The sequence below is a fragment of the Lygodium microphyllum genome, chromosome 5 (genome assembly GCF_053477565.2).
Source record: "Lygodium microphyllum isolate KBCC chromosome 5, Lygodium_microphyllum_v1.1.10, whole genome shotgun sequence".
Lineage (NCBI taxonomy): Eukaryota > Viridiplantae > Streptophyta > Polypodiopsida > Schizaeales > Lygodiaceae > Lygodium > Lygodium microphyllum.
Window position 1 is genome coordinate 87,835,602 of NC_141139.1, and position 72,089 is coordinate 87,907,690.

The window sequence follows — 72,089 nt, forward strand, 5'->3', positions numbered from 1 at the left end:
ACCTCTGCCTCTACCTCTTCCAACATTTGAGTAGAAGACAGTTTCTTTTGAAGTTCCTCCTGAAGAAGATGCACCACCATTTCTCTGCTCCTTAGAAATTAGAAGAGCAATCAACTCCTCAAAATCAGGAAATCTTTCACGGACGGAAATGGATGTTCGGAACTGTGCATAATCCTTCCTAGACCATTCAAGGTCATAGAAACTAAATCAGCATCTTCCACTGGCGACCCAATGGAAGCAAGTGCATCTGCAATCTTCTTCACCTTCATGTGGTAGTCATTGATGCTCATACTTTCTCTTTGCACATTGTGCAACTCTTGCTTGAGCTGCATTTTCCTGGCTTGCGTATTTGTGCTATACATTTTTAACAAAGTATCCCATGCCTCCTTTGGCATACTTGCATCCTGAATATGCACAATCGTAGAGTCTGAAATACTGATAGACAGCCAGTACATAACTTTTCTAGCTCTCTCATGCCATCCTTTAAATGCCTGCATTTGCTATTGATTGGGAACATCAGGAAGAACTGGTTCTTCTTCATTTCCTGCAAAAAATTCCCAATATCCTTTTCCCATAAGGAAATTCGTCATTCTAAACTTCCGTGCTTGGAAGTTGTTCTTGTCAAGCTTTTCAGTGACAATCTGTGAAAGAGAATCAGACGCCATTACAGAACACTGCAAAAAATTCTGTCACTGTAAAAAACACAGTTTCAGTCTCACAAGGGCAAATCTGCAAAACTGACGAAAGTGGTATTTGACCACACAGTCACTTCCTAGTGACGATTTTGCATCAACGGGCAACAAGGATGATTCTGTAACTCCCAATGTCTCTGCGCACAGGCATATGATGCAATTTCTACGGTAACTTTTCACTGACCTGTAGAATAGTGGTCACACAGCATAAAACAGGGCCTTTTCCTGAGTGCGTGCAGAAAACTTCCGCCTCCAAAACAGGCCCCGAAATGGCCTCAAATCAAAAAAATAGAGCAACTGAGGGCTAAATCCTTTGCCCGCAGCATATACTTCCCTCTTGCTACACTGCGAAGGATGTCTCAATTTGAGACAATGCACTCTTGCACTTTCCGGCTGTGCTACTTGTAGAGACTTGCTCCCAAAACAGAAAAATGAAAGCAACACTGGTCCTCTTACCATAACACCGCGAACTTGGTTTGCTTTCTTGAGCTCCTTACCACGAACAAGGCTCTGATACCATGTCAAGATTGTGGGGGAGAAGGAAGGAGTCTCACTTGTAGCTTTCTTGCTTGCACAATGGGGGAATACACACACAGGTGGAGGCTGAAAACAGTTTTCCTCTTCTTAGTTGTGTAAGCCAAAAAGAACTCTAGTACATAGAAATAGAAGAATCCTATATATGGGTATCAAAGCCAAACTCAACTAACTAAGGTGGTATACTAACTGAGCCACGAACTAGAGTAGATAAGGATAGCTCTCATCTAGCTATTATTCATGGGCGGTGTACCAACCGCATCTACAGCTAACAAGTCGGTGACATAAATGAACAACGGTCACCCTGGCATATCACGAGTGGAGCTCGATATCTCAACACTCGAGGTATTCTCCCTGCCTGTGAGCTAACACTGTTAGCCTCTATTCTTGATCTTTCGTTTCTCTTTTCAATCTCTGCTGCTCTTCCTATGCTGAGGCAAATTCTTGTGCCAATATCTCCACTTCTTTTTCGTATCAGCGTGCTCTTTCCTCCCTCAGCGCCTCTAGTTCCTCTGTGGCTTTACTGATCTTCTCCATCTCCACTTGCAAGTCCTCATAAATCCCCACGATCTCTTCATTGTGTCTTTGTAGGCACACTATGGCTTGAGTCTCTTCATCCAATCTTGCCTGCTACCATTCGGGTTCTACTTTTTCTTTAGCCTATAGTTGTTCTTTGAGCTCACTGATCTCCTTTTTTTGGGCCATGGCCATTTGGCAAGTTTTCTCCAACAGAAATGCAGCCATGGCCTCTTTTTCTGCTTCTAGCTCTACCATTGCTATCTTTTTCTCTTCCTTGTCTTTCTCCGGTTGAGAGATAAGCTCCTTGACATATTCATCGTACTCAGCAGGTGGCATCTCTGTTGCAGGGATGGAGGTTGTAGAGATTGCCACCTTTGGTTTCTTTGGGTCTTGTCTAGATGGCATCTGCTCTGTTGCTGTTGCTTGTTTTTTGGTTCCTGTTACATCCACCTGGGTCATAGAGCTAGGTGTGGATATGGTGGTGGTAGTGGCGGGTGCTAGGAGAGTAGGAATGGGGGTGATTGGCACCTTCCCCTTGCGTTCTTGTACTGCACGTGGGATGAGTTCCAGCACATGGGGATTTGAGCTTGGTTCTTCATCTCTAAGTGGGCTCATGGGCTCTAGCTCTCATCCTGGTTGGACTGCTGCTCAATGGATCTACATGTTGCAAGGGCTATATCTTCCTCCTCCTTTCTTTTCAACTCCTCCTCCTCCTCTTCCTCCTTTCTCTTTCTTTCCTCCTCGGCCTTCTTGGAATCCTTCTGAGCCTTTTGTAAGTCCAATTTTTCTTTTTTCCTCCTCTTCTCATCTTGCTTTTCCTGTGCAATTTTCTTCTTTATCTTCTTAGCCTCTCCACAGCTAGGACTGCTCTTCCTATTCCCTATTCTCTTCATCTTCACTCATCATCCTTTCACTGGATTGTGCCTCTTATTCCTGGTAAGGTGGTGACTTGCTCGGCATTTCATCAACTCCTCCTTCTCCGTACCTTGCCCCAAGGCTTCTCTGATGATGGCAGTAAGGACCCCACCGAATCCAATGGTTGAGGCATTTGAAGATGAAACTTTCCTCTTAGCCTTGGTGGTAGGGGACTCTCCTCCTATGGGCTGTCCTCCTATTTTCTAGGGAGATTAGTCATAAATATATGTATGTATCACGTGGGTTCAACATAAGGGATATTAAAATACAATTTTTACACTTTTTTTACATACATAAGGGTCCCATATAAAGAGGTTATTTAGATATTGAATAAAAAAGGGTTATATTTTATTAATAGAAAATTTATAGATAAGTATATTTATAAATAGGCCTTGAACGCACGTGATATAGAGGGTATACATATAGTGAATTACCCAGGTCCTATTTCCAGAGCCTTTGCCGAGGTCTCAATGGTTTTTCTCACAAAGCCATTGAGGTTCACCTCATTCAGTGATCGTGCTACAATGCTCTCTAGCAAGGGGATATTAATGCGGATCATGATTGTGTTATACCTCTAACTAGAGAACAATGTGTGCACCATCTTGGCCTGGAGTTGAATTTCAAGATCCAGAATATTTGCCAAATTGATGCCATCATTGGTGTGGACCTTCACCTTGTCCATCCGCAGCATGGTGTAGATATCTCTCTTCGGCTTTCTCTCCACTTTGTTTGCTAGGCCCAATGCTCTTTCTACCAACTCTGGGGTCAATTCAACCTGCACATGTTGAGTTTCTTCTCCCTCCTACATGGTCACAGTGCCATGGTTCTTGTGAAAAGTTCATAAGAACTTCGCACAATGGATGTAATCTACCCCTTGCCCCACTACTTCCATGTATTTTTGCAGATTACACTGCTCAATAATCTACCTCATGACCTGTTCTTCGATGGCTACATCTTCTAATCTGTAATTTGGCACCTCGCTAATTCGATCTCCACACTAGTAGCATGCCGAGTGAGCAATGTTTGAGAGTGGGAGATTGATTCCTCATCATTCTATCTCTCTCAAGTACACAATGTCTTGTCTTCCACCACATAGTAAGAATGCAAGTGACTTAGATAAATCAAAATTTTCATGTTCTTGGCAATGGAACCAAATGTTAGGCTCTATGAGAGCTCAACAATGGGACATTGTATGGGAACTCTTATTGTTTCAAGAAATCGATACACCTATGACTTAGCTATCTCTAATCTAGTCAGCTCATGCTCTTACTCCAAGCCATCTAAGCTCTCTCTCTCTCTTTCTCACTCCTCATGAACAAAGAAAACTAGATATTCAAAGATGCACTAGACTCATCTACTTATCTTCATCATCTCTTCAGTGCTTCATCCAATGGCATAGAAGACTCTTTGATGGCCTTACAATTCATGTGTTGCACTTCAAGTCACCACCTCTATTCCTGTTGATCTACACCATGTAGCTCTAATTCCATGAGAAGGAAATAGATAAGAAAAATGGAAAGAAGTGGATAGAGAAGAGCTTCTCCCCCTGATTGGTTCCTCACTCACACACACAGACTCTCTCTCTCTCTCTCTCTCTCTCTCTCTCTCTCTCTCTCTCTCTCTCTCTCTCTCTCTCTCTCTCTCACTCAATAACTTACTCTTTGAGCTATGAAAGAAAGAGACAAAGAGGAGATCAAGGTTAACTTCACTCTCACTTGGTCTCTCACTCAACTCACACACTCTTACACTGACTTTCTCTGCATTGCTCTCATGTAATGGTTGCCACAAGATAGTAAACAAGAAGATAGTAGCCTTTAAAAAAATTTAACATGAGAATGAGCTCTCTATCACTTTTACATGTTATATACACTAGGGTCAAGTCTTTTTGGTTGGGTATCCTCCCCTTTTCCATTGGTCTCATGATGGGTTCTTTTGTTCATACACTAGCTCTTTGTGGACATGGTTTGTGTAGAAGCAAATAGAGATTGCATAACACCCTCATATCCTTTGTGGGTCTTCTAATGAAACCTCAAGTAGTATTTACAATAGGAGTGAGCTTGACTAACATTGATTTTTAAAAAACAAAAAAATATTTCACCTATAAATTATGGGTTGGAAAACATTACACGAGAACCTTATAGATGAATGGTACCTAAAATAATAAATTGAGCCACTTTAAATTTTAAGACATCTTTGAAAATTAATTTCTGCCCCAATCTAGTTTGCACATTGATTCAAGCTTCCAACGTTTCTTCAATAGCATTCTCTTGTGATGAGGATTAACAATAAGTGGGGCTATAAACATTCCACTCCCTAGTTTGATGTATGTACTTTTAAATTATGATTAGCATCTCACTCACATAGCTATCTTTTCCTTTTCCCCCTAAAACCAAAATCAAGCATGCCTTTAGTCCCCAAGTAGGCATACGCTACACTTTAACCTTAGCATGCTTGTAATGGTGAATTGAGAATGAGAATAATGTCCCTTTACACTTCCATTATACTATTTAGCTAGCATGTCCCCTCTTTTCAATCCTTTGTCTACCATCCTTGCAAGGTCTTAATTTGCACTAGTAATCCTTGAGGAGTGCACTCAAGATGTGGACTCCAATAAGGTAATACGTCATATAGGATGGCAAGGATAGCAACCAAGGGTAGGCCTTTGACATCTACAATGTAGACTTCCTATATTGGTTTTCAATAATCTAGTGCTTATTTGTATTTGCAAGTATCACACTTCCTCTTCTTCCTTGTCATGGAATGCTTAATTGGATTTCCCACATTGCAAACTACTCTTATTTTGATATAATATAATTGTATACTCTCATTCCTTGTTTCACTTTGGTGCATTATGTGCTTTTGATTGGTAATGTTATTGGTTTCATCTTCTTTCAAATATGGAAGCAGAGTACAAAGTGCAAATATGTTTTAGTCAAACATATGCATTTGACTTACACATTCTACATTCGATTTCAATATCTCTTTTGGTCTCTCTCTCTCTCTCTCTCTCTCTCTCTCTCTCTCTCTCTCTCTCTCTCTCTCTCAACATACCCACATTCTTACATACATATGCATGTTCTCGCATGCACACACACACATTTACTCTTGGTTAATGGTTATTGGTATCAATATTCACTCATGGCCTCGTACATCATAAACCCTTACACACAAAGACATGTGTAAAATTACTTATATATTAATTGGTAATTATTTTTGTTTTCGTACACACTATTTATGACCTAAACCATCTAGTTCGTCTTGAGACATTGAAGGTGAGATACATGGGAACTTTAGGGGTGCAAAATGGCATATTTCCACCACCATAACTGGCCCCAAACTAGCCTTGCATTATAATAGCTCTTTGATGTCCAAAATTGGACTGTGTAGGCCCTCTAGGCTGCCCAAAAGATGGCTGAGGCAAGCCTCTTTGTTGTCCATACTATGACTGCACTGAAGTATCTTTACAATACTTATGGGAGTATATTTCAGCCAATTCAATAGCCTTGAACAAATCGGAAGGTGACTGCCTCGAAACATCAACTTTGATAAAACTGAGGATCCAAGCCATGCAACTTTGCATCATCACTTATGAAAATTGATTTGTGTAGTTCCGAACAATCAAGCCACGCTGCTCTAAGCTATACCATTGCTGAGAAAGCTTCTCTTTCTCTATAGAAGACACAAAAACTTGAACCATAAGTGCTTTAAATGCATCCCAAGTATCAATTTGTTGATTTTCCCTCTTAATATACTGCCACCACATATGAGCAAATCCTTCCAAGTGGATCATGGCAAAATGGATCTTTTGATCATCATTTCTTGGCAAAATATCAAAGTAGTCTTCAAGCTTTGAAAGAGATTCTTCCAATTTAGGTGGGGAAGAGGATTGGCCATTAAATTTGGAGAAGATAATCTTATCTCTCAGCTCTTGTTCATGAGTAGCATGTCCAAATGGTCCCATCTGAAATTGATCATTTTGAGTGCCAAAAATGGTACTATTATGAGAGTGATTCTGCCAAAAGACTGTTGAAACCTTGCTGAAGGCATAGGGGCTGATGGAAGCTAAGAAAACTACTATTGGGAATGCCCATTCTTCCTAAAATGCCTTGAGAAATTGCATTAGCTGATGGGAAGGTGGTTCTTTCAGCATGTACATGTGATCGATCTTCTTGCTCTTTTCCCTTCAATTGAATCTCCAACCACTTAGAGAAATTGGCATTAATTGTGTCCATGGTGGCTCTCATTTGACACATTTCCTTCATCATCTCAGCATGATTTTCTATGTTTACTGCTATGCCTGAAGTACAGCCTCTTGTCTTTCCAAAATAGCCTCATGTCTTTGATTATGCCTTGTCTCATGCATGCATAGAGTGTCATTAAGATCATTGAGGCTTCCAATGTCATGAGGGTACTCCTCATAATCAATTTCATGGTTATTCTCAGTCCTTGGTTCTCGTGCATCCTTGATTTGTTGCTGAACGTTTTCATTGACCTTGGTTTTTCCCCTATTCCTTGCCATGGTTAGGTGCAGGTGCAGTCCCATTAGACCACATGTCACTGTTTTGCCCGTAACTTGAGCTAGGAAGCTCCAATTGACCCACTTTTTAGTTAAAGTAGAAGCCAATTATGCCCTCTTTGAATTGATTATAGGCATGCACTCCAGATTTTATATAGAAAATTCTGTAATAAGAAAAGTAATGATGTACTATGCAATCCAGCACCCTGTCTACACCTATATGAAGCATGTTTTGATTTGTAAGTATCTTGTAGAGTCAAAATAGAGCTCCCAAACTGATCAAGGCCCTTAGTAAGAGCTATGGGAACTCTCCAAGACCTGCACCTTAGTTCCTAGGAGTAGGTATACTTATGTAAATGCAAGCAAATTGCTTATAGCACCCTGTGGGGGTCAAGAAAGGGGTTGCATGTAAAACACAGGGGATCTAGAGCATGACAGATACAAAAGCTATGGAGGTTGAAAGAGAAAAAGGAAACTCATGAAGACATTGACCCTAACAAGGACAAATTGTTACACAAGTGAATTAGGTTCCAAGATTGAGACTTGGACTCATAAACACAATCTTGTGTATTGACAGTGACATGATACTTTACTGGAAAGAAAAGTGTACTATCATTGCATTAGAAAAAGAGTGCAAGTACAATGATTTATAGGATTTGAGTGGTGGTACTTTCTCCTACTATGCATATGGGATTCTGGTCCTGAGCCCTCACTGCCCCTCACAAAGGGACTAAAGTAGGTGTGATTGCAAATATTTCAACACCCCTCCTCAATCACAACTAGAAGGACAAAGCGTATAGAGGCTTTAGTGAAAGCAACACTTGTAAAGTGTGGGCACACCATAAGCATGGCAAAACACCAAAGGCTATCGCAGAAAGGGCTAACTGTGGGTACCACAAACATGATGGACATCTAGAGGCTGTAGCAAGGGCCTCACAAAGTGTACAGAGGTTGTAATACAAGGATAACTGAGGAGTTTACAAGTTTATGTTTTGAGGCACTAGGGCTAGGAAATACAAAACTAAAAAATTTTATCTGAATAGAAGGACTGATGAGGTTTGCCCTTCTCCTGGTGGTCTTCTTCTTCTTCTTCTTCTTCTTCTTCTTCTTCTTCCTTTGCTCCGTTTTCTTCTTCTTCTTTGACTGCAACTAGATAGGCCTTTTGGAACCTCTTTCTGGCATGGCAGAACTTCTCAGTGTGTCCGGTCCTTTTGCAAAAGTCACAGAAGAATTGATCCTTCTTGCCTTTGTACCTGTTGCCAACATATAATGCATGTTCATATCTAGAGGTACTTGGTTCTTCCTTAGTTTTTAGCTTCTTTTCCTCCTCTGACAGTGATGCTTGGATATCAACAAGTTCAGGGTTTGGCATATTAATTACAGTTGTTGATACATTATTGTATTCAGGAGGCAAACTATTAAGTAGAACATTGATGCAAACATCTTCTTCCATTTTAATGTTGATTCCTGCAAGTTGGGTTAGGAGTCCTTCCATGTAATTTAGATGTGTGGCAAGTGATGTGCTAGACTTCATTTCAAGCCTGGAAAACTCAATCAAGAGACCATACTTTGATGATTTAGACTATGCACCAAACAGAGTGTCGAGTCTCTTCCATGTATCCTATGAGGTCTCACAGTTGTTCACATGGTGGATATAGCTGTCGTCTAGCTCCATTTTGATAATGGCCTGAGCCTTATCATCGTTCTTTTGCCAAGTGACAGCAAGATCCACATTACGGGGCTTCTTTTCTTTTCTAGTGGTAATGGCCCAGAGGCCCTTCTTCATCAGGATGAGTTTGATGCGGGTCTGTCAGATATGAAACCCAACTCCTTTGAAGCAAGTAGTAGGAGAGTCTTTTCCCATGTTAGAAGGCTGGAGCAATAGCAAATCAACACTAGATTTCAACAGTAGAGGAGTTGAGTATAAGTGCCAAGAAGCACTAAGTGAGTGTCAATGGACACTATGTCCTTAAATCTTCAACCTTTCAGAAAATCCTTCAAGATCTTTCAACCCTTAGTTTTCATAATTTCCATCGAGACTCAATCTTGAAACTCTGAAATTTTTCAGTAGTAGAGTTGATTTTTAATGTGTCAAAAGACACAAACAATGGTAGTGTGAAAACACACTATGTAGGTACTATGAGATTGAACTTGATGTTAAGCTTTGTTGCTTGCTTCAAGTCTACAAGATCTTTCCTCCTTAGTGATTTGTTGCCCAAATGTATGCTGGTTACTGAGTAAGAACTCTGATTCAAGTGGTAGGAACTCCACTTGACTAAGAATAGTTAGAAAGATGAAGTGGTTTTGAGCTTGAGCTCAAAAGGCTATGGCTTCTGCTAGGGTTAAACAGGCCCGTCCGATTTTTCTAACATACCAGTGCACAGAAGCGACCATTCAACGATTCCTCTAAGTGGCAGGGAGCTAGGAAATAGGGCTTCAAATACTCTAATCTCATAGGATGATTCGTGCTACAGAGAGAGAGAACGGGTTGTATGACCAGCCACTGGCCAAAAATAGGCAGCGAGCTCAAAAAACGAAAATGACAGGTTATGAAGTGCCTAATGTGCACAATTTACATGACAAGGTGAAGCATCTTGAAGTCAAGAATAAGTCTACAGAAGAAGGAACTCAAAGATGTGGCATGTAGAAGGAGATACAAGAGCTCCAAGGTGTCAAGGTGCAACAGGCTATGGCAGACAATAGTGAGTGTTGAAGTTTAAGTGAAGAAATGATTACATACATTAAATGTGAGTTGGATTGAGGTCAAGCAAAGGTGAGAGAGTAGAGAACAGAATTGAATGGAGCTAGGCCATGCCCAACTGGGCTCTAGTACCATGTAAAAATACACAGGATCTAGAGCATGGCAGATGTGGAAGCTATGGAGGTTGAAAGAGAAAAAGGAAACTCATGAAGACATTGACCTTGACAAGGACAAATTGTTACACAAGTGAATTAGGTTCCAAGATTGAGACTTGGACTCATAAACACAATCTTGTGTATTGATAGTGACATGACACTTTACTGGAAAGAAAAGTGTACTATCATTGCATTAGAAAAAGAGTGCAAGTACAATGCTTTATAGGATTTGAGTGGTGGTACTTTCTCCTACTGTGCATATGGGATTATGGTCCTGAGCCCTCACTACCCCTCACAAAGGGACTAAAGTAGGTGTGATTGCAAATATTTCAACATTGAAAGGGATCAACTTGTCAATGCATGACTAAAGGGTCATCCCACATGGCATAATACATTGCCCAATCATCCAAATTGACTATTTGCAACCTTATTCCAAAACTAAGCATGTCATAAGCATCTCTTAGCATAATTCCACATGCATAGGCATCTCTCATACATTCCAAGCATTGTATTTCACTGCCATTGACTGCATATGCATTCTCATATCTGCAAATACATCCTTAATAGTATTTTCCATACATTTTCAACCAAGAAACATCCATACATGTGAATACACCCCGTACATGTGTACATTAGTAAGTAAATCCATACATCAGCAAATGCATCTCATACATCAATGCCAAGTCAATATCTACAAGAGGATACCTACACCTACAAGCAAACTTCGGGCTCCAGATCACTAAGAGGTGGGAAAAGTTCCCCCCAGGCTGAGTTGTGCACCCCCTTTAGGGTCTTTGATGGCAAAGGGGGTCACCCCTCTTTTCTCTTGCCAGCTCACTTGGCATCAGACTTTTCCTCACCCAGAATATACATGGCAAATATTTATTAATTAAACACCCAGCATGAGATGCATTTAGAAGTAGGAATTGAACCTTTTCATGAAATGCATGGAATGGAAAAGTGGGATCAAGGATAGGGGCTTACCAAGCAGTGACTCACTACTAACTTACCCTTATACAATGGATCTTTTTATGATTTAAGTGGGTCGGTTAAGAAACAACAACTCAATTGGTTAAGGTAAGCAGAAGTAATAATCCTCAATGAGTTTCAACATGAATTTACCCATTCCAATGCAATGAGAGTGAAGCAAAATGACTGTGAAGAATTGAACAGCAGGCAAGCATCAAATCTATCTCCTTATGCCTACTTGAGCTCTTGCCTTCTCTCCAAAAATTAGCAAGAGGATGAATTTGAGAGAATAAGAGTTCAAGAACCAAGTACCTTATGATGCTTGATGAAGATGGCACAATCAAACAATGATTCAACCCTTCTTCAGTGCTCCAAGATGCTCCATTATACTCCAATAAACTCCATGGTTGCAAGGCTCAGACAAGAAAGGAGTCTTTGAGCTTGAAGAAGAAAAGTTTGTCAATTGGAATGGAAAGATTGAGCTCTCAATAGCTCATAGCTTGCATAGATGAGCATAAAAGGGAGATCTTCCATAAATCGACCCCATAATGCCTAAGATTCTTGCACTATGGATATGGCTGCCCCAAATACAATGCTTCCATTCTTGCTTCCTCCTTCAAATCCATGCTTCTTGATGCTCCAATCCTCAAATGTACCTGTAGCCACAAGCTCCTGGGACCAAAAGAAGCAAAATCCCTCAAGACTTGAAGAGCTTAGAGAGAAATTTCATGGCTCTCTTGATTGTATTGCAACCTATCATCTCCATAATATATGGATGTAATGCAACAAAAGATGAGATCAAAAGGCCTATGAGAGACAAGAACTTGCTAATGCAAGAGCTGATCTGACTCAAACAACAGCAACAATCAAATGAGTAGAGGAAATCAAGATACTGGCAGAACGGCTCCAATTTATTGAACAAATACAGCAGTGAATGATGGCATTCTTGGAAAAGGCAATACAGAACCCAGCATTCATGGCTCAATGTATGCTTCAAAGTAAGGAGACCAAGCATTTGGAGAAAATAAAGAGGAAGCACCGACTACCTAGCCCTAGTGATTCTAGATCTCCCAAAGTGACTATTGGTGGGTTGGCTCTCAAATACATTATTGAAGCTAAAGATGATGCCCAACGTTTGGGTATTTTGGATATTGATATAGATGATATAGCTTCAATTCAACTGGAAGCCCTCCTGCAAGAGATGGGACTAAGCAACATTGCTGAGGAGATGCTTGAAGGAGCTGCTAAATCTAGCCTTCTAGCCTCCAAACTTGGTCCATGATGCCATTAATGCTCTTGACCTGCAATCCTTGCGGTCTAGAGATCCTTGGTAACTCCACTGCTACTCCATGTCATGTCTATACCTATGTACCTATGGCTCTTAGATCTGTGTGACTGAAAAAGAATTAATGAATGGAATGTTGGCTAACTAGATCAAGAACCTATGGCTTTGATACCAAGGAGAGGACTGGGGAGAGAGAAAGAGGAGAGAGAAGATTGCAAAAGAGAGAGAAGAAGAGAAGCAAAAGAGAGAGAAAGAGAGTGACAAGGAGAGAGAAAGACTAGAAGAAGAGAGAGAAAGACAGAAAAGGAAGGAAAGAAGCCATGAAAGTTGGAGAGAGGGAGAGAAGATGAAGGAAACTTGTTATTATAATCTCATGAGAAAAAATATCAACTCCCTTACATCTTATATACATGCCAATGTAGCGCGTACTTTCCTCCATTATTTTATTCATGTATTCCCGTCTCTTACAAGAAAGGGCAACAAAGTAGGCTTCTATAGCTTCCTAAATAGCCTTCATTGCAATCCCTAGCATGTAGAATTGATATCCATACTAGACTTGCTAGGGATAATGCCACGATTATTATTTTTGTCTTGTACTTTACCCTTGTCCTTTTTCTTGTGTTTATCCTCGTGTATTTTATGGAATTATGGCTGAATAAGTCTTGCTTTCCCACAGTAATGGCAAGTCAATGAGGATTTATGGCCATAGGACTTACTACAAGATTTTCCATGTGAATGAGAATGATACTACTAAGAAACTCTCCCACGGAAGTCATTACCACTCCTATCATTATTTTCTCTAAAACTATCAAAGCATAAGAGGTGAGAAAAGAATCAATATTCTTTCTATTAATCTCTTCATAAAAAGAGTGCACCTTCTACTATCATTAGAACCACTAGATATAATGAGACCAAGTGAATGCAAAGAAGGGCAAAACAGGTGGTTATAATAACTTACAAATCAGCCCCAAAACCACTGTCAAATCAAGCTAAAAACAAGGGATACTAACCAAGTAATGAAGTGTCCACAAACTCAATGCAAAGAACTATCGATGGAGGTGACTGCTTACATAAACAATGCAATAAATTGCAATCGTATCATGCTAAAAATGAAGTACAACAATAAGATATCATGCCAAAGAGGGGCAATCACTAATACAAGACAAACTACAACTACCAAGGGATAGCTCCTAATGAGTGAATATGCAAATGGCATCGAGAACTATCAAAGGATCAATGTGTTAGATTGAGATATATCCCATAGGCATAACCATTATGCATAGAGTGGATCTCACGGGTAACAAAGGAGACCAACCAAAGGCACAACGGACTGACAATGTAATGCGAGCTCAATACATAGCCAACCAAGGTGCATATATCACTAACAACATCGTGATAGAGATATGTGCCGGCCCAAAAGTAATGTTAGATTAGCCGACTAAGCATCAATTGTGTACATAAAGCATGACAAGAGCATGTACATATCACCAAATCTCACAATCTACTATAAGATACTCAAGCTCAACTATATAACAAAAAGCTCAATGTAACATCCAAGTGTCAAGTAATGGCTCCCATTGGAAAAAAAGTTGAATGCCAAAAAAAGTTCAAAACATCATGTGGAAAGCATCTATACATCCAAGATCCAAGTAGTATATATCTAGGAGCATCTGATCTAAGTAACTTGCAAAGCTCTTACTGTAGCATCCAATGACAAAACATAACAGTGAATGATAACCAATGTCAAGAGTCAAAGCTTCAATCTCAACTCAAGAGCATGTAAAGAGCATAATCAAGCATGTAAAATCAATGGCATACCCTAGGGTAGCATCCAAAGTGCTCGAGAAGCATCCAATAGCAATCAGCATACAAGATCACTGATAAAAGATCATTCAGCATTGCTTATTATTACAGTAGTAAAAAACCTCTATAAACTGAGCAAATGAGGGCTCAAATCAGCCCCATAGCATTCCCATACATTGGCATAACATCCTCAGATGATATGGCATCAAATAACTATCCCCATAAGCATAAATGACCTCAAGACAATGAGTGAAAGTGCTAGCGCTCCCGAAATCCTTGTAAAAAGAGCATTGGGCTCACTCCCATGCCAATTATATGCATTAGTGGGAACGGGATAAGTTAGAATGGTGGGAAATAGGAAAAGAGGGCCTAGGCTAATGGCCGGCCATGTAAAAAGTGGGGATGACCGCCCAAAAAGTAGGGCATGTATATAAAGTTCAAAAGTGAATGAGAAGTTCATTCTTGGGTGTGGCTAAAGCTTCTTCTTCTTCTGCTCTTGCTTCTTACCTTCTTTCTTGTGCTTGAGTGAGGGATTGAGGGAGTGTGAGGGAGTGAGGGAGTGAGTGTGTGTGAGTGAGGGATTGTGGAGAAGAAGCTCCCCATCTTCTCTCTTCAACTTTCCTTCTCTTCCTCTCTTCTCTTGTCTTGCGCGGCTATGGAGGATGGAGCTTGACGGAGAGGATTGAGGTTGCTTGAGCTTGCCACAAGGATCCTGGAGCTACCGAGTGTGAGAGAGAGGAGGGAACTCGATCGAGCATCAAGGTAAGCTCACTACACCCACAAGGTAGGCATTGCACATCGGCTATGTGAGAGGTAGCCATGGCCACTCGGCTCGAAATGCTTGATCAATAAGCGGTCCGTAGGTCTCGGGGTAGAGCTCCGTAGCTCCCCTACATTTTGGTTCTGTTGTCGGGACTAATGGAATCGAGCCTTGAGCGCCACGTGCATCGTATCGAGCATGGCAATAGGGTGTGCAGCCTGAACCGATGCTTAAGATAGTTAGGAGGATTAAGAGGTTTTAATGCCTGGAGCAAGTAAGTATTTTGATTTGTTGCTGAATGTAGAGTAGGACCATATGTCTTTATTTCTGTTTCTGTTTTCTATTGTAATAGGTTAAGGGTAGGATAGGAAAGAGAAGGGAACAGAAGGGTTCTACTGTTACTAGAGACAAGGAAGTTGGGGCGCAGATTCAGACATCTAGCTGGTGGAGTGTATGAGATTAGTCTCTGAGTCTACAACAGACTGAGGGAGGTAATAAGGGGCACAACAGACTAGGGTGCCCACATTTGACACCCTGTTTTCTGAGACGACTGTGAGACTGGGAGCCCGAGAGAGAGCAAGAGAGGGAGAGAGCTGCGGAAAATCGTGAAGTGCTGACCGGATCGAGCGCCCCATTGCTTTGAGGTATGCCAGACGTTTCCCTCTATTCCTCGCATTGATTTAGAAAGTGCGGCACGATTTGATAGAGTAGGCATTGACCTAAAGGTGCCATCCCCAGAATCGGACCGTCCAATTGCGAGAGTCTAACCGTCCGATTTCCATAATCGGACCAATTGAATTCGATTCCCAAAATCGGACCAGCCCACCAAGTCAGGCCACATGTCCGAGTCCCAAACTTGAGCCACTCGACCCATTGTAGTGGTCGGACCACCCCCCGTCCGATTCCCAGAATCGGACCAGAGCACCGGAGCTTGAATAGAAGGTGGTTCACCTAGGCCACAGTCCTAGGTACCTTGGTCACATCTCTGACCCCCCCAGGGAACCTAATGTGATCTTGGAAGCTAGGTACCAAATGAGGTGACCGAAGATTCACCCCAAGTAGGACATAATTTGGAATTGGATGCAACATTCGGTGACCAGCCAACCAACCAACCAACCCTGAAGCAGGATAGGGGATGCAACAGGGTCTTTTTGTAAGACTTTAGAGTGGCCAGGACCTGCACCAAATGCCGCATCACGCCACAATCGGAGGCAGTGAGGCGGAGCCTGCATCAGGCGTTTAGTGCATCCTCACCTCACCTTCTGATTTCATCACCTAGGGTGCACTACAAGGAAAGGAAAAGCTTGCTTCCACACTTAGCACTAGAAAGCACTAAGCATAGGTTGTGGATAAGATTAACGATGATTTTTAGTAACAAGGAGCTTAACATGAAACATAATAATATCAAGGAACCCACTACTAGGAGAGGATCCCAAGGCATAGTGGGCTACTAGGGAACTCCATCTGTAGGGCCCCGAGAGGACACGAGGATCCGAAGGACCGGAACATAGAGAATTGGACGCCGCCAGAGCTACTCAAGTTGATCAGCGACCCGGTGAGACGGGAAGCGGAAGCAATGTCAGGATCCCAAGGCGGATCAGGAGAGGACAGACTGGACTTGGGAGAATTCCAAGTCATGGTGTAGGAGTTGGTCAACGAGTACGACTTGCTGGCAAGGACGGTAGTTTAGGGTAGGCCAGTAGAGGAAGTGGTAGCGACCCTAGAAGAGCAACAAAAGGCAATCAGAAGGGCGCTAGAGAGCATGATTGCCTATAACCACGAGCAAAGGGCTAGGAAACTCCAACAAGATGTGGATATGTACGAGGCCCGGCGCATGCTAGCCCTGGCTGGAGCAGTAAAGGCAAGACCAAATGCGGAGAGAGAGCGGGCAGTGGAGGCTGACTTGTCATTAAGTGAACTTGTAGCCAGGCAACTCATGGAAAACACATCCGCTGAGCAGGGCGCGACAGCCTTAGCCACAACCTTACTCTCAAGATTAGGGGTCTCACAAGGGGCAAAGGGGCAATCTAGGATCCCTAAAGTGGCGAAACAACTGGACAAGTACAAACCTAGCAATGACCCATATAGATTTGTGGAGCAGTTTGAACAAGTTTGTGAAGCAAACAGCCTCACAGACCCTGCATAACACTCCCAGGCTTTTGGGCTATGCTTAGGTGACAAAAGGAGGGTGTGGTACACCAGTCTGAATGCAACCGAGCGCGGGAACTTTGCCCATCTTAAGGACCACTTTATCAAGAGGTTCTCTAAGGCAAGATACTTCGACAACCTCATCATCCGCTTGATGAATGTCAGCCAGAGAGAAAAGAAGGACGTAAGAGACTACGTCACACATGTACATAGCCTCTTCAAGAGGATCTCGGCCAATGAGCGACCTAACGAAAAGGCTGTGTCTACAATGTTCATAAATGGAATCCGTAGTGAGGAACTCTACAAGGCCTTGGCTAGTAACTCCACACTACACAGAGACGTGCTGGCTAGGGTTTTTGATGAAGCAATAAGAGTAGACGACCAACTGAGGGAGCAAAGCATGAGGAACACCAGTCGGGACAGTGCAGGCAAGAGGGCTTCAGAGCGATCAACGACGTTGGGTGAGAGAGAGAGCTCTAGAGCACGGGATAAGGGAAAGGGAGTCGACCAAGGCTAGGACCTGGCGGAGGTGAGAATGGAGCTTGCGCGTTTGCAAGAACAAATAAGGAAGCCCACGTGAGCCCACATGCAATGTATACATTGTGGGGAAAACCACCTCCCAGTCGAGTGTCAAGATCCTAGATCTAGACCGTGTTCAAACTATGGTAGGTTCAGACATGATGCATTGCACTGCAGATTGCCCAGGAGGTTTCCATACGCTCAGCAATAAAACCCTCCTTACCTAGGCAATAGGCCATCTAACTTCCTTGGCACGGGAGCCCAACTAGCCCTCCCAGCACCAAATGACACGAGACCAGCCATCCTTAGGCTAGAGATGAACCCAACAGGCATACCCAAACCACCAGGACCCTACGTGACCCAACCATCGAGTGACGCTCCTGTTTATTATGTGGAGGCGCCTAGTGAAGAAGAGAGCTACATAAACCCATACATCTCCTATGACAAGGAGGGCAATCTGGTCCTGATGGACTATCGACCAGTGTGGTGATGGCGCTGGGCAGAGGAAGAGGCAGAGGTTTTGGAGGAGACCAAGCCATGACCCAATCTCATATTGGACCTGCGGTCATCCAGGCCATATATCATCACGCTGCCCAGAAAGGAAACAGGAAAATTAGGACAAGGCAGACCTTAGGTGCGCCGAATGTGGGATCACGCACTTGTTCCCTGACTTCCCTAAGTGGAAGCCATCAGTTAGTCCGGCCAACATGCCCTCCGTACCCTTGGGGCTGTTTGGCGTAGAGACCTTTGGCGGAGAGGACACACCCATCCCACTGCATGTCATGACGCAAATGCAAACAAGACGAACAGGCATCTCACTGCTACCTGGGCCAAGTAACTTGGATGCAGCCTCACTGGGAAAGAAAAGCCAGAGGAGAAGGAGAAAGAGAGCAGATGCAAGGATCACTCTTAAGACCGGGGAAGAGGGGTCATAGACGCCGAGGCAGAGACCTCCACCCCCAAGACGGCGGAACTAGGTAGTGCCAAGGTGGGGGAATACCCTCATCCCAGGCGGCAACTCGAGGCTATCGCCAAGGTGAAGGAGTGGGTCAAGGATGCCCAAGAACACCTTAAAGATGTAGAACCCATATTGGAGGATCTGATGGAGGACCTTTCTAGTGCAAGCACGCCCAATTTGCCATCACGACCTCAATCGGGGAATGCACTAACACCATGAGAGATGCCACAAAGGCAAGACCAGGAAGAAGCTTATCAACAAGCTAGCCATGACATGTGGCCGAAGAGTGGTAACCGAGGAGAAAGCCAACTACCCAGCAATCTCCTCACCACCGTTGTAACCACCCCAGTGACCATTAATTTGGGAGACCTGCTTCGGCAGCACCCTCCATTGTAGCGAGAATTGAGGCACTAGGTGGAGGAAAAGGGGGAGCATGCTACCGCTAACTTGCACGAGCAGGATGCAGTCATGCAAATTCCAAGCGTAACATTGCACTTGGCTCTGCACATCAATGCTTTCTAGGAAGGCACGGAGATGCATGCAGTCCTACCTGTCCTAGCCTTAGGGGACGCAACACGAAGAGGAATTGTGGACACTGGCGCAAGGGTCAGTGTCTTGAGCCATGCAGTTCTACAGGCCTAAGGAAACCCACCTGTGGAAGCGGCTAGGTTCAATGTCACATTGGCCAACAAAATGAAGGTCAGACCATTCGGGGTCTTAAAAAACTGGCCAGTGAAGATCGCAGGAGTGCAGTTTTCCGTAAACTTCATTATCATGAAGGGGGTGGACTACGACATACTGCTAGGCCGGCCATGGATGAGGAATGCACGATTGGTCGAAGACTGGGGAAACAACCTCATATTCTTGGGGAATAGGACGGAGGCGATGAGAGTTGAGATGGACACATGGAAGACTACCCCAGCTGACCTCAATGCCATCTCAACCATGCTAAAAGGCGATACCCAGGCGTGCAAGCACTATGGGATGCTAACCAAGTATATTCCTTGCCCTGAGGACGAGAGAGATTGGATGCACGTCTTGGCAACCATTGACCTGCAATTCTCATATGAGAAAGAGTTGTATAAGCAAGTGGCTAAGCCACCGAGCAAGCTAGCAGAGGAGCCCACTGTGCCACTCTGCATGATGGCGGGGAGCTTGCAGGATCCAGGGAGACCTGTCCCGTTCCACACCCCCATGAACAAGCTCGAGCTTCAAGGAATCGTAGGTTACCTGACCACTAAACTGAAAGGCAGCGAAGTGGCTAATCTAAAGCCCCTAAGTGATCTCTTGGCTCGGCCTGAATGGGAATGGACCAAAGTGCATGATCTCAACCTATCATACAACTGGGCTTTCATCACCAACAAAGAAGAGATCGGAGAGGAGAACCTAGGGGATGACGAGCAGTCGGAGGGGCAAGATTCCGGTAATAAGGAGTATGAGCACTGTCGCTCTGAGATAGACGAGAGCGAGGAAGGGTTTAACATGATAGATTATGACACTAAAGGGAGAGTAATCGAGCAGATTGAGGTAGACTCTAGGCTGAAATGGGAAAGTGATGGAAAAGGAGTCATGCGGATGAAATGCGATAGGACCTGGCTGGAGCAGGTGGGAGCTATGGATTATGAGCAGGCAGGGGTGGCACAATCATTGGTAGTCCCAATACTGAAGACGGAATCACCTACTAAACTACAACCCCCGGGCGAAACCCCTTCCTCAAGCGAGGGATGCGAGTTTAACTCGGAGTCTGAAGTCAGTACAGAGAGTGATCTCGAAATGCCCCAACCCTCTAATGTCAGACGCACTAAAGGAGACTTGCCAGTCCACTTAAGGCACAAGCGGATTAAGGAGGGGACCAGGAAGCAAACTAGAGACTCAGAAGGAGAGAGGCAAAGGAAACCACAAGACCTACCCAAACGCTTCACAAAGTTTAAGAAGGGTGATAGAGTGGTGGTTCTGCTAGGAGCAAAGAGACAAGGGCAAGCTAGGGAACCAATTGAGGGACCCACCAGGGTCAAGGAAGTCGACTTGGCAAAGGAGGGCAAGAAACCATGACCCGTGTTCATTGCTGACGACCTAACCAAGGAGGAGGAGGCTAGGTTGGTTGCCCTCCTATGGGAGTATGTCGATGTGTTCGCATGGTCCTTGGAGGAACTGAGAGGAGTCGATCCTAGGGTTGTGACCCATAACATTCCCATGGTCCTAGAAGTGGTGCCAACGAAGCAGCGGCCTTACCCTATGAATCCCAAACACGCTCATGCGGTGAAGGAAGATATCGATAAGCTTATGAAGGCGGGATTTATATGTGAGATCGAGCACACAGATTGGGTATCGCCCATAGTGATAGTTATGAAAAAGAACGGCAAGATTCGAGTGTGCATAAATTACAAGAAGGTGAATGCCACTACGAAGAGAGACAACTACCCTTTGCCATATACCGATCACATGTTGGAGAGAGTAGCATGCAAGGAAGGTTACAGCTTTCTATATGGATTCTCAGGCTACAATCAAGTGCAAGTGCATCCTGACGACAAGCACAAGACGGCCTTTGCCATGGAGTGGGGTGTCTTTGCCTACATCGTTATGCCCTTTGGGCTAATGAATGCTCCTGCAACCTTCCAACGATTAATGTGCACGATCTTCAAGGATATGCTGCAACGCGAGCTAGAGGTGTTTGTGGATGACCTATGCATACACTCCAATTGGGCCGAACACTTAGAGAGGCTGGGAGCCGTCTTCGAACGGTGCCAACTATACAAACTCTCGCTAAACCCCTTGAAGTGCCAGTTCTGGGTGAAGCACGGATGCATCCTAGGGCATGTAGTGTCACGGAATGGCATTGCCACTGACTTTTCAAAAGTCAAGGCCATTACCAACCTCCCACTGGCCACCAATTACAAGGGCGTCCAGTGCTTCTTAGGCCACACATGATACTATCGATGCTTTGTACTAAACTATGCGCTGATTGCTAGACCATTGTACAAGCTACTGATTGTATTCGAGTGGACTGAGGAATGCCAACGCGTGTATGAACAGTTAAAGAAGGCCCTCACCACCACTGCACCCATCTTATGAGCCCCAGACTGGAGTGTAGCATTCCATGTACACATAGATGCCTCCAAATTTACCATCGGAGCCGTTCTCTGCTAACCTGGTGAACATAGTCTTGATTACCGTGTGAGCTTTGCTAGCAGGCAGCTCACCGAAACAGAAATGAACTACTCCACTACAGAAAGGGAAGGGCTAGCCATGGTGTTCGCCATGAAGAAATTTAGGCATTACCTATTGGCCACACCCTTCGTCTTTTACGTGGACCATCAAGCCCTGCTGTATCTCGTAAACAAGCCATGCGCCACAGGCTGTATAGCACGGTGGTTACTTCTCCTGCTAGAGCTGGATTTCTCAGTGCGCAAAGCAAAGCAGCACTACATGGCGGATCACATGTCCCGCATACCCACTGGGGAAGCTGCTGGCCAAGGCATTCCTGACGATTTACCGGACGCGCACCTCTTTGGCCTTCTAGCGAAGGGGACTTGTTTAGAGCTGATTTGACACCTACTGGGTAGACGATGTTGTCCAAGTGTTAGAAAACGGCCTATCAAAGAGACCTATTGAGAAAGCCAGGCTAAGGAGACTCATCTTAAAATTTCAGCCATACCAATTAATTGATGGCCAACTCTATAGGTTGGGATAGGACGGGCTGTTACGTAGATGTGTGTGCGAGCAGGAGATGCACTATGTATTGAGAGAGGTGCATGGTGGGATAGCTAGCAGGAATTTTAGTGGGGGCACGACTGCCCGTAAGGTATTACAATCCCAACTCTGGTGGCCCACCCTATTCCGCGACGCCGCTAAGTTCGTCAAACACTGCAACAAATGCCAAAGGACTAAGATATCTATGCGCAAAGATAAGATGGAGTTAACCCCATAGTAGCTCGATAACCCTTCGAGAAATGGGGCATTGACTTCATCGGACCTATTAGTCTAGCAGCTTAATACTCCCAGGCGCACTACATTATCATGGCAATGGACTACCTGACGAAGTGGGCGAAGGCACGAGCCACCAGAAGGAATGATGCTAGGACTACTGCGAAGTTCCTGTGGGAATAGGTCTTTTCACGGTTTGGGTGTCCAATCGAACTAGTGAGTGATCAAGGTGCAGACTTCGTTAACGAAGTAATATCCCACCTACTCTCAACATTTTTGATCATTCATAGAAGGTCTTCCCCCTACTACCCACATGCAAATGGCCAAGCAGAGTCCACAAATAAAATCTTGGTCAATGTGCTTACTAAGGTAGTATCCACATCACGAAGAGACTAGGATAATAAGCTGATGGATGCCTTGTGGGCTTATCGGACGGCTTATAAGACGGCTGTCAGGTAAACACCCTTTAGGCTGACCTACGGGATGGAGGCCATTCTACCTCTAGAATTTTTTGTCCCTAGCTTGAGAATAGCAGCGCAGGAGCGTTGGGAGGGGAGAGAGGTTTGGACTAACCGCTTAGAGGAACTAGAGTGTCTCACAGAAACTCGGCTTTTAGCCACCCATGCTCTAATCTATGAAAAGGCACGACGAAAGCTGTGGTATGATAAGCACGTCAACCAACATAACTTTGATCACGGGGACCTCGTGTTACTCTACTCGGTGAAAGGGCACAAACAGAAAATGAAATTTCAAGGGCTGGGGCCTTTCTGGGTGTGTGCAATTAGCAGAACGGGCAATGTCGACTTGGAGACACTCAAAGGGGAAGAAATAGGCTTCTTCAATGGCAATCGCATGAAAAAGTACTATCCCCCTTCCCATCCACTGCATGAACCACCGATGCGCGAACCCCCCGTCACTGTCTACATGACCACAATCACCAAACTAACCAATCATGATGAAGATGCAGTGGCACCCGCCTACATTTGAATCAGGATCACGCAGAGCGGACATATTCTTTTGATGCTCTGATCGACGAAGGGGCCGACAAGAATGTCTTGACACATGACCATTGGACATGCATTGGTCAACCCAAATTACAGCCCACGAATGCGAAACTTAGCCCATTTGGGGGCAACACTTACCCTCTCTTAAGGAAATGCCAAGCGGCTGTCTCTGTTGAGTCTGGGAGTATCCTAGTCATCTTTTATGTGTTACCAAACACTAAAGGGGCCGGTGATAAATCACTACTAGGGCGCACTTTCAAAAAGCAGACAAGCTGCAATGTGGACTACAACCTAGACCGTATTCATCTAACCATGGGCAGTGTGTGTATAGTAACTACTTTCAGCAAGGGCCATCTTGCACCTTCTACAACTGCAAAGCCAGCGATGGAGACCCCCGCAACCAAGCCTAAGGAAAAGGGTAGGAATGCCTTACCCTGTACCCCAACTGCCAAAGGCAAACCCACCCAAGCCGTCCACATGGCCAAGGAACCCATGTACATATGGGTGCCGAAATGGCGAGCGTCGCCTCCTACTAGACCACAGAAACACACTCCTAAACACAAAAATTATCAGTCGCGGCCTAAGAGGCAGCCCAAGCACCATCGACATGGGTGCACCACCACGCCACGATGGATGCCGAAAGATCTCCTGCGAGTGCAGGGATACTATAAGGGCAACCCCTGGATATGGGTACCTAAGGTCAGACACCCAAAAGAGTCAACTTTGGGCAGCCCCACCCCAGCTGGACAGACCGGCACAGGCAAAGCACAAGTCGCACGGAACGTCAAACCAACAACGGTGACGGTTAAGGCCACCCAACACCTTCAGTGTCCCAAACCAAGCGATCCAGCACTGTCTAGGTCAGAGGAGGTGCACACTCCCATGCCCACTCAAATGAATTGGAGCATGCTCCCTAGGGCAGGGGAGCTCGCCGCAGCATTTCCAAATGATCCAAAGTGCACAATTCCATTAATGACCCTTGCAAGGGAGTCACTACTGTCCAGCCCAACTGCTCCATCGCCACCAACGGGTTTGAAACCTTCGTATGAAAAACGATCCTTCCTATCAGCGGGCCAAGGATCTCGCTGAGACCTCTGAGAATGACTTAGTGATGTGCATCAAGGAGTTGGATGACACCTTCACTACATTCGCTAGAAGCTACGAGAGACTTGACCTAGGACTTCTTGACGAACCCCTCGCTTCCAATGTTTGCTCGTTGCCATGCACTTGGGAGGACTACGAGTTCATGACCATCAAGTTTCCCAAAATTATGGCCAAGCTAATCGCTAATGGAGAGATCTCGAAGGAATAGGCTGCTCTCAGATGACTAGTCACGTCATACTGCAAGCCCACTCACTCTGTGCCAGAACATGAATTGGAAAGGCTGGTGCAGCTTGCCAGCTCTGCTTCTCCATTCTTGCAAACTGTGGTATGCCTTACGACTCCAATGGGAGAAAAAAGGCCGCCGGATCATGACTAATGCTGAGCAAAGGAGGGCAATCAAAACAATTGAACGCAACCCTACGTACGTGGCACCCCTTTCATTCAGAGTTCTGGCCATTACACACAACTACACTTAGATGATCAGCTACTGGCCCACCCGTACATCGACCCATTCCTCACAGAGGAGGAGTTGCACATTGCTAGTCGCCTCAACTCGGGAGACATATTCCATGATGTCTTAACCTACATCACTCAAGCTTCCCTACAACCAAGCAAACTTGATCGCCATGCATAGTTTGAATATAACCCTAACCTGTATACCTGGCTTATGGCCAAGTAGCCCACCCCACACAGCCTATGCGAGCCTTCCCTCCCCCGTGCCACTTAGAAAAGAGGGAAGAAGAGCCAATGATGATCAAGGGACTGACCGAGTGAGGTAACAAAAGGGTGAAGGCTAACAATGCTCTACTAAGTTCAAAAGAGGAAAGGAAGCTAGGAGGAAAAGATGTTGATTGTTAATTATTTCTTTTTTCTTCTTTTTTTTAAGTTTCATCTCCTTAAATCTGCTCAGTAAATTGGCGCACATGTTTTTTCTTGGTATATGCTAGGAATGAATCAAATCATAACTCTAACATTGACTGGGGTAATGACAGGCACATACCATGGTAGGATAGGGCAGACTTCCATTTACGGAAGCTGAGATGATGCAATACGGAATCAGCATCGAAACATAGGGCTTCAACCAATTTACTTTCAAGCATACCATGAACCTGGATGAGGCTATCTCGAAGAAGCCGGCCGTAAGAGAGTTGGTGAACAAATGCAGCCTCCAAAAGTACGTAGAGAAAGTCGGTCGACTACAGCATGTGTGTAGAGTTCTTGAGAAATTTCAATGAAGAACGAAGCTGTAGCACAGTCACGGTAAGGGAAGGTAATCAAGAAAGATGGGTACAGGGGCCTCTTGACTCCGCCACTGTCGAAAGAGCCCTGGGACTTGTGCCCAAAAAGGAAAGACGCCCAAAAAGGGACGTATACGCCATGCTGGGAGTCAAAAAGGAAGATGTACACACAGTCGATGGAATTAGTCTAGCTGACATTCCAGACCCGATGACAAGGATGCAGGCTAAAATGATCCATTTTCTCTTCTCCAGCCACAGGTACAACGCCCTTATGAACAGGATCAGTGTGCCACCGCTGGAGAGCATTGCGGCAGGAGTCCCAGAGGAGGTGGACTAGAACAGTTTCGTCTAGAAAACTATAAAGAGTTCTGCCGTCCTTCTAGCTCCAGCCACAATGCCAGCCGGTGGAGAATCCCTAGCCTCCATCGCACGATCCACGAGGAAAAAACCTACCATCAAGGCCTCCACGATCAGGTACGGAGGCATACTTACAGCAATCATTGACGAGGCCATCAATGGTGCTGGCGTGGAAGGAGAGCAGATTGAGCAGCAAGACTCACCACGTCAAGAGGAGGAAGTCTCAAGTGAAAGGATGGCTAGCGATGTAGGGGACCCTGAAGTACCACCCCCGCAAAAGGCTGAGCCTCAAACGCAAACGAAGGACAACAAGGGCCAAGACACTGAGCAAAAGGGAGCGAGCCGAGGTGAAGAGGGCTCAAAAAGAGTCGTGTGGGTTGGAAGAACAACTACAGAAGGAGGAGGAGGAAGAACTCGCAAGAGTTAAAGAGGAGTCAAAAAGGGCAGAAGAGGAACGACAGAGAAGGACGGAAGAGGAAGCCTACGAACTGAGCATGAAGGAACTGACTGAGTTGGCTGAGGCCACTCGCAAGTCTGTTGAAGAAGCTCACAGACCCGGAGAAATCAACCCCTATAGTCCTCACCATGAAGCCAAAGCGAGTGGCAGCGTGAGGGCGGTCCCGATGACCGCAGGCAAGGGAAAGTCGCCGCTACATCCCCTGCCTCCTTCCTTCGTACCGACGCCAAGAGACACCCCAAATGCCCCACAGCCCGCACCTTCTCCGGACACGGCCCAACTGATGAGCATGATGCAGATGCTCGTCAATAAGGTGGCATAGATTGTCCCGAAACCTGGCACGAAAAGACCTGCCACCGCTGATGCTGAATCCAGGAAAGACCCTAGACGGCAAAAACTCGAAGCATCTACCACCACAGCTCCCATCCCCCTGTTCACAGGAGCAGACTACGATGCCTACGTGGCCGAACTCTTAGCGCAGCTGGAAGCAACAAAGGAGGAAAAGAAAGTGGCCCTACTGGAGCTGGAGAAAGAAAGGGAAACCTCGACGGCCCTAAAGCTTGAAGTTTCAAAGCAAGAGGCTAACTGGCGAAGGGAGGTCAAGGCGTTACAAGACAGCTTGAGGCAAAGAAGAAGGAGGCCCAGGACAATGAGAATCGACTACGACAGAGGCTGGAGGATGAAGAACAGAACCTGGTGGCCGAGCAACGGAGTTTAAAGTTGCTGGTGTAGCAATATGCCGACCTAGAGCAAAGAACGGCCAGGCTAGAGGGGTACGGCCTAGTGGCAACTCAAGAAGGTGAACCGAGTGAGGGGCAGGGGGATGCCATGGCAAAGCTTCAGTATGAGCTCGAGGAGCAAAATAGGCTAGAAAGAGAGATAGAATTCCTGGCACAGGGCCGGTCCACAACCCTCGCAACGGAAGTGCAAGAACAACAACAGGAGATACAACAGTTGCAAGGGGCGTTGGAAGTTGCCAATGAAGATACTGAGGCCCTCATGGCCATGGCTTTCATGCAATGGAGAATGCACCTTGCAAAAATCCAGATCCATGAGCAGCTCGCACAGGAGAGGTCAGAACGAATTAATGAGGCAGAGCATAAATTCAGTATCGCAACTCAAGCGAAGGAAATCGCCGAAGCGCAGCTAGCTCGAAAGTCCAGGGAGTGGCATCAACTCTGGGCTTTAACGAACGAACAACAACAGATGATGACCACACTGGCGAGTGCGATGGAAGAGGAAAGACAAAAGATGGATGAAAGGGCCAATGCTTGGGAAGAAAATAACTTTGACACAATCAAGCAATTAACGGAATGCTTGGTAGTGGCAGAGTGCGAGAGAGTGCTTGCCCAATCTAGAGCTGAAGTAGCCAATGTATGCACCCACGCACAAAGGCAAGCCTTCCTCAGCACCGTGCTACATGTCACCCAAGCACGGGGCAATGATTCAATGGAAAGGGTGAGAAGAAAACTGGAATTGACTACCCGGGTGCTAAGGTACGATCTTCAAGAACGGGAGCTCCCCGCCAGCACGGGACTCACCAAGGAACAACAATTCAGCTACCTGCGCAGTGCCGACCTCTCCACCACTGTTGAGCTCAAGGACCTGGGATTCGAAGAGCAATCGCCCACACCACCATCACAAACAATCCCAGCAGTGGCCGAACAAGACACTGAGGAAGGCCCGGATTTGGACCAAGAGGCCGACGAAGAACTACACAAAGCGCCCAGTCCCCCTCTACCAAACCTCCCACAAACGAGACTGAAGACGCCCACATGCCAGCGCCCACATGCCAGAGTGCATTGTGATAGCCACAAGAAGGAGACAGGAGCTGGAAGAGGATGCACAGCGCAGAGCCTAATCACTGCCAAGACAATTCTCTGACGAGCCAGTACCACTACGAAGGGACCCCAATCCCATTGATTGGCCACAGGAATTGGTCATCTGGCGTGACCGGGAGTTTCAGACGAGGCCTTTTGAGATGTCCTTATCCTACCCACACTCACTGGACCGGGCGCTGCCGCTCAGTATCCTATCCAAAATCAAGGAGCTAGCCAATGACCTAGCGAACCGTTGGGTGGAAGAAAGGAGCCTAATTATGACCCGGTGAAGGCAGGAGCCTGCAGACTACTGCCAGGACAAGGTGAACCGGATTCCCAAATCCGTCTAAGGCTACGAGGCGCAGCCAAAGTGGTGGCGGAGGATTTGGGACACCAATTTTGATGCCTCGATCGCCTTCTGCAACTCACTCCCCGAGGAGCGAAATGACCCCTCCCATATGCCCTACCCCTACCGGCATGGAGTGGACTATAACCATACCATTCACGGGGATTTTGACTTCCCTAAAATATATAATGTAAATGCCCAAACTCCCGAGGAATGCTTAGTCTTTAGACAGCAGGATATTCTTCCATCCATCACCCGCTTCCTCGCGGACTTCTCCTCCTGCCCGGATCCTGCCTTCCTAACCACCTACAACTATCTTAGGTTGCTCAAATTCCTATTACTACAAAAGCCTACCACTGAAGAAACTCACCTCCCCCCCTCCCCCCCTTTTTTGACATCAATCTAGGCATCGATAGTAGAGCCATGACTCGGTTGATGATGAGGGCATCCCTCCTCCCCTCCTTTTGCTTGGAGCTTGTGTAACCACCCATTTTTGTCATCCACCCCTCTAAAGGCCCGAGCTACAATTAAAGAATATCTCCAAAGCCGTGCCTTTCTATCCCAATGCCTGTGACCTCCCCGTGCTTCAACTGACAGTGATCGGCACTAGCCAAACATCTTCCAAAAAAAAAAAAGAGAGAGAAAGAAGCACACACTTTGCTCACAGCACCTAGGGATCACCCCTAGCCCCTCTCCCCACTCCATGCTTAGGGCACATCAGGGGCAGGACTTTCAGACCTGTCACCCTAAGCTCTGCACTGCACTACACCTCCAACAACGCATGAACTGGGTCCTCAAGTGTGAGACATTACCAAGGGCTTGTCCAAGGTTAGACCCACCTCCGAGTTCCACTGCACATGCACTTACACCTCACCATGAGACAAATACCCCCTTAGGGAGTGCACAACTTTCTCTTGCAAGTTGTTCGTAACTCAATCGAGCTGCCATTGGCTACATCTAGGCACCATGTGTTCTTCAACTGATAACGGAACCCCGGTTTTGGCAGTCATCGCCGATAACAAATTCCAACTGTGTAAACAAGGCCGAGCATCTTCATGCAGATCAAAACAAGACGGAACCTCTCCAGATCACTAGGAACCAACACCCCACCATCCCTCATCGCAGCGCCGCCTTTTCAACAGTGGTCATCTACCCGCCATTTCCACCTAGCACCAATCCCAACTACCCTGCTGCTCCCCACCCCAATGCCATGGGACTAGCACTCTGCTAGGAGGGGGATAATGTTTACCGCATCATAGAGGAAAGAAAGATGGAGCAGAAGTGCGGGAGAAAAGGAAGAAGGAGACAACCAAGAAGGCACATGACAAAGAAAGGAAAAGGCGTCCTGGATAGAGTCAAGCTTTGAAAATCTGAACGACGGTGTCATCTCGAGAAAAGAAAAGAGTAAAAGCGTGCCATTAAATATGAAGGCGCTCCTGAAATCCTTGTAAAAAGAGCGCCAGGCTCACTCCCGTGCCAATTGTATGCATTAGTGGGAACGGGATAAGTTAGAATGGTGGGAAATAGGAAAAGAGGGCCTAGGCTAATGGCGGGCCATGTAAAAAGTGGGGATGACCGCCCAAAAAGTAGGGCATGTATATAAAGTTCAAAAGTGAATGAGAAGTTTATTCTTCGGTATGGCTAAAGCTTCTTCTTCTTCTTCTCTTACTTCTTACCTTCTTTCTTGTGCTTGAGTAAGGGATTGAGGGAGTGTGAGGGAGTGAGGGGGTGAGTGTGTGTGAGTGAGGGATCATGGAGAAGAAGCTCCCCATCTTCTCTCTTCAACTTTCCTTCTCTTCCTCTCTTCTCTCGTCTCGCGCAGCTATGGAGGATGGAGCTTGACGGAGAGGGATTGAGGTTGCTTGAGCTTGCCACAAGGATCATGGAGCTACCGGAGTGTGAGAGAGAGGAGGGAACTCGATCGAGCATCAAGGTAAGCTTAGTACACCCACAAGGTAGGCATTACGCGTCGGCTATGTGAGAGGTAGCCATGGCCGCTCGGCTCGAAACGCTTGATCAATAAGCAGTCCGTAGGTCTCGGGGTAGAGCTCCGTAACTCCCCTACAAAATTGTCACAAATTGTGAGTCAATGGGCTAGTATCAAGAGCTTCAAATGATGTGTAGCATTACAAGACCAATGTTGGGGAAGAGTCCACAAGGTTTCCACGTGCCAAGTGGTGCTAGGAGCAGAAGGATGGGGCTAAGAATGTCAAAAAGTGGTCAACAGCAAAATGCGCAATTCATGATGTTGTTGCTACTCCTGCTAATGGTGTTGAAGCTTTTGGGAGCACTCTAAGATCCTCTAATAAACAAAGTGATGCTCTAGAACAAGTTTCAAAAGGAGGAAAGAATCCACGTAGAAGATAGGACTCAATGCATACCTCAGGGTGAAAAATCTATGGTTTCCATTAAAACTATAATCTGAAGGTATTCTCCACAAGGTGCTGGATTGAGCTCAAGCTCTCGAGGAAGATGGCTCTGATACTAGGTGAAGGGAGTGAGCCCTAAAGTGGAAGCACAAAGCAAAAGCAAGAGTTATGGTGGAAAGAACAAGAGCAAGAGATACACACAAGATGTGGGAACTCCAACAGTCACAATGTGTGACCAACCTTCCCTTTATTCAAATATCACTAAAAAAATAAAGAATAAAGTGACAGTGATGGGTGCCCACCACCTGTAGTGTATAGGTGTGCGTGTAACTAATACACCTTATGGGTACTATCAATGTAACTAATACACAGGTGGCTAAGCATATGCGCCTTTATCCCCAATATACTATTGGCCAATAGAGGATAATTGAGATGACTTGATATCTTTAGGTTAGGAACAAAGGAATTATGAGATCGCAATCCAATGCGACTAGGGCTTATGATTTTTGCGAGCTTAGAGTAAACATACTGATTTTGATTAATCTATTACTCATTCACAAGAATATGGGTTTCTCAATCCTTGGCTTCAAAGAACCAAAAATATTTGATCAAGTTGAGTTTCCCAAGGATTCGAGCCCCTAAAATATCATTTTCAATGTGCTTGACTTTTTCGGCATCCAGAAGGTAAAGTTTATTTTGTAATTTTCAAATTTCCTCTTGGATTTCATACCAATCTACTCCAAGAACAATCTTGAGGGTAATTAGGGCAACATCATGCCTAAATTGAAATTTTCTAGACCCCCACAAGCTATAGTAGATAAGGCTTGAAATACTTCATGGCCCATAAGTTGGATGAAAATTCCATAGATGTAAGTTCAGATTTTAGTCCATTGATTATAATGCTAAAAAGCTCTTTTTTTTAATTTCATTTTAACTTTAATATAATGATGGAGCTAATTTAGAATCAATACTTTGATACCATGTGAAACATATCCAAACCTAAATTCCTTTAGGACAAGTAGTTTTCGATAGGTGTCCACCAAAGATCAATCCTAGTCGCCACCATCTGTGCTAACACTTAGCATTTGGATTTAGACGGTTAGGCAATTCCTAAGTCTACCTCACATGTGAAGCATCTAGCCTCACCCCACGAGGATTGATTTGTGGATTCCTAATATATAGCTACATTCGCTAACAATAATCTAGCATCAAACTCAATATAAATGCATTTTGCAAATCACTAGATTTTGAGATAAGCAAGCACCACACTTGGTTCAATGAGAGTGAGAAATGAGGGAGAGCTAAGCTTCAACTCCTTTGCCCATAAAATATATTCTCACATCGACCCCCCTAAAATGATGCTTATCAATTTTAGGCTATCCCATCTATCAACAAAGACATGTTTATGTTGATCTCAAATTGTTTAGATGGGAAGAGGTCTTCAATTAGAGGCTTTTGACTATGTTAAATGTTGGTCCTAAAAAACTAGCCAAAGCCTTCATCTAAGTTTCTCCTCTAAAAATTAGAGCATAGGGTCCAATGCAACTTTTTCTATGGGAGGAAGATACACAATTTCACATCTTAATATAAACATCCAATTATTTAGAAGTTCTAGGCATGCAAGGTAGACACCTAGACTTGAGTTGGCATGATGATAACATTGATTGTACATGGTTTAGTTGAGCAAGAAGAAGTCTCGTCTTATGAGAAGTAAGATTTGATAGTAAGATAAAGAGAGGTATGATGGATTGGATTTTTTTAAATGTAATTTTGGGTAAATTTAGGATAGAGAGTAGGAGATGCAATAAGGGCAAAAATAATGATAGGAATGGAGAGGGATTGGTATAAATAGTTGGGAGGTTATGAGGATTACTTTTGGGAGTACATGGATGGAGCAAAGAGTGATTTGTGGGACAAGGCAATCCATAAGTAGCTTGACTATTCAAGATTTTTGATACAACGTATTCTCTTTTAATCTCTTTCTCTCCTCTCTTAATCTCCCTCTCTACCTCCCTTCTCTCTCTCTCTCTCTCTCTCTCTCTCTCTCTCTCTCTCTCTCTCTCTCTCTCTCTCTCTCTCTCTCTCTCTCTCTCTCTCTCTCTCTCTCTCTCTCTCTCTCTCTCTCTCAAACATTCTCACCCTTCTTTGCCCTCTTCCCCTCTCTTCTTCTATCTCTATATCTTCTCACTCAACACATAGACTCTCTACCTTCACACACACACAGTGTGTGTGTCCAACACTCTGCCAATTTATGAATAGCCTATAAGCCTTATATAGCCTTTGTTAGCCTCTCCCCCTCTCACGCTTTATAGCTAGCATCATTGGGTTTGGTTTTTTAGTTAGAATGATTCACAATCATGGAGATGGTGATGGGCATCTAGACACAACATTAATAAGACCTTCACAAAATTCAAGTGAGCTAGTATCTCAACTAGTACATGATAAATTTGTACATGCCATAGCATGTTGCATAGATAATAAGAAAAAATGTGTTAATGTTGGATGGTTATGTTCTTTTGGTAGTAATGAAAAGAAATCGAAGGTGGATAAGAAGGATAATGATATTTATAAACTTGAGTCCATTGTCAAAGTTATGGAAAATTGGATGGTAACAAAGAGAAGAAAATGTGATTATTAATGGTTTAAAAACATTGTTATGCAAAAGTCAATTACTAGATGTTTATGTGTGTTCACCAACCTTAAATCATCAAAATTATTTAAATCAAGTAATTTTGCAATTTTTTTTGTTTTTGAGTTTTTCTATACTGTAGATTATGATCACAGTTGTATTTATCTTTTATTTTTATTAGTCCTTTTTATGAGTAAATCATGTATTACTAGTACGATAGAAAATTTTGATTGCTCAATCCTTACTATATATTAAGAGGAGGTCGGGGGCTGCTGCGACATGGCAGCCCCCAGCCTCCCCACGAAAAATGGCTAGGGTGGGTGCCACGACAGCACCTGCCCATCCTCAACCTGCGCACCGTGCGCACCATCTCGACCTACCCGCCTCAACCTATGCCTCCTCGACCTGCGCCTCAACCTACTCCCATCTCGATCATCAACCTGCCCCCGTTGCCCTCCTTGACCCTCCTCCTCTATATAAGGAGAAGAGCTATTACTGAGGAGACAATGTGAAGAATCAAGGGGTATCAGTGCTCTCAAGGAACTACTTGAAGAGCAGAGATCTGTAGACAAGCAAATAGAGCGCTAAAATTGTGCAGTGATGAGAAATTTACCTAGAGGAGAAGCACTGTCTGGACGCCGTTCTCCACTTGCTTGGCGACAAAAGGCTGCAGAGAGGAGCGGAGGCGAGAAGCAAGAAGCAAGGCACGAGCTAGAGCCACCCATACCACCATCACCGTGATAGACAGCATTTGCCATGAAGGCAAAGCCACACTCAATGTAATCATTCTCGAAAAATCTCGAGCGCGCGGGCAAAACACAGAGAGAGAGAGAGAGAGAGAGAGAGAGAGAGAGAGAGAGAGAGAGACACACACACACACACACACACACAACGATTATAAGCAGGGCGATGGCTTCTCTCTTCCTCCTGAGTCCTACTCTTCCTCCTCCTTATTCTTCTTCTTCTAATTGCTTCTGTCTTCTTCCTGTGGATCCCGTCGTCTCCTGTCGGCCACCTTTGGTTCTTCTTCTTCGCCTTCGGCCATATACGCGGCTACGCAAGTCCCCCCTTCCCATTTTCTTCCTAGTTTTGGTCACACATAAGAATGGGCTTCTTCATTCACTTTTTCTTTTTTATACATGCTCTACTCCTCCTTGGGCACCCATCTCTTTTTCATATGGCAACTGGGAATTTTAGCCGAGGTCCTCTTCCTTATTCCTTCCTATTTACATGGTTCCTTCACCCGTGCCCAACTACATTTACAAATTGCACAGGAGGGAGCTTGGCACTCTTTTACAAAATGAATTATAATGCACCGAGTGCTTTCCTTGCTAGAATATTCGGTGCACTTATTATTGTGTGCTTCCCTTTACATTTGAGGCTTTTTCTACATTTTTTTTAGCTTGCCTTTCTCTTCTGTTTTTTCTTGCTTTGGGCTATCTTCCATTTTTTATTTTTTGCAGGTTTTTCATCTTGAACTTCTGAAAGGTGATGTAACATTACCCCCTCCTAGCTAGGTGCCAGTCCCATGGCACTTATTGGTGAGGGCTTGGATGGTGGAAGGGTTGCCATGTGGGTTGATGATGGGCATTAGGGAGGTTTGCTATGGAGAAGAAGCATAACAAATATGGATGAGAGGTTGCAAAGGCCGAGGATAGATTGAGTGGGTAATAGGGACCTCCGATGTCAATGATTTGATTATGAGTCACCACTGCAGGAAATTGTCTTGAACTGCGGGAAACTATTCTGAATTGCAGGAAACTGGTCTTGAATTGCAGGAAATTGTCCTAAACTGTCGGAAAGCAATCAAATACTTACAGGTTGTATACATCACTGAATACCTAAGCTGCAACTATGGCAAATGCTCAAGGTACTAACAATATCACTCAAATTGTGCGAGAAAAGCTAGACAATAGAAATTTTGCTTTATGGAAGTTTCATATGAAGAATTTTTTGGTTGGCAGAGGTTATTGGGACTTATGTATAGGTGATGAGACTGAACTTGAAATTCCTAAAAGGAATCCAACAAATGATCAAAAAAGGGGTTAGAAACTATGGACTGAGAGAGCATGCAAGGTGTTACATTGGTTTTCCTTATGTAAATAAAATGCTATGGTTATATAGATTACTGGATGCAGTTCCCCAAAGGATACATGGGACATACTCATGAAGAATTATGGAAATGTAACACATCCAAGAAAGATTCATCTGAAGCAACAGTTCAATAACATTTCTAGGAATGGCAGAAGCATTCAGGCCTACACTACAAATATCAAGAACATAGCGGATCAACTTGCCACCATTGGATCTTCAATGTCTGAGGATGATATGATTGCAGTGACATTGAATGGACTTGGCAAAGAATATAAAGCATTTGATACATCTATTTTTGTGAGAGTTGAATCCCCTGATTGGGATGAGTTGATTGCTTTGCTGTTGCATGAGGAAGTGAAGCTTGGGCTAATTACAGGTTCTAGTACATCTCAAAGAAGAGACACTCTTTCTTACTCTAGCTAGCGTGGCAGAGGTGGTAGAGGCCTGGCTCTTTCGAGGTCGAGGAGACACTCGAAACACTTATGGGCAGTAGTAGCAGAATGCCTGGCATAGCACGAATACACAGGGCCAGCGTGGATCTGGCAATTTTCGAGGCAAGGGGAGATTCTCTAGAGGCGGCAGAGCAGGATCCTAGCAGTCAAATGATCAATCCAACAGGGACAAGGACTATCATTATTTTGGTAGATATGGGCATATAGCCAAAGATTGTCATAAGAAGCAGGCTACCATGAAAGCCAAGGGTAGACAACATGGAAATTATGCTTCATCTAGTGGAGTTCTTGATGATCAAGGTGACAGGTTGTTTGCCATGCAGCATGTGTTCAAGAATGCCTCTAGGTAAAACAAACATGATAGATGGTACATTAATTCAAGGGCTTCGAATCATATGACACTCCATGGAGAATGGTTTGATGAGATGGTTGCAGGTTTGCATGGACATGTTTGTATTGGGGATGACACCCAACATACTATTCAACATAAAGAAGTTGTACCTTTGTTGCTGCCTGATCGCAAGAAAAAGGGCTTGCATGATGTACTACTGAAGGGAACTACAAGCTCAACCCCTGAGACCTACGGACCGCTTATTGGTCAAGCGTTTCAAGCCGAGAGGCCATGGCTACCTCTCACATAGCCGATGCGCCCTCCCTACCTATGGGGTGTAGTGAGCTTACCTTGATGCCTGATTGAGTACCCTCCTCTCCCATGCACACCGGTAGCTCCATGATCCTTGAGGCAAGCTCAAGCAACCTCAATCCCTCTCCAACAAGCTCCGTCCTCCATAGCCACGCGAGACAAGAGAAGAGTAGAGAAGAGATGAAGATGAAGAGAGGAGATGGGGAGCTTCTTCTCCTCGATCCCTCACTCTCACACACTCACTCAATCCCTCTCTCAAGCACAAGCAAGAAGGAAAGAAGAAGAGAAGAAGAAGAGTAAGCTTTTTGCCACACACAAGAACGAGTTTCTCATTCACTTTTCAACTTTATATACATGCCCCACTTCCCACGGGCGGTCAACCTTGATTTTTACATGGTTGGCCATGGCTTATGCCCTTTTTCTCCATTCTTTCACTTCCTAGCTGGTCCTACCACCCTTCTAAGTTCACAATTTGCACAGGAGGGAGCCTAGTGCTCTTTTACAAGGATTTGAGGGCACCTGCGCATTTAAGGGTGCGCTTTCTTGCTTTTAACTCCTCCAGGCTTCGGCGGCTACGCCTTGGATTTTTGGCAGTTGTTCCCCTGCTTTTGGATTTTTCCAAACTTATTATTCTTTTGGGTGCCTTCTCCATGTCTACCCTACATCTTTTCCTGCTTCTTAGATTTTTCTATTTTCCCACTTTTTATTGTTGCTAGTAACATTATCCCCCTCCTAGCCGAGGGCCGGTCCCATGGCACTGCTGGGTGGTGGTTGGGAAGATGGTAGTGTTGGTGACTGGGTAACCTCTTGAGTTTCTATAGATGCCCGTGTCGAGAATGGTGTTGGAGGGTCTTGACAAAGGTCGTGCTTTGTCAGGGCACCGATCTGCCTTTGAAATTGGGAATGGTGTTGGGGCGGAGCCATTGGTTGATGTGCTTTCTCTTTGATACGGCCTCATCTTAACCTACAAGGCAAAGTTGTGCACTTCCTAAGGGATGTGTCTGCCTCTCCGCGGTGCATGCAGTGCATGTGGTGGTGGAATTGGGAGTTGGGTCAAACCTTGGGCAACGAACCTTGGGCAAACCATCGATGTTGTCCCACACTAGAGGAACCAATTCGTGCATCATCATGGGTGTGGTGCAAAGCTTAGGGTGATAGGTCTGGTAGTCCTGCCCTTGATGTGCCCTAAGCGTGAGGTGGGGAAGGGGCTATGGGGGAACCCTAGGTGCAATGAATGTGGCACTCAAGATGTTCCATGGGGAGCTCAACCCCTAGCTTTTCTCTTTCTTGCACCTGTTTGTCCTCTCTTTCCCTGTTTCTTCTTTTTTTTTTAATGACGTATTGATTATGACTGCGACTGGAATACAAAAAGAGTTCTTATTATGTACTCTTATCATCCTTGGATGGTCCACAAGGTGGCCTTAGGCACTTAGTCAAAAATGCATGGCTTTGCAGATATTCTTTGATGCTAGCTCGTACCTTCAGAGGTGTTGATGACAAAAATGGATGATTACACCTCGTGAAGGGGGTATCGCTCATATTCTCTAGGATTTGCATGTAGAAAGAGGGGAGTAAGGTTGCCCTCATCATGAGCCTAGCCATGACGCAACTATCAATGCCTAAATTGATATCAAAAAAGAGCAGAGGAAGGTGGGCTTCCTCAGTTACAGGCTTTTGCTTAAGTAGGAACTTAACAAGCCTAAGGTAATTATAGGTTATTATGAATTTCGGGTCTGGACATGAGGAGAAATCCTCAAGGAAGCAGTTGATGGATGGAAGGATATCTTCCAATCTAAAAGCCAAGCATCCCTCGGGAGTCCGTGCATTGACATTGTAGATTATTGGGAAGTCAAGGGCCCCATGCAAGTTCCTATCATGGTCGACTCCATGTCTGCGGGGATAGGACATGTAGATAGGGTCATTCCGCTCTCTAGGCAACGAGCTACAAAAAGAAGTCCAGGCATCAAAGTTGGCATCCCAAATCCTCCTCCTTCACTTTGGCTGCGCCTCCTAGCCTTGGACAATCTTGCAAATCAAGTTCACTTTGTCCTGCCAATAATCTGCTGGTTCCTGCCTCCATCTGGTAACCGCAATGTTTCTCTCCTCTATCCATTTATTGGCGAGGTCATTGGCCATTCTATTGACCCTTGCCACCATCTCCAGGGGTAGGACACGATCCAAAGCTTGTGGATAGGAAAAGGACAGCTCAAGGGTCGTGTCTGGAACTCCCACTGTCCCCATATAGCCAACTCCTGAGACCAGTTGACAAGATGGGGATCCTCGCGCATCGACATAGGCTCATTAGGGAGTTGCTATGGCCGTACTCTCGCTCTCATCTAGGCTTGCTCCACAAGCTCTTGCCTTCTTCTTGGGGCTGCTATTACGTGTTGAGGAATTTGTGCCCCTCTGGCTCTTTCGGTGGCAATTCAAGTAGGGGCGGACTAGGCTCTCTATGTTGTTCCTCCTCATATTCCTACTCAAAGTCCAGCCCCTCTTTCGTGGCTTGCTCTGCCGCCGGTTGGTCTTCAGGAGGTGGTTATTGCACTTGTTTTTCAAACCCTAGTTCCTTGAGCTCATCAATGAAAAGGCCGGCTTGCCACAGGTAAATGTGTTGTTGTGCCGCAATAATACCTATGCCGATTAGAAGGGTGCATTCTTGAAGGCCGTATCTTAAGGCACGAGATATCAATTCCAACTTCCTCTTCATCCTTTCTATTGAGTCCTCGCCTTCAACTTGGGTGACATTCAGCACCGTGCTCAAGAGGGCTTGTCTCTGAGCATCTGAGCACACTTCGACAGCCCCCACTCTTGATTCTGTGAACATTCTTTTGCATTCACTTGCTGCCAGGTGTTCTATTAGTCCACCCACTCGTTCGAAGTTATGTTGCTCCCATTGTTGTGCCCTTTCTTCCATATTTTTCCTCCCCTCCTCCATTTCTCGAGACAGCATCATTACCACATGTTGATGCTCATTTACTAAGTCTAGCATCTATGTCTTCTTCTTATTGTGGCGGTTACTATTTTCCTTCCTTGCTCTGCAATGGTAAATTGCAGTTCTACCTCTGCAAACCTCTGACAGCTCTTCCCGGATCTGCTCGCGGCTTTCTAGCTCTGCAAAGTGCAGTCTTCTTTCTGTTATCGCCATATCCATGAGGGCTTCCACATCGCTTTTTGTGTTTTCCAAGTCATCTTTCAGCTCTTGTGTGCTTCTTCCTGTGGCATCCTGCCTTTGTTGCTCTAGGGCTTGGATTTCTCTTTCTAGCCTTGCTCCTCTATTTCATACCATAGTTGAAACACCAGGTCATCCTTTTGCTCTTGTTGTCGCTCTCCCGCCTTCTTCCTGCTAGTGTGCCTCCAAGCAAGTGGTCCTTTCCATCGGCTCATTATACTACTGAATTAGCCTTTTTTGACTGTTCAGAAGAGCTATTGCATCTCGTTCTTCCTCCTCCAGCCTTTGCCTCAGATGATCCTCACTCTCTTGAGCTTCCTTGGTCTTGGCGTCCAACTGCTCCTTTAGAGTCTTAAGCTCTTTTTTATGAGCTACAGCCTGCTTGGACACATTGAAACTCAAAGCTGCCAAGGCTTCCTTTTCGACGGCCGGCTCTGCCAAGGCTACTTTCTTCTGCTCTCTAGCCTGGCTCAACTTAGTGAGGAGTTCAGCCACATGTGCATCGTAGTTTGATGTTGGTGGAACTGTAAGAGGAGCCATAGTTGGTCGATGCTTCCAACTTCTGCTGCTTAGGGTCTCACCATGATTCTGCATCTGTTGCAACTAGCCTCTTTGTTCTTGCTTCGAGGGCAATCTCCGCCACTTTGTTAGCCAGGAGTTGTATCATTGCCATTAGTTGAGTTGTGTCCACAGCTGGCATCAACTCTTGTGCGTGGTGGGTGTGGTTTCAATTGGGAGTGGCACAAGGAAAGAGGGGAGGGGGTGTAGCGGGGCCTTGCCCTTTCTTGCAACCACCGGGGCTGTTTCTACACTGCCACTAACTCCAACCTCATGAGGCAGGCTCAATGGGCTCATCTCTCTCCCTCCATGGGTCTCTTCTATGGACCTATGAATTGCCTCTGCCAAGTCCGCAGCTTCCTTCCTCCTCATGTCTTTAGCTTCATCCTCCTCTCTCCTCTTCCTCTCCTCCTCGGTTCTTCTTGACTCTTCTCTGATTCTTTCAAATTCTTTGTCTTCTTTTCTCCTTCGTTCCTCCTCCATTCTCTTGGACTCCTCTTGTGCTCTTTTCAATTCAGCTTTCTCTTCTTTACTTATCTTTTCCTTACTCTGTTTTTTGATTTTGGCCGTCTTCGCCTTTCCTTGTGCCCTAGCTTCGGCTTGTGTGGATGGTGCTTCAGGCACTTCTCTGTCACTCATGGTGCATTCGCTCAATCTGTCTTCCTCATGGGGCAGTGGCTAGGGGGATGCAACTATCTCTATAATTCCCCCTGCTTCCTTGGTGGCCTCGTGAATAATGGCCATCAGTACACCACTGTATCTGATGGTAGAAGCCTTGGCAAATGACTTCTTGCAGACTGATCTCGATGTAGAGGCAGGGGACTCTCCTCCAGCCATTGTTGCACCTGTAGCAAGGGCCTTGCTGATGTCTTGATGGTCTTTATGATGAACCCATTTCAATCTACTTCTTCAAGGGACCCTGCCGCTATGCTTTCCAGCACTGGGACACTGATCCTATTCATCAAAGCATTGTACCTCTGTCCTGAGAAGAGGGCGTGGACCATCTTTGCTTACATCTTCACTTCCGGGTTTGGGATATCTGCCAAGATTACTCCATCCACTATGCGCACCTCACTCTTGTTCATCCCCAGCATGGCATATACGTCTCTCCTCTGATGCTTCACCGCCTTGGGGGCCAAGCCAAGGGCCTTCTCCACCACTTCCGCATTAAGCAGTACCTCCACCTGGTGGACAACATCCCCTCTTCTTACTGTCACTGTGCCATAGTTCCTACGAGCATCAAAACTCCTCAGGAACTCTGCACAAGCATTGTAATCCACTGCTTGTCCCGCTTTCTCCACATAATTTTGAAGAGCACACTTGTCCACCAGCTGCTTTACTGCTGGATCCTCTAAGATGGCTTTGTCCAAATTTAGAGTGTGCTTGAAGGTGAATTGATTAAATCCTCGTGTCTCCACACCTATCCCGTACTTGGATTGTTTTTCTTTTGTGAACGGAAGCTTACTGCCTTTCTCTTGTCCTGCCATTGTGGGTACTTGCCTGCGATAGTACTCATAATTAGTGTTGATGGGGTAGGCAAGATTGAATTATGACATTATGAAATATTCGAACAATTAGAAAAGTTGCACGAGAATGTGAAATTTGAGAAATAACACACTAGCAGAGAAGACATGAATTTTCCACATGCGCTTTGCTCTCAAGTTTTTATGCGTAGTTCACTCTTCATTATGTTTTTCATTTGTGTTATGTTTCCCTGATCACCTTACCCCCTCCCCCTTGTGGAAAGATGAAGATCCTTCCTAGGATTGAATAGGATGAGGTAAGGGCATTAAAGTGCAACGTGGTGTGCTTAATTTGACAATAGCCATTGGTAGAAATTTGGATTGTATTCCAATTGGGCATGACGGTCAAGTTCATGCGGTCTAGTGGATGCTTGTGTGATGTACGTTAGGACATCGTGGAGCACATCGCCAGATTTGAAGCAGCTAGCCATGTGTAGCTCCTCGTCTGTAAGGACTTGGTCAATGTAAGGATGGGCCAATAAATGATCGTCAAGCAGTTTGTTACGCAGGATGGCCATAACCCTAAAAGAAGTAGGAGCTACGTACGTGAGGTCATATTCCACAGCCTTGATTGCACGTCTCTGCTCAACATTCGTCATAATTTGGCAACCTTTTTGCTCCCATTGCAGGCGTAAGGCGTACCATCGCTATAAGAATGAAGAGGTAGAGCTTGCTAGAATCAAGAGCTCTTCTAGCTCTTGGATTGGTGCAGAGTCGGCAAGCTTTCGGTAGGAGGTCAACATCCTGCCAATGATTGCTTTCTTTTTTGAGACTTCACCGCTAGCGATAAGCTCAGTTGCAACGTGAGGGAATTTGATGGTCATGAGCTCATAGTCTTCCCAAGTGCATGGTAAGGCATGAACTTCAGAAGCAAGGGGCTCATCAAGAAGGCCAAGGTCTAGCCGCTCATAACTTCTAGTGAAGGTCGTAAATGTGTTGTCCAGCATTTTAATGCAAGTGACAAGGTCATCACCTGAATTGGCAGCGAGATCCTTGGCCATAGCAAGGAATGAGCATCACTCGTATGAAGGCCTAAGACTTGCTGGTGGCTGCGGTGGAACAGAACTAGATGGATGCATTAGCAATGATGTTCCACTAGATTGCACCTTGGGAGGAGCATCCGCCTGGAAGGCTGGTTGTGTGTCCTGCGGTTCGAAAGACATGCAACCTTCATCGTGAGCTTCTTTGGGCATGCAAGAGTTGGTTGTGTTAGATGATTACATGATATCTAGCTGCTATGTAAGTTTATGTGAGATCTCGAGAGACATAGTGTGTTCAGGCTACACAAGACTGATTAGTAGAGTCTCTAGAGACTTTGCTCTAGTATTAGTAGTAGCTAGTTTAAAGCCAGCAAGTTGCGTCTTTGGCCGATGGATGGGCTTAGGCTTCGAGGTTTTGACCTTTGTGGCTGTCATAGATTTGACAGCTTGGGTCTTAGGTATAGCCGGTTGATTAGTGAACACGCTGCTTGAAGCAGGTGTGGTCGCAGGCTATGTAAGGGATCTGTTCTTAAGGATGGATGTCTTGGGCACCCAAATCCAGTTGTTGCCCTCGTAGTATCCTTGAGCACGTAATAGGGTTATGGGGACCCATCGCTGCTTAAGGGTGTGTTTACGCCAGTGGCGTCTAGGCTGCTTTCTAGGCTTTGCATGAGAGTTCATAGGTCTGTGGGGTTGCGTTTGCTTATTGTGGGAAGGCTTGCCTTGACGTTTCGATACCCATTGAAATGTAGGTTGCTTAACCTCAGGAGTGGGTTTGGTGGGGTGGTGTCTTGCGAGCTGAGTGGGGTTATGACACATCACTACCCCCCTCCTTAGCCTTAGGCATGGTCTTCTCTATTGGTGGAGCGCCGGTCTTGGAGGAACCTACACTGCCCTTGCTAAAAGTTGTCAGACCATATTGTGGATTGTGAGAGGATTTTGACACATCTAGAAGAGGTGCATTTAACTCTTTCTGGACAAAAGTCCGTCTTTGGAGTTGAAGAGGTTTTGATTGTTGGGCATATGTGTGGTATCAGAGGTGTGTAAATTCTTGGGTGCATGTGTGTTCTATTTGATATGGATTCCTCACTTTGCACATGTAGCCGATGTTCTTTATCAGCTTCTAAGGAAAGGTCAGAAATTTCATTGAGAAAGTAAGCATCAGAAAGCAATGAAGAAATTGAAGCAACTCTTAAAATCTGATCCTACATTGAGAAAGACTGACTATTCACATGGAAAGCCTATCATTATTACTATTGATACAAGCCCAATCGGGATTGGATGGGCAATTGGGCAAGATGATGAGGAAGGACAAAGATATGCAATTTGCTTTGGTGCTAAAGTATTGACTGAACGACAGAGAAGATATCCACAGGTTAAAAGAGAATTATGGGGAATTGTGACAGCCCTTAAATGTGATAAGGAGTATTTTATGGGTGCTCATGTAGTCATTGAGACCGATTGTTTGTCGATATTGGGTATGATTACTAGTTGTGCTACTCCAAACATTGCTATGCAGCAATGCAAGGTGTTGCTACAACATTAACAGAAGCTTGGACAACAAAGAGAAGACACTTTAGATGTTTTATATCTTGCGTAGAAGTGTTTCTAGAAGACAAATATACAGGAGAGTGGCTAAGAATTGGTCAATACCTCAGTACATTACCAAAGAGAGATGAATGGTCAGATAAGGAGTTTAAGAAAATCAAGAGGAAAGCGCATGGGTTTTTTTTTAAAGATGGATACTTATGGAAACATGCTAAAAAGAAACAAGGTATGCCATTGCGTGTTTTGGGTGACAGAGCTTCACAAGTAAAAGTAATGCAAGAATTTCATGAAAGCTTGTGGGCTGGTCATAGAGGTGTTTGGGGTACTTTTACAAAGATCAAAGAAAGATATTGGTGGTAGGGTATGTATAAGGATGTTGCTCACTTTGTGGAAACATGTATGACATGTCAAATGTATTCATCTGTGAGACATCGGGATGGATTGCAACCCACATATCCATTGTCTCTTCATTTTAAGTGAGTGGTGGATTTAGTCACGATGCCTATAGGTCTTTGGCAAATAAGATATCTTGTGCTTTCCTGTGAAGACTTGACTAATCAATTGGAAGGGAGAGATCTACGTACTAAGACGACAAATGCCGTATGTACTTTTCTCTTAGAAGAGATCTTTTGTCGGTATGGCTGTGTGGGAAAAATTACAGCAGATAGGGGTGAGCTAGATGCAAATGAGGCTCATGATTTCTTTGCACGGTTGGGGATAAAGCTTGCTTTAACATCAGGCTATAACCCTGAAGGAAATGGAAAAAGTGAAACAGGTCATCCACCTATTGTGAAGGCATTGGCAAAAGCATGTGGAGAGAAGGTAAAAGAGTGGCCATGATTGCTCCCTTATGCTTTGTGGGCTGACAGAACAACTCATAGTGCCGTTACAGGATATATGCCTGCTGAATTGATGTATGGTCAAAAACCTATCATGCCAATAGAAGAGATGACAGTCACATGGAGTGTGCTACCTTAGGAAGAGGGGTTGAATCGAGAGGAGTTGTTGGCCTTGCGCATTAGACAGTTGGAAAGAAAGTCAGAAGACATAGAGGCAGCAATTGCAAAGTTAAGGGCAGCAAGGATACAGAACAAGAAACGGTTTGACAAAAGACATAGATTAAGGCCAAGAATCATACAAGATGGGGATTGGGTATTGGTTTATGATAGTAGTTTAGACAACCAGCATAGTGCCATGCATAAAGTTTCCAAAAGATGGTTTGGACCCTATATGGTAAGACAGGTGTTTGATAATGCTACTTATGCATTAAATGAGCTTGATGGGACAGCCATAAAACTTCGGATAGCAGGGAAAAAGATCAAACCATTCAAAAGGCGGGAATCTATTGCCTATGAATTGCCAGAATTGGAAGAAAATAGTGCCCATGATACAGGGGCTAGCTAGGAAGATATGGAAGATGAAGAAGCAAAGGATATGGTTGCAAAGGATGAGGAGGACTCAGAATCTGGTGACAACTAGGATTTTGGCACATACCAGAGGATGTGCAGGTTCAGAGGGGGTGGATGTTGTGATGCTATGCAGACACAGTGTGAAAAAGCATGGAATGCATCATCATCCGACTTCTTATTAATCAAGAGAGTCAATGTGATCTAAGCCATTAGTACTAGTGTGAGTTGCATGGATTATCCAAAAATACTAGATTTTTGGATAATTTTAGCCTATTTTTTATATTATTTATTGTAAAAATCCAAAAAAGTTAGAAAAAACTTCTAAATTAGGATGGCATGCAAAAAGCTAGTTGCTTTTTCAGCCAATTAGGGGATTTTCACAAGAGGGACAAATTGACGAAATCGCGCGCATCGCGATCGCTGTAAACAAGTTGAAAACTACAGATTGAACTGAAAGAAGGAGCGATCTAGGAGACCCGTGAGTAGGCGTCCTGAAGTTTTACCCCCCTTTCGGAGCCAACGGAGCCATCAGATTTGGGTTCCAAGCAGCAGAGAAGGAGCTATAATTTTTATGCACATTTTGTTCTACGAAGAAGCTCTAGGAGATCTAATGCCTGGAGATTGCTTCTGAGTAGTGTGAAGATTCCAGGTTCTTTCAATACATATTGATTCAATTCATTGTGATTTTTCTTTGTAGTGTTTACCACTTGGGTATTCTCTATCTTCTCTTCCATCTCCTATCTCTATTTCCTTCTACTTCTGATCCCCGGTAGATTCAACCTTTCGACAAAAACCCCTCCGACACTGTGATAGATTCTCCAAATAGATCCTTGTGTAGTAATGGCTCTACACAAGCATAGATTCTCACTTGCAAAATAGCACAACCAAAAGCCCATAACCAAACAAAGATAAACATAGACCCTAGAACCTCAATGGGCCAATCTAGCCAACAATGGTAAAAAGTCCATACCACAAAAGCATGTATAGGTTGCGTCCGAATTAGATCTAGTCAAAATAGAATGCAACAACATCAAGCTACTGTGAGGATGACTAGACATGACAGTCCTGACAATAGTGCACCTTGAATGGCACTGCACAAACACCGACCCAAGACATACGTGGAGAATCCACATCTAGTTGTGCAGTTGGAGACTCAAAGGCATGTAACATAAGGCTTAAATTTATAAGCCAAGACCCAGATGATGAAGACATAGTACTGCATGCTTATGTTAGGGTCAAACTCACCACAAAAAGAGAGCATAGTCTCAATGCTCTCATCAATGAAGGATCTGTTTAATATCTTGACCTATGAAGCATGGACCCTACTAGGCCAAACAGAGCTCGCACCAACTAATGCAACTCTTAATCCTTATGGGGGACACCCACAAGCACTTATAGGGAAGTGCAAAATCCTTGTAACTATTGAAACTAAAATCTTGCCTATCCTATTCCGTGTTCCTCCAAATAGTGCTAATTTTGGAAAGGAAACCATCCTAGGATGACCCTTCACAAGGGCAACGAAGTGTGAGGCCGATTACATAGCACAGAGGATACACTTGACACTACCGAGTGTGAGGATAATCACAACCTTTAGTAAGGGTGACCTCATCAAACCTTGAGGGAAGAACAAGAAACATTCTGATATACCAACAAGAGAGTCTAGTAATGAGAGCAAGGACTTGTTGAAAGAGTTGATACAAGCGCATGTTGAACAGAGAGAACCACTGAACGAGGCCATGCTTGAAACAAGAAGGTCAGGTGACAATGCCAAGGATAGAGGATTTGGACTTACAAATATCATAGAAGACCACAAAAGAAGCCCCACAAGTGAATGCTCAAAGGGCAACAAAAGACATGACCACTTCCAATCTAACTAGGGACTTGACACCGCAATCCACCAACAATAGCTAGTCCACTAAACTAGCTGCTACTACTTCCAATCAGGAACCACATCAGTCACAGCCTTTGGCCATGATGACGCCCCTTGCGGAATGTGACCTTAGCAATTCACCTATGGATGAGGTGTCGCAACCAACATCCTTGACACCTCTGACACTTCCGAAGAAGCACCTAAATCCTAGGGTTGAGGAGAAATCCCTCAAAGATTTGGCCAAGGAGATGGCGCATCTGACCAATGAACCATAGATGAAGTGCCTGATGAAGCTTGATCACAAGCTCGCATCCATCACATGTGCATACATCCATGTGGACATGGGAAGGCCAATGCTAGAGCACACAAAGCTCATAGCCGAACCCCTGACTTGGGATGAGCAACAACATGTTTGCTCCCGCTATGAAGCTATTGCTGAGGAAGTCATAAAGGACATCCCAAAGGCCACATCTAGAGAATTGAGCTTGATACCCTCACTCTATACTGCCCAATGTGAGATAAACAAGGAAAAGCTTAAAGCAATCAAGCAACAAGGGAAAGGACAAGGTAACTTTGTGCAGAAATGGTAGTCCTTGGCATCAGAAATTGGCCACCGACTAATGACACTCACTGAGCAAATGAAAGCCTTTGGACATCAATACATGATCCCACGTATGTTGCCCTGACCTCATTAAGAGTGTCGGCAATGGTCCATGAGGTCCAGCTTTCTGCCATTGTCTAGAAACATCCCTTGTACGATAAACTACTTCTAGAAGAAGATCTATATGTGGCTAGCAAGCTAGGAGTAGGGGGCATGGTTCTTGATGTTAGCGCATATGTCTCCTGCCTCACTCAAGACCCTGCAATCTTAGATCTCTATGCTTCCTATCAATACAACCCTGACTTCTTCAGCTAGTTTTGTCCAAGCCTACATGACAATAACCCTAAACCATCTCTCGGCTCTACACTAGAGTCACCCAAACCTCCTGAACAAGAGAAAAATAGCTCTAAACACAACACATGCATTGATAAGAAGTGATGGAGGCATGTCCCAATGGGTAAGGACAAGATTCTAGAGCAAGCACTTGACCAGGAGAAACTGCCAATACAATTGGATGAGGGGCTAAACACTAGAGAATTAGCTGAAGAGCTAGACTCTCCAAGAAGAGAGACAGTTTTACCCTCACAACCTCATGAGGCTGTCCAGCAGGCCGCAGCTACATCCCATGAGGACACACTAGAGGAAGAGAGGGCTGAGGCCCACAACCAAGCACATCAATGGCTGACTTAGTTCAGGGTCTTGAATCTTTAAGGGATACACCTCAATTTCCCAAGAAAAAGAGGAGAAAACAACGAAAACAATGGCAGTTGCAAGTGGCGGTAGATGCCAAGAAGATTGAGATCAAGAGTGCTGAAGAGCTTGGGAAGAAAGCATTGAGTCCACCCACGAATGAACCCATCGCCATTTCTCCTAACATCAATGAAACCTCAGACACATCCATGTGTTCTAATAAGTCAATGCAACCACTACTATCAACAATTGCTTGCAACACTCAATCCACTGACAACAGAACTCACATTGACCAATCAAGAGTGGATACAACATTGTCACAATAATAGGGTGACAAGGCTATACGAGTCACATCCGAGGAGAACCATGACACAATGGCAGCAAAGCCTCATGAGAAACATGAAAACCATGAGGATATAAGCAATCCTAGCATTGACCAATCTTGCTCATCTAGGCCCGACCCCCCAGCTATGCTAAAGCCTAGAGAAACTCCTAGAACCTTGCATGAGATAGCAACTGAGCAAGCCTTCATAGAACATAGAAGTGTCACAAAGTGATTGACTAAGTTGGATGCTAAACTCAAATTATTCACACGTGTCTACGTCCTTGCAGACATGGGCACATTTCCTAGGGAGCAGCTTGAAGAATACTTGCCATGTCCTTTATCCTGGAAAGAGCAAGAATATCTTAATGACCACTATGACACACTTTTATATGAGTGCATCCAACTCATCTCTGACGAGGAGGCCGACGAACTACGCTTAACTGTGACATTCAATGAAGCGCTCTGCCAACCAAATCTCTTAGAGATAGAGCAACTAAAGCAACAATTAGAGGGTCGTAGTCAATTTGAAAAAAGTTGGGTTGAAAACCGTGTTACAATGGCCAAACTAGGAGCCCGGATTATGACTATCTCAGAGGAGCGATTGGCCAAATGGTAGTCTCAACAAGACCCAACCTATGTGATGCCAACTTCCTTTCAAGTATTGGCTACCATTTGGGGTATGGACTTAGCCTGAACTAGCCAAGAGAACTCTCTGATTGATAAAATTCTCACTGAGGAGGAGCTCCATGTTGCGAGTAGACTCGGACAAGGTACCATGCTACTCGATGTTGCAAAATATCTGTTGTTATTGAGTAGGCTGCCACGAGTACTGGATGTGTGTGCCACACTCCAATACAATCCTAAGCTCTACAATTAGTTTTAATCCTCACGAAGTGACATGGATTCATAAATGTGTACATAAATAAAAAATGAGCTTTGTGACTGTGTATAGATAATACCAACACACACACAAGCAATGATAATCAAGAGCAGGAAGAAAAGTTTGGTTGTAACAGGCTGAGCTCCTTAAGTTTCCCTCTCACCACGCGTCCAGAAGTCATGTGATCGCCTCTGCCCCCAGGTGGAGGGCATGCAGCCCTCATTGCCACTATGGGAAGCCCCGTGCCAACACCTCTAAGGGTGTAGACAAGGCGCCATCCCCTCCTTCTGGGGACGATCCCTACTACATTCCATCACAGCCAGTCCACACAACTTGGCATAAGCAAAGATCTGCTACTGGCTACAATCCGCCCCACATTTGAGGCATGACAAATATCATCACAGGGCCGTCTTGCTACAGCAAATACGGCATGCCTCACCTCACCCCTCCTCGTCATATACGCTTGATAATCCATTGTTTAATCCCTTTCATGCAAGTAGCTCTGTCTTGCCTTAGGGTCTAACCCTTGGTTCACATTTTGCAAGTTCCTCACTAATAACCCGTCATGGGGCACCCCATGCCGCTAGTCTGCAAGGAAGCTCTCCTCTGCAGAAGGGAGCACACAGTGCAAGCTTCGCCACCAGAATTCTATGTGCCCACCTTAAAGAGCTATTCGCCGAGATGAGGCCCAAAGTGGCACCGTCCCCAGGATGTAGGCCGCAAACCAGGAAGAGAAAGGCTCAAGGGAATGCCCTCCTTAACGTGCAGGCCCTCCCCAGACGCTCGGGCACCAGATGCTTGAAAGAGGAAAAGAAAGCTAAAATCAAGAATGAATTTTCTGAACTGTTTCAAAGCATTCTTGATACGACAATGGTCAGGGACTACACCATTTGGATTCCAGTCGATGTCTCCCCAGCATTTCCTAATAGGAGCTCACCACCAGGAATGCCCCAATCGTCTGGTCACTCGAACTCACCCCGCCTCATACAAATAGAATAGCTCCTATTTCGTATAAGATTCTTACCAAGTGCTATCATGCCATGACTTTTTGTCTTTAGATGGTTAAAAGGGACAAGTTTCCCAACTGTACAAACTTTCATTACCTACTTCTAATATATTTCATGTCTTTAACAAAAAAGATAATCAAGCACTAGTGATATGCATCGAAGTCAACACCATAGGATTTAGATAATTGATGTCTTTTTGCGTTGCTCACCTGCTCATTATGATTGAAGCATATGACTTGCATGTACTCTCACAAGTTGTCAAGTGGATGCAGGATGACACAGGTCTTTGTATGAAAGTGTTCAATGTCCAAGTCACCACAAGACCACCAACCCCACAAAAAGCCATGACGGAAAACCCATTGTTGAAAGAGAAAATCACCCTACAAATAAAGCACACCTTGCATTTAAACATGGCCCACAGCATAGTCATTGGCTACTCTCTCTTTCTTAGCCAAACTCTACATCTGGCTCACTGTAGTTGCCACCTCAATTGTACCAATGTCTAACATGTTACAAAGAGCTTTGCAAAATCTCAAGTGTATCTCTCCATCTCAATAGTTTTTCCTTTAGCATCGAGGCTAGTAACACAATCATCTTTGTAATATCCATTTTTCACAGCCTTTGGATTTTGAAATTTTTCAATCCAACTGAAAGGTTGATAGCCTCAATATATTGCATTGGTTGTATTCATTTTATCCCAAAAAAAACCCCCAAAAAAAGTAAGAGAAAAGAAAAAGAAAAGAAAAAAAAGAAAGAAAGAAAGCAAAAGAAGCACTCATGATCACATCACAGCACCTAGGGTCCTCAAATTAGGTACGTCCAGTGACCTTGGTTAGCTAGCTGCGTCCCTAGTCCCCTAGCCCTTCACACATCCCCCACAATTGTTCACAGCACATCAAGGGCAAGACATACCCAGGGAGCTTGTGTCACCTATGGTTAGACCTATCACCCTGAACCATTCAAACAATTCTTTTTCGCACCCCTTCTCAGTACCATTGCAATCAATAGTGGTAAGCAAGGCATGCAAGACCATGGAAAGCACTCTGTACTCTTTGAACAATACAAGTAGCCACCAACTACCAAAATCTAAGGCGTTAATGAGCTCAATTATGCTACATCGTATTGATAAAATCGCAAATGATGTCTCAAGAAGCCTTCAAGTGTACTTCTCCTCAACATTGACAATTTTTTCCACCCCATTGAACCCTTGCTTCATCCATACATTGCTACGAGGAACCAGATCTGCAGTCTTCCAGCTACGTAATATCTAAGTATGCATGTGCACTCACATAATATCTACACCACAATCTATACATAGTTTGGGTCCTCAAGTGTAGGACATTACTCTTGGCTACCTGTCTCCCAAACTAATCAAACTACATCTTGTGCACGATAAAAAAGACTAGCACTACCCCCAGGGAGAGACTACATATGAGAGGTTTTCACTTGTAGGTATTGAAGACTCTAACAAAAGCATTGTCAACTCTTTATCAACACTCAACTCTAAATTATTATCATTTATCATCATGCAAGCCCTCCAAAGAATCGTATGCGTAGGATCCCCAGAACACCAACACTTATGCTAGCAAAGAGTGCAACTCCTAACAAAGAACAACCTTATCACCAACTACAACAACCCTATCACCAGTCAATCAAGCCAACAAAGGGTCACCAATGACCTTCATCTGCACCACCACCAAAACTCCTCCACTGCAAACCACAACAGTCCCTTACACCCACGTCTTCAGTGCATGCCAAAGCCTACTACCTATGACGGTGAGTGCCATGGGACTGGCACTCGTCTAGGAGGGGGATAATGTTAACCCTCAGACGAACAAGGTGAAAAATCCAAAAAATCTAAAGCGGAAGACAAGGCCAAGGAAAAAGTAAAACGAAAGATGAAGGCGCACCAAGAAAAATATGGAAACACAAGAAGTGTAGAAAAAGTCTTGAATCAAGGAGAAAGGTGCACAAGAAAAAGCACAAGTCAATACTTTTGTAAAAGAGCGCAAGGCGCATCATGATTTATTTTAAGAGCATCGAACTCTCACCTAGCAAATTGTAAAGGTAGATGGGCAGTGGAAAGGAAGCTAGGAAGATAGGAGGACAATGGGAAAAAGGACCTAGACCACGACCGGCCATGTAAAAAAGGGGATAAGGGGATGACTGCCCAAAAGGGATATAGGGTTTTGTGTACAAAGTTGAAAAGTGAATGAGAAGCTCATTCTTGTGTGTGGCCAAAAGTGGCTCTCCTCTTATTCTCCTTCTTCTTGTTCTTACTTGCTTGAGCTTGTGCTTGAGAGAGGGAATGTGAGAGTGTGAGAGTGTGAGGGAGTGAGTGTGTGAGGGTGAGGAACCATGGTGGAGAATCTCTCCATCTTCTCCTCTCTTCTCTTCTCTTCTCTTGCTCACCGTAATGGAGCTTGGAGCATGGAGCTTAAGGATGGAGCTCGCTTGAAGCTTGCACTTGGATCATGGAGCTACTAGAGTGCGCAGGAGAGGAGGCAACCCGATTAGGTGTGGAGGTAAGCTCACTACTCTTGTAGAGATGGATAGCGTGTCGGCTATGTGAGAGGTAGCCATTAGTGCTCGGCTTGGAACACTTGAACAATAAGCGGTCCGTGGGTCTTGCAGTTGCCTCTACAACATGGTAGAGGGCTTCAAAAGTGTAGACTAGAGCTAAAGGGGAGGTGAAAGGTGAAGCTCCTAGTCCATTATATTATGATGCATTACAGAAAAAGGGCTATAAAGAGACAATAATCGTCAAAGATGAAAGAGGGCAAAGGGTTACCGATAGTTGGATCTAATTTTGAAAGACCAGCTAATTATGAAATGAATATGGGAGAACTATTTGAAGGCTTTGTTAACATCATTGTGGAGGAGACTATGGCACAAATAGGTGCATAATTCTTGGAGGATATAGTATAACATATCCACTTAGTGAGGGATGGTAAGCCATCTGAAATTGATGGGCCACGTGGAGATGTATAAAGCACATTGGGATGCATGTAAAGTTGATTGTACGAGATTTGTCAATGCTTGTTTTAGTATGAATTTGATACCTCAAGAGGTAAAATAGGGTATGATCAAATTGATACCAAATTCAATAGCTCATCTAAAGATCAACTAGTGGAGAACAATCACAATCTCAATAATGTCTTATAAGATGATAGCAAACATCCTGTCAAAAGTGCTATATCCACAACAATATGGCTTCATATTTCAAAGGAAAGTTCAAGATGCAATCTTGAACTTATTTTTGGCTTTTGATTGGGCATGATGTATTGGATAGGAAAGTACCTTAATCAACATGGACATGATGTAGTGGGTGGATAGGAAAGTAACCTAATCAACATGGACCTGGATAAGGCATATGACTAGGCCTTGTAGAAAACTATTCTCCAAGTATTAGTGGATAGGAAAGTACCCTAATCAACATGGACTTGGATAAGGCATATGATCTGGTCTTGTGGGAATGTATTCTCCAAGTATTAGTTCTCACCGAGTTTGGTCCATATTTTGTGGGGATGGTTGCATTAGCCATGATTTGCATTGATGGGATATTGTCTGGATCATTTGCTTTTTGAAGTGCTTCATGTGACAAGGTTGCCTCCTTTCACTGTTGCTCTTTGCCATAGTTATATGCTTATTATTAAGGATGATAGATTGGCTTATCGAGAGGGAAATACTACAAGCTCTAAGGATGCCAGATGGGAGTTTCTTTACGTCCCAATTTTTTAAATATAATAATGCAAATATCATTAGAGCTAATGCACATAATATTGAGATTGTCCTTGGAGTTTTCCATAGTTGATGAGCCTAAAGAATGGATTTATAGGTATAGCTTCAGGGTCGTGATAAGAAAGGAGATATAATTAGGTACTTAGGATGTCCGATTCAAATGAGGGTTAGAGGAAGACAAAATTTTGTGTGATTTAAAAGAAAAAACAAAGTGAAGATAAAATTCAAAGATGGGTAGAGGAGCAGGCTAGCACATTATGTGGAAGAATTGTTATCTTGAACTCTATGTTGATATCCATCAAAGTGTTTGTGGGTGCTAGCAAGGCGATATGGAGGGAGGTAGAGAGACTTGGCATTCCATTCCATTCCATTCCATGAGAGATTGTTACAGATAGGACTAAGGCGGCCCTTGGATTGGATGGTTTATAGGACAAAGCAGAGAGATTACTACTCAAGCTTGCTAAATGAAAGGGTGAAGACCAACCTTGAGTCACTTGATGAGATATTGGGTGCTTGATGCACAAGTTGGCAAAGGTGCTAGCTACTTGTCACAATGTATCTGGTCATATGTATATGAGGATGAATAGGCAACCGATGCTTGCTAAACTGAGATTGTCATTAAGGTTATATCTGAAAGGAGTCGTGATCTATGGAATTCCTCATAGTTAAGATTCTCTTTGCTAGATAGGATGAGAAAACATCTTCCAAGGAAATTGGAAGAGAAAGAAAAGGAATGGCTTATGCAAGTGATAAGTAAGAATCATTATTTCAATGTGAGCATATGCATCCTCTCATACACCATGCATGTGTGTGTTGTGGTGATAAACATGTTTTAAAAGGCAATATCTACTCATGAGCTCAAGCACACCATGTAAAGACTAGGCGCACCATGCCATAACACATCATGTTAAAACACCAATGAAATAATGACACGTATGTCACATGTTTCACTCTGCCTCTAAGCCCATTTAACGAGCAATTTTTTGTTTGTTTTATCACGTTGTGAACAAAGCACTTGAAAAGTGCACTCCACATCAGCATGGTCTCACAGGATGCCTTACTCGTCACTCATGTGTGAGAGCTTTCATGGTTCCTTAAGAATGAGAAAGGCAATAAATTGTGGGATTGCAAAAAGAAGTAAGACTTTCAATATTATGAAGGATAACATACTTTGAAGGTTGTTGAATACTGGAAAAGGTAGTTTCCAAGGACTAAATTTAGAGCTTGCAAAAGGAGGGTGGAGGGGCGCTGGAAGAGTTACTCCATCAAGGAGGCTACTCTTTGTTTTACGAAGAACTTTGATGAATAAGTTCCCAATTAGGGAATGAATTGCTAAGTCTACAAATATATCACTGTTGTGCAGCTTATGTGGTCAAAAAGAAGAAACAAATTTCCACCTTTTTTGGAGTTGTTATATGAAAGAAAGAAATTATGGTCTAGTCTCAATGGGTGGGTTGAAGCTTTTAGGTTTCCATGGACATATAAATGCTAGGTTGATCCTTTTTGGAGAGCAAAGAAAGCTAAATGAAGTCTCACTAGCCATGTGGAGCTTGTTATGAGTTGTAGGAATCATATATGTTTGGTTTTTTAGGAATAACAAAATCATTGGGAGAAATAGGCATTTCTATTCAATGGATGTTGGTAAGTGTAAAGAAGAAATCTTAGTTGTTTTGAAAGGGATGGGGAAAAAGAACATTTTATTCAAGGTTTATGTAGAGCCCTCCTAAGAAATATGCAGTTGAATATCATCTTGATATGTTTCGTCACCCACTTAGTTGAGCTAGGTAGATGTAAATATTATTATTTTTCATAATACAATTTATCACCTTATTTTTTAAAAAGTACTAAGAAGCTTTTCCAAGCATAACCTCTTATCATAAAACAACAAGTTCTATAAACCCTTTATAACTCCTCATCTTGCACAAGGACATAAAATATGAAATGTCATAGTTCTTACTCTGAAAATTGATAGTCTAGGACCTTGTGCAAGCTAACTCTTCTCCTCATCCAACATTGAGGTGAACCCCTCTAGCATCCCATACTAAACCAAAGACATGCTCTTATCTTTGAGGCATGGCAGCTAATAGACATGCTCTTGTTTAGAATGGGGTTGCAAATGTGGGTATGGGATTTTAAATATAATTTGATGGGATAATCCTCATTTTTCCTCTTCTTATCATAATAAGCTTCTACAATGTCTACTTAGCCCATGAGTTTTCTTGCACTAGTACTACCAATCATATGGTAGGAGGTATTTGTCTAAGCTATATATGCATTACAAAGATTTTGTTGATGAATGATACTTCCATTGTCTTGCTTTCAACTTAGGGTCATTAATATATTAGGATTCCTTTTGGTTTGTAGAAGAAAAGAACTAATTTTTGAAATTTAAACCTCCTCTTAACATATAATAAAAAACCTTCTCTTCTCTATAAATAACACTTGAATGTTTTATGCGATAACCCACTAGTTGTGTAAAGAAGGATGGCTCATGCCATTAGATGTAAAAACCTCCTCTTATCTATAGACAACACTTGAATGTTTTGAGTATGAGATTAATATTTAAGTACAATAACTCACTTGTTGTGTAAAGAAGGATAGCTCATGCCCTTAGATATCAATGAAATGTGGTGTGAAATCCTAATAGATATAAAAGTAATAAAGGTAGATAATATTTTAACCTTGAAAACTAATGATTCTATGTATACTTTCCATTCGCTAAGGTGTTCGCATAGCTATTGGTAACGAAGATTTAGTCCTAAGACTATCATTGTCAATGAGTCTTAGTCAACTAGAAATACTTAAGGTATTGATGTAACCTTAGAAGTTGTTCACTTATGTGACTAGAGTTTAGGGTCTAACCAATTGATGCTAAGGATACTAAAACATATGCTTTGACATTTTTGGGTTTACCTCTCTTAAGTATAATATAGCAAGTCTTAAGTTCTATTTCTTGAAGTTTTTGGTGGGATATTTCGTGGGGATAATAAGCATGATTAACTGCATGCACACACTAAAGATTTAATGCATCATGCTTGTGCTAGCATGCTTGGTAGCTCATGGATTGTTTTCAATTTTTTTTCAAAGTAACATATTGCAAAGTTAGAGGATTGTAATTTGCTTTTTAAGAGATATAGACATTGTCAAATTGTGTTTTCCTCTCATATGGAGAGTAGTTGAATTACTTTTTGTGAAATAAGAATTTTAAAATGTAAGTAAACTAAAGTAGGCTCCTTATTGATGAGATTATAGTATTCTACAAGAAAAGGACATAAGTTCCTATATTAATATTGAGTAACTCCCATTCTGTTCCTCCAATGCTATATACTAAACTTTGAAAGCATCCTTATGGTTCTCTTTTTAGAAGAATACTTATGAACATATATATCTACAAAATTTATGTAGAAGAATGTGTATGTTTGAAAGTGGTTTTATGGTCCACTACTTAGGAGAATGTATATAAACACTTAATAAGGTCAATTGTATTATAATGCATTTCAACAAATTGGTGGTGATATGTTTTTGGACAAAGCATTTAATTCAAAAATTCTGATAAGAGCTCTTTTGTCATTAAGAAAGGATTGGTTTTCGTAATATCAATTGATTTTGAGACTTATTAGGTCTCTCTAGTCTTTAGAACAAAAAACTCTAACTTGCATGTGTCTTCTAGATGAATTTGCTTTAAGGGTTTGATTCTCTCTCTCTCTCTCTCTCTCTCTCTCTCTCTCTCTCTCTCTCTCTCTCTCTCTCTCTCTCTCTCTCTCTCTCTCTCTCTCTCTCTCTCTCTCTCTCTCTCTCTCTCTCTCTCTCTCTCTCTCTCTCTCTCTCTCTCTCTCTCTCTCTCTCTCTCTCTCTCTCTCTCTCTCTCTCTCTCTCTCTCTCTCTCTCTCTCCCTCCATGTGTGTGTGTGTGTGTGCACACGCATGCATGTGTCTGTAATTATACATTTTTTGGCATGAGGGAAGCATGGTAGCTTTACTTCCCTCTCAAGGTCACTCCACTCTTGCTAAGTTGTTGTTTTTGTAACTTTGCATATGTAGTCATCTATTTTCAATAGTAGTGACTTTGCAAGGCATCATGTTAAAAGTTTGTGTATAGTGTGGGCTTCTTAAGGGGGGGGGGGAGGGGGGGGGATTGATTAGGAATATCTTTGCCCACTTTTAGTAATAGGTGGAAGAGAATAAGCCTTTGGGCTGCATTAGCTCAAATGTGCTATGCTTCAAGGAATAGTAACCTACAAATATAAGCATCATGCTTCCTTATTCAATTTTTTGAAAAAGATATTTTAAATTTATATATATATATATATATATATATATATATATATATATATATATATATATATATATATATAAAACATGTGTGTGTGTGTGTGTGTGTGTGTGTGTGTGTGTGTGTGTGTGTGTGTGTGTGTGTGTGTGTGTGTGTGTGTGTGTGTGTGTGTGTGTGTGTGTGTGTGTGTGTGTGTGTGTGTGTGTGTGTGTGTGTGTGTGTGTGTGTGTGTGTGTGTGTGTGTGTGTGTGTGTGTGTGTGTGTGTGTGTGTGTGTGTGTGTGTGTGTGTGTGTGTGTGTGTGTGTGTAAAAACCATATATATGTATACTATATATAAAAGAAAAAAATTAATTAATTATTAATTAAAAATATGAATAAAAAGAGATAAGGTTATTAACCTTAGGGTGATAAGGGGATAAGGAAAAGAGGAAAAAGGTACCACTAAATGACGGCATGATCTGCGCCCCTCCTCCACAAATAAAAGGAAAAAGTAAATTTAAAAAACTAATTAAATTTTTTTTAAATTAAAATTTCCTTTTATAATAAAACAAAATTAGTACCCTTATTTTTTAAACTCATAAAAAGACAAAACCTCCCCCTCCCCCCCCCCCCCCCTAAAGCTATATAAAGGAGGGTCCCTCTTTTTTAAACTCATAAAAAGACAAAACCCCCCCCCCCCCCTTCTTAAAGCTATATAAAGAAGGGTCCCTCTTCTCATTTTCAACACATAATGACGAGGAGTGAGTGAGGGAGGGAGCGATAACCTCAAGTTAGAGGTGAGGAAACTCTGCATGAGAGAGCTAAAGTTATTCATGCATTGTTCGCTTCTTTGAAAACCCTTCTTTTCTTATCCTTCTTATCTGCGATTGCCCCTTGTCGATGCGTTGATGTAGCTGACCTTCGGGTAGCCATGATGTTGAAATTTTGATCATTAACATAGCGAAGGTATAATATTAAATTCTTTATTATTATTAAATAGTCAAAATATGTACAATTTTCTAGATAATTTAGATTAGAAATTATTATTTAATTCTTTACTTGTCAGAGTAATATCAAAATTTTTAGAAAAAATAAGATAAAAAGTAAAAATATTTTTATTCATTATTGGAAATTAAGCTTTATTAACCTTCATAGTAGAAACATCTTTAAAAATTAATAGAATAATCCTTATCTTATTCTTGTGGTATTTTTATATTTAAACATTAAAAATATAACTAAAATGACTCTATTTTTAAAATTAAAAATATTAAAATAAATAAGATTAAAAATTAAGATAGCATAAGTACAATTAGAAATGTTAGCTTTATGAACTTTTAGTTAGGAAAAATTAGTTAAGGATTCTTTAAATACTTGAAAATACCATGAATTTGCATAAAAATCTTATTAACATATAGGCTAGGTAGTTCTAATCCATAATTAAAATCATAAGCTTAGCTTTTGTTGTGAACTAAAGTTTGATGTTATTCAATTACTTACATAAATTTAATAGTATCTCTAATTACGAAACAATACACTTTTTTATAAATAAAAGTTTATTTAGATATTGATATTTAAATAAAGTGCATTCAAATGCGCAAAATTAAAAATGCATGTATTAAAGGTTGTTTACACGTATCAACAATAATTGGTTTGTTTTCACAAACAAAAAAATAGAGAATAATGTGTGTTCATGGATGAAAAAAGAAGTTTATGATATTTGATTTTATTTTTTTGAATAAAAGAAGAGTGTATTCACATGCATAAAAAACAAAAATATGTGCTAATGCATGATGAAAATTTGTATTATAAAGTCATGGAAAAATCTATTTTTGTTTTGTTTTGAAAAGGTTAATTGGTTTAAAAATTAGCAATTGAGTGTGATTGCCCTTAAATGTGATAAAAATTATACTAATTACGTCCATGGCATGAGCTTCTGGACAAGGATGAGATGTGTTGCCATCCTAAGGCCACTTGGGTTACTCTTCACCTAGAGTTTTATACATTGCTTAATGAGATTGATCATCACTACGTACGTGTTTTGTCTCTTGTATAAGAAGGGTCACCCTTATGGTAGGCGAGAACCAGTGGGGCTATGGTTTGAGTTATAATCTTTGTCCCGGTCCTAAGATAGGGTTTTAAATATATACAAGTCCAACATGGTTTAGCATTGGAAGGCTTGAAAAGGATAGGGCAAGGGTGGAACCCAGTTTATGGGTTGGTTCGCTCTTGTAGCAATTGTATGTATGAAAATAAGTAAAGAAGGAAAATTTAAGAACAATTATTTTCAAATGAATTACTTAATGTTTGTAAACTAAGGACATGATAAGGAACCGAGTGTGAACATTGATTAGGGAAGCTAACTTTGTATTTAATAAATAGTATGATAGCATGCCTTATTTAGAATATTAAAATATGCCTTAGAGGAAAGCAAATGGATGATTTCTCAATAAAATCGCCTTAAGGTTGGGTGGACTCAATTAGCCATGTGATTTTTCCCAAACTTAGAATAAGGACCATGTTGTTACTCTTGCGAGCACATTGTCAAGACCCATACACTACTTACTGCTTCAAGTGTTTCAAGCTAAGAGCTATGGCTACCTCTCACATAGCCACATGCGAACTCTCCCACACACAAATGTAGTGAGTTTACCTTTGAATCCGATTGAGTTTCCTCCTCCCATGCATCCGTCTCAGTAGCTCCACGATCCAAGATGCACTTTCAAACAAGCTCCATCTCCAAGCTCCAAGCTTCGACCTCCATAGCTATATGCATGAGAAAGGAGAAGAGAAGAAGAAGAGGATGAGGAGAGGAGAAGAAGAGCTTCTCCATGATCCCTCACTCTCTCATACACACACTCTCTCATACACACACTCTTCCTCTCTCACACTCCCTCTCTCCCACTCTCATACATAAGAATGAAGGAAGAGCAAGAAAGTAAGAAGAGAGAAACTTTGGCCACACACTAGGAATGGGCTTCTTCATTCACTTTTTGACTTTTATACATGCCCTACCTCCTCCTTAGGTAGCCATCCCCTTTTTGGCCATTCCTCCACTCTTTTCCCTCCTCCTTCCTATTAGCATTGGCCTTAGCCTATACCTCTCATTCTTTATAATTTGCATGGGAGAGAGCTTGGCACTCCTTTACAAAATAATTTACAATGTGCCTGGAGCTCTTCTTGCTAAAATATTAAGGTGCGCTTATTCTTGTGTGCTTCCTCTTACATTTAGAATTTTTCATACGCTTGGTGTCTTCAAATTTTTCTAAGTGTGCTTTTGTTCTCCATCTTCCTCTTACCTTGGGATTGTCTTCCACTTTCAATTTTTTTTATTTTTCTATCTTGGTCTTTTGAGGGTCTTGGTCTTCTGAGGCTTAACATTGGTTAACATTACCCCCTCCTAGGTGAATGCCAATCCCATGGCACTTGATGGTATGGGCTGAAAATGTTGCGGGTGGGTGTGGAATGGTTCTTGGGGCCTTTGGAGAGGTAGGTCATGTTGGGGACGCTCTATGAAGCAAGTTTTGAAGGTTGCCAGTATTGAAGATAGATAGATGGTTGAAGAAGGCCTTTGCTTGTTGTGCCATCACACAATGTACCTGAAAAGAAGAAGAGTGCACTCCTAGGGGGGTATGTCTATTTTACCTTGTAGTAGTGTACTGTGAAAGTGATGGTGGAATTGGGAAATGGGTCAAGCCTAAGGTGTTGTCCCACACTTGGGACACTGAGTTCGTGTAAAGGAAGGTGCTATGGGTGACTTAGAGAGACATGTCTATTAAAATTTCATGCCCTTGATGTGCCCTAAGTTATGAAGTGGGGAAGGGCTAGGGTAGTCCCTAGGTGTAGTGATTGTGATGCTCATAGAGTACGAATTGATGGATTTCATTTTTGTTTCCTTTTCTTTTCCACTTCTTTCCTTTTCTTTTTTTTCTCTTTTTTTCTCTTTTTTTTTGTTTTTCTTTTTTGATTACAAGGGAGCACATTAAGTGCCATCCCATTCATGGGCAGGGGCAAAGCTACAGGGAGGCTTAAGGGATTTGCTTAGGAAGGCCTTACTTTGCATATAGCCCTTCAAGTTAACTCTTACATTGAGAGGCATAGATGACAAAAACAGGTTGTTGCACCCAGTGAACTTATTATCACTCATATCCTCTAATAGGCTCATACAAAATGTTGGTAAGAGGGTGGTTCTCATCATGGTAGACCATTGCACAGCTATCTATTCTTGTATTAATATCAAAAAAAGAGGGGCGATAACCACTCTTCCTCTATAGTATGCTTTTGTTTTAGTAGTATTCACAAAAGGTGAAGATAATTATAGGTGGTAATGAAAGTCGGATTTGGGCAAGAGGATAATTCTCTAAGGAAGTCTGCTAGTGATGGATGTAGATCCCTTTCAATGAAAGTTAAGCATTCTTCAGGAGATGCGACATTCACATTGTAGATCATAGGGAAGTCATACCTACCATGCACCTCTCGATTGAAATCAAATCCAATCCTCTACGAGTAGGGCATGTAGGTAGGATCATCCCTCTCATATGGTAGGTTGCTACAGAAAGCCATCAAGGCCTCCAAGTTAGAGTCTCATATGTTTTTGCGCCACTTAGATTGAGTCTCATATGTTTTACCCTTCCACTTTCCTAGGCACCTCCACTACTTTATCTTCCCAATAATCCATAGGCTCCTATTGCCACCTCGTGGGTGTCTCATTCTCTCCTCCAACCATCTCTTTCCTAAACTTACTGACAGCTTTATCATGTGCTCCACTACCCTTGGAGATAATACCTTGCCCAACATTCGAGGGAAAGGTGAAGGTGAATTTGAAGGGGCAGTTGTGATTTTTCCACTGCTCCCACACTGCAAGTTCATATCCCTAGTTTACAGGGTTGCACTCCTCTCCTTGAGGGATGGCCATATCTCGAACTTGTAGTGGCTTAGCTTGGAGTTTTCTATGTGCTAGTTCTACCTGCTCTCTTTGTTTGTGCCTCATTTCCACCATTCTTTCGGGTGGCATGGCTTCCTCCCCTTGTCTTGCTCTTCTATTTGTGCTTGTGGTTGCAGAGGGGGGACTTGGTTCATGTGACTACTCTTCTTCATTGTGTTCATGCTCAAAGTCTAGCCCCTCTTTTGGTTGTGCTTGTGGTTGCAGAGGGGGGCTTGGTTCATGCGATTACTCTTCTTCAATGTGGTCATGCTCAAAGTCTAGCCCCTCTTCATGGATTGGCTTTGTCAGCTCTCTTGTGGGAGAGGATGTGCTCATTGCTCCTACCACCCTAGCAATTCAAGTTCTTGAATGGTTAATCTAGCTATGATCAAATGGGCTTTTTGCTCCTCCATTCCTAAGCTGGTGTTAGGGTTGGGTGCCTTAGCATGGAGTCCATGTTTAAGCACTCTCCTTGCCAGCTCTAGTTTCCTTTTGACTTCCTCAATTGTCTCTTTCTCTCTTGATTGGGTTACATTTAGCATTGAGTTTAAAATGGCTCTCTGGTGCTCCAGCATCCTCGTCTCTACCATTGTAGTTTTGCTCTCTACCATGAGGTGTTCACTCTCTGAATGGGCCAGTTGCGGTAAGCTAAGTCTTTAATTCTATCCTCATTCATGGCTACCCATTCTTCCACTTTCTCTTTCATTTGCTCCAACCCTTGGTTCTGGCATTAGGCTAGGGTGGTGATGACCTGCTCTTGCTCTCGCCATAATATATTAATTTGTTCTTTTTCTTGGTTCTAGTGCTCCACTTGTTCCTTTAGGATTGCCTACTCATGGAGAGCTGCTTAGAGTTGGTTATACAGTTTTGCTATCTTTCTTCTTGCTTCATGCTCACTTTGTGCCTTTGCTTCTTCTAGTTCTTTTGATAGATGTTTTCTTTGTTGCTTCAAACTATTGACCTCTTCTTCAAGGCATTGCATGTCTAAGATACAAGAGCACATTGTGCCTCTAGAGCAATGTAGCTTTCCCTTTCTTCATCATACAAGTCTTTTAGACTTTCTTCGCCCTGCGCTGCCTTTAAAGCTTCTTTTGATGCCATCACCTCCCTAGTTATATGGTCATCTACCTTTTTTTTGTAGGTGTTAGGTTATGAAGGCATTCTTTTCTTCTTCCAGCTTGGCGAGTGCGGTTTTTTTCTCTTTAGACATCTTGTCAAATTGCCTTTGTATTCCTTTTACCAACTCATCCTACTCTTCTATGTTGCACATGGCTGAGGGCACTCAAGTAGTTGATACTTCTAGGTGGGGTACTTTCAGTCCTTAGTGTGACTCAACATTAGCTATTGTTGCCGAACTTTTAGTTATTGCAAGTGGGGCTCCTTCACTTGGTGCATGTGTGAGTTATTGTACTTTGCTCATGAGATATTGCACCCAAGCCATGGCATTACTTTCATTAACTATCCCCTTGGTGGTTCCTTGCATTGAAGATGGTGTTAGGGCCATGACTGGTGGAATTGCATGTAGAGGAGCCTTTCCCACCAGTCTTTGTCCCGCCTCTTTTTCAGTAGTACTTGTGCTTGGCACATCCTCTTGTGTGGGGCTTATCATAGCTAACTCCTGAGATCATGAGTGTTACTCCACTGATCTTCTAATGGCAACCTATTTGCTCCTCCTCCTCTTGTGTCTATTTTTCTTCCTCTTCCTCTTGTTTCTCCTTACACTCCTCATCAAGTCTCCTAGATTCCTCTTCCATTCTGTGCAGTTCTCTATTTTCTTTTATGATGGAATGGGTTCTCTTAATAGGGATTTTCAGCATGATCCTTCTTCTTCCTCCTTGTCTTGACAGCTCTAAGTCCTATTGTTTTTTTTATTGTCCTTTCACTTGAGGCTTCTTGCTCTGCTGCTAAAAAGTGGTGGGATTGGGTTCTTTCTCCTTAACAGCTTGTTTTGCCTTGTCCTACTAATCTCTGTTGAATTCTTCCTCCCCCTGCTCTTCTACTGAGAATGAAATGCAAGGGCTCACTAGAGTGGGGGAGCAATACTCCTCTTGGATCGGTGATGGTTCATGGGTTTCCTCTACAACTTCTTCTCTTTTTACCTCCCCCAAGGCTTCTTGGATTATAGCTGTTAGCACCCCTCTAAACCCTATGATTGATGCCTTTTGGATGCTAGTTTTTTCCTTTTTTACTTCGCTATTGTAGCCAAAGACTCTCCCTCTGTTGCTTTTGGCACTGTTGTTAGCACCTTTGCTAATGTCTAGATTGTTTTTTGGACGTAGGCATTCCAGTTCACCTCGTCCTGTGCATTTGCTACAAGGCTTTCAAGCAACGGTACTCTTGTTCTATTCATGAGGGCATTATACATTTGACTTGAGAAGAGGGTGTGGACCATCTTTGCTTACAATCTGATGGTAGGCTCGGGGATATCAATCAAGCTGATTCTGTCATTTGTGTAGCCTTTGTTCTTATCTATTTCCAACATCCCATAGATATATCTCTTTGGCCCCTTCTATGGCTTGTTGTCCACCACTAGCCCCAAGGCCTTCTCCACAATTTCTGGGCTAAGTTCAACTTCCACCCTTTAGTTGCATCTCCCTGCCTAATTGTTACCATGCCATTGTTCTTTTGGGCATCAAAGGTCTTCACAAACTCAATGCGTTTGCTATGGTTGATGTCCTACCCCACCTTCTCTAGGGACTTGGCAAGATTGCATTGTTCTATTATCTGCATGACTGCCTCTTTAGATGTCACTAGATCTCCTAGGTTGTGGATGCTACAATATGTCAGTTGGTTGAAGGCAAGTATCTCCATGGCTAAGTCATATTTTCTATATTCCTCCTCAAAGAATGGAAACGTGTTGGTTCTATCTTGCTACCCTGCCATTTGGGTTCATGTCATCGCACAACATCCCACAAGTAGTTCTCCTTAGAGGACATTTCTTGCACGGAAGGTAAAGTGATTAGAAAAAAGCGCTATCAGACGATAAAATGTATAACTCACGAAATGAGAATACATTTCACACAAGAACTTCATGGAGCATTTTTAGTAAACAAAGAAGAAAATTCCATTTATCCTTTTCTTTGAAGTTCAACTCTTATTTTGATTTTTCATTGACCTTCCATTTTACCCCCTTCCCCTTGGAAACGATAAGAATCATTCCAAGGATTGTGGAAGTAAAGGTATGAGGGTTTTCAGTGCTTCCGTGGTGTGCTTTACTTTTTTAAGGGCTAGTCGTAAAACATTGGATTATACTCTAGTATTGCATGATAGTCCATATCTTGTTGGACGAATGCCCACTTGTGTGGTATAAATCAATATGCTGGTCAAGAGATCACCCGAGTTGATTCAGCTTGCAATGTGGAGTTCCTCCTCCTTATCCAAGTATGGATGAAACAAGATATTGTCTTCTAATGGTTGATTTCTTGTCATGGCTAATACCCTAAATGAAGTTGGTGCCGCATATGTCTGGTCATACTCGAAAGTCTTGACGGCAAGTCATTGTTCCACATTGGTCATGATTTGATAACCCTCTTGAACCCATGAAATGTGGAGAGCATAGCACTTGCGTAAGAAATTGGACTCAGACTCAACTAGTCATTGGAGCTCAACAGGTTCTTGTGGTGGCATGGGAATTTTGCTCTTCTTGTAGGATGTGATTAAGCATTGGCTTAAGGCCTATTCTCATGAGATTTCATTGGCAATCATCTCTTCTACAATGGTGGAGGCCTTATTGAATATGAACTCGTATTCTTTCCAAAAACATGGCAAGGAACATACCTTGTTTACTATGGGTTCATCAAGTAGACCTAGGTCCAAACGTTTGTAACTTCTAGCAGACAACGTGAAATTTGAGTCTGATCATCGAATGCATGTTACTAAGTCATCCCTTATGTCCGTGTGGCCATGTTGGAAGCCAATTTAAGAATAGGTCATCATTGCTGCAATGACTTAAGGCTTGCTAGCTGCCTATGGCTTTGGTTTAGTTGGACTAGACAAGTTGGTACATAGTATTTCCACCTTGGGATTCTCATTAGGTTTGATGAGCTTGGTTTGAGAAGTTTGGAGTTTGGTTGACACCTTATCATTGGTTTTTGAAGTGGTGATCACATCAAAGTCAATAGATGAGAGCTCATTAAGAATTGGGTGCGCATTGGGGCTGGGTTGAGCTTTTGGTCGATAGAACATTGGAGCGCTCATGGATTGAGCACCCTCCCTCTTGGTTTTTCTGCTACCTTGTTTTGAGTTATATTTCTGAGCCTTATTTTTTGGAGCATGAGATGGAGGATCATACATGCCACTTGAGAGTTTAGGCAACCACACCAAGGTGCTACCTTCATAGTAGCCTTGGGCACACAACAAGGATTTTGGAACCCAGTGTAGCCTAGTCACCTATGAATTATAGGAGTGCCAACTCCTCTGTTTAGGTCTAGAGTGTGAGGCATGGAAGCTATGAGTTCCAAATGATTGGCATTTGTGAGGCTGTGGTCTATGCTTGTGGGAACCCACTTAATTGTTTGGATTATAGCTTTGGTTGTGGTCTCTAAATGATGGTGGGACTTCACCATGGGTGTAGGTTGTGATGCACTAACCCTTTCCTTAGGGTTGACAATACGTTTAACTACCGGTGGCACTATAGGCTCTTGGATGGCCATGGTACCCTTGTTGAAAGCTGTCATTATTCTAACATTGCCTATGGCAAGGTGGATGTGATGCGAGCTGTAGTCAACATTATAGTGAACTTGTTTTTTGAATACGTAACCCAACAATGATTCCTTGCCACCAATTCTTTGTTTGTTAGGTAGCACATAGAAGATGATGGGTAGGCTCATAGTCTTGATAGAAACCATTAGTTTGTATTTTTCCAAGAGTGGATAGGACTGCCCGCCAAATGGGCCAAGTTTTACATTGGTTGGTTGCAGCTGGGGTTGATCCATAGTGGTCCACTGATCATACATTAATATGTTAGCTCCCTCATCAATTAGTGTGTCAATGGTGTATGACTTTTGAGCGGTCATTATTATAATTAGGTAGGCTAGTGCTAATGCTTCCTTATTCTCATCCTCTAATTCATTGATGGTTGCAATGCTCACATTCATTGGGGGTTCTATCATGGGAGGTTCATGGAGTGGATGTGAAGGAGGGTAATACTTTTTCATGTGACTTCCGTTGAAAAATTCAATGCCCTCCCTGTCTAGGGTTTCGAGTTCACATTGGCTATTCTACTGATATTGCAAATCTTGAAAGGTCCCAATCCCCTAAATTTCATATTCTACTTGTGTTCCTTAATAGAGTAAAGGAACACTAGGGCTCCTTGCTCAAAGTCTCGTTGTTTGACGTGCTTATCAAACCAACTCTTGCATTGTGCCTTCTCATAGATTAGGGCATGGGTTGTATTAAAACAAGTTTCAGATAGACCTTCTAACTCTACTAACCAATTTATCCATGCTTCTTTGCCCTCCCATCTCTCATGGGTTGCTATTCTCAAGCTTGAAACAAAGAATTTCACTGGTGGAATTGCTTCAGTTCCATAGGTCAATTTGAACGGGGTCTATTGTCCTATGGCCGTTTTATAGGTCATCCTATATGCCCACAAAGTTGCCATGATCTTGTTGTCCTAGTCCATGTGTGAAGTAGAGAATACATTTGTTAGGACGTTCACCAATATCTTATTCATGGATTTAGCTTTACCATTATGGTAAGGACTTCCTATGGATTATCAAGAAGATGGATAACAAGTGAGCAATCACTTCACTGATGAAGTGTGTGCCTTGTTCACTAACCAACTCTATGGAACAATCAAACTATGAGATTACTTACTCCCAAAGGAGCTTGGTCATGGTCCTAGCATCATTTTTTTGAGTTGCTCAAGCTTCTACCCACTTAGTGAGATAGTTTGTGACAACAATGTACTTGGCTTGTGAGTACTCTACTTCAATACTGATTGGACCAATGAAGTCAATTTCCCATTTCTCGAATGGTTGGCATGCAATAACTAGGGTCAACTCCATTTTGTCCTTACAAATAGGGACTTTGGTCCATTGGTACTCATCATAGTGCTTCATAAACTTAGCTATATCGAAGAATAGCATTGGCCACCACAATTGAGACTAGAGCACCTTGCATGCTGTGGTGTCTCCACAAAATTTTCCTCAGCAATCGTGCCATGTGCTTATGTGAGCATATAGTGCACTTCATGTTCACAGATACATCTCGTTAGGAGTCCATCTTGTCCTAAACCGATACAATTGATTAGCAATCAATTGATAGGATTGGATCTTCAAGATTAGTCTCCTTAACTTAGCTTTTTCTATGGGTTGTTCAAGCAATCCATTCTCTAGGATATGGACTACATCATCCGTCCAATACAATATGAGGTCTACTCTAAACAAATCTCATTGGACATTCTAAAGAGATGTGCATTCGTCGGTAGGTAATCAATGATGCCCTATCTAGCCGCTTCACTTGTGGGTATGCATGACATGTGATCTGCCATATAGTATTGTTTACCTTTGTGCACTACCACAAAGAAGTCAAATTCCAAAAGCAAAAGTAACCATCGAGTAATGTGTCTTGTTGGATATGGTTTGTTCACAAGATAAAGCAATGCTTTTGATGATCCACATAGAAGGTAAAGGGTGTCGCTAAAAGATAGTGTCTAAATTTCTTTACGATGAACACCATGGCTAGCCCTTCCCTCTCTATTGTGGAACAATTCATTTTCATATCAATGAGTTGTCTGCTAGCAAAGCTCACTGAATAGTCAAGGTAATGCTCTCTAGGTTGGTATAACACTTCCCCTATGGAAAATTTTGATGCATCAATGTGCATATGGAAGGTAATGGACCCCTTTGGGGCTCTTAAGATAGGAACTAAAGTTAGAGCCCATTTAAGACTTTCATAGGCTTGCTAACATTCTTCGGTCCACTCAAATATTATCAATATCTTGTACAAAGGTCTAGCAATCAATGCATAGTTCCAGCACAAATCGGTAGCATGTGTAGCCTAAGAAGCATTGAAATCCCTTGAAGTTGGTCAGAGGGAGAAGGCCTATAATTACCCTAACTTTTGAGGACTCTATGCCTATCCCATTCCTTGACACAATATGCCCTAAATACAACTGTGGTTCACCCAAAACTGGCACTTTAAGGGGTAGTGAGAGACTATATTGCCTACACTTCTCAAAGACTATTCATAGCTTTTCTAAGTGCTCTTCCTAGTTGGTGTGGATACACAAGTTATTGACCAATACCTCCAACAAGTTTCTAAGCATGTCCTTGAAGATGGCACACATGAGGTGCTAGAAGATAGCAAGGGTGTTGGTCAGCCCAAATGGAAAGACTATGTAGACAAGCACCTCCCATTTGGTGTGGTGAATGTTGTCTTGTGCCTATCATCTAGATGAACTTGCACTTGGTTTATAGCCTAAGAAGCCATCCATAAAATTGTAGCCTTCCTTCCTTACCACTCTCTCTAGCATATGCTCAGTGTATAGTAATGGTAGTTGTCTCTCTTTGTAGCCGTATTGACCTTTTTATAGTTCACCCACACTTGAATCTTTCCATTCTTTTTCATGACTATTACTATGGGTGATACCTAGTCCATGTACTCCATCTTGTAAATGAATCCTGCATTTAGTAGCTTATCAATCTCTTCCTTGACTACATGGCAATGCTTAGGATTCATTGCATATGGTCATGGCTAGGC